A 72,089-nucleotide genomic window follows, 5' to 3' on the forward strand; every position below is an offset into this window, starting at 1 on the left:
TGTGAATGTTGGAGTTAGCTATACAGGGTTGAGGTTGATTCCAAAATATATATAGTTTGAGTTGTGATCAATACTGAGATACGTATACACTGGGTCGTGGATTGATTCAAGATAATATTTATCGATTTATTTCTGTACATCTAACTGTGGACAACTAGTTGTAGGTTACTAACGAGGACAGCTGACTTAATAAACTTAAAACATCAAAATATATTAAAAGTGTTGTAAATATATTTTGAACATACTTTGATATATATGTATATATTGTTATAGGTTCGTGAATCAACCAGTGACCAAGTCTTACTTCCCGACGAAGTAAAAATCTGTGAAAGTGAGTTATAGTCCCACTTTTAAAATCTAATATTTTTGGGATGAGAATACATGCAGGTTTTATAAATGATTTACAAAATAGACACAAGTACGTGAAACTACATTCTATGGTTGAATTATCAAAATCGAATATGCCCCTTTTTATTAAGTCTGGTAATCTAAGAATTAGGGAACAGACACCCTAATTGACGCGAATCCTAAAGATAGATCTATTGGGCCTAACAAACCCCATCCAAAGAACCGGATGCTTTAGTACTTCGAAATTTATATCATATCCGAAGGGTGTCCCGGAATGATGGGGATATTCTTATATATGCATCTTGTTAATGTCGGTTACCAGGTGTTCACCATATGAATGATTTTTATCTCTATGTATGGGATGTGTATTGAAATATGAAATCTTGTGGTCTATTGTTACGATTTGATATATATAGGTTAAACCTATAACTCACCAACATTTTTGTTGACGTTTAAAGCATGTTTATTCTCAGGTGAATATTAAGAGCTTCCGCTGTTGCATACTAAAATAAGGACAAGATTTGGAGTCCATGTTTGTATGATATTGTGTAAAAACTGCATTCAAGAAACTGATTTCGATGTAACATATTTGTATTGTAAACCATTATGTAATGGTCGTGTGTAAACAGGATATTTTAGATTATCATTATTTGATAATCTACGTAAAGCTTTTTAAACCTTTATTTATGAAATAAAGGTTATGATTTGTTTTAAAAATGAATGCAGTCTTTGAAAAACGTCTCATATAGAGGTCAAAACCTCGCAACGAAATCAATTAATATGGAACGTTTTTAATCAATAAGAACGGGACATTTCAGTTGGTATCCGAGCGTTGGTCTTAGAGAACCAGAATTTTGCATTAGTGTGTCTTATCGAGTTTGTTAGGATGCATTAGTGAGTCTGGACTTCGACCGTGTTTACTTGAAAAATGATTGCTTGACAAATTTTGTTGGAAACTATATATTTTTAACATGTGAATATTATGTGATATATTAATCTCTTAACGCGTTTGATATTATGTGATAGATGTCTACCTCTAGAACAAGTCCCATTGACTCACCTAATAATAATGAAGAGTCAAATGTAAATTGGAATGATTCGTGGACTGATTCACAAGTTCCCGAAGAGGAACCGGGAGAAGAGTCGGAACCGGAAGAAGAATCGGAACCGGAAGAAGAATCGGAACCGGATGAAGAAATTGAACCGGTGGGGGAAATAATAAAACGGTTAAGTAAAAGAAAATCCTCAACCAACCGACCAAGGTTAATTATGGTCAATGGTGTTTCCGCCAAGGAAGCAAAATATTGGGAGGATTACCAATTCTCCGATGAATCGGATTCCGACGAGAATTCCAATGATGTTATAGAAATTACCCCAACTGAATTTAAAAAGGCAAAAGAAAATAATAAGGGAAAGGGCATAAAAATAGAGAAATCTAATTCCAACCCCGATGAACTTTATATGTATCGTCAACCCCCGAAGTCCTTAAGTTGTAACAATGACCCGGGAACCTCTAAACCACCAGGTTTTTCTAAACCAATGTGGACAACGACGGCTCGTATTAGGGGAACATCATATATTCCTAGAAACTTGGCAAAACGAACCAAAACCGAAGAAGAAGAAACGAGCGAGTCGGAATAAGATAGTTGTATTCGTGTGGTGTAATATATGTAATATAGTGTGCTTATGTTTTATGATATATGTAAAAATTGCTTGTATTAATAAGTATTTTTTTTATGAATCTAACTCTTGTCTATTTTACAGTTTAAAAACACAAAATGGATAGACAACCCAATATTTTAAGAGACCTACCCGGAGACATGATTGATGAAATCTTGTCTAGAGTCGGCCAGAATTCTTCAGCACAACTATTTAAGGCGAGATCAGTTTGTAAGACATTCAAAGAACGTTCCAAGAATGTCTTGGTTTATAAGAGACTTTCGTTTGAAAGATGGGGGATATCACATTGGGAAACCCATAAGTTACGATGTGTTTACTTTGACGCATATATTGCGGGGAACCCAAATGCTATTTTACGCAACGGGTTAAGAAATTATTTTGACTCAATATATCCGAATATTGGACTTCGTGATTTAGAAAAAGCGGCTAACATGCAACATAAAGAAGCATGTTATGCTTACGGATTAGTAATGTTCGCTTCTCACCAAAGTGAGAACAAGAACATCGGGCTACAACTATTAAACAAAACGTTTCCACAAGTGACGGAGTCGGTAATTGGGGTAAGAAATGAGGTTTTTAGATTATTACGGGACTGTTGGACATTACGTAACCCTCGTCCCTTTGACGACGTTACAACACGCTGTCTTATCAACGGCCATAACGGTTATGTTGCACAAGACCAAGGATGGGAAGTAGTCCTAGTAAAACCAGAATGCATGACTTGTTTCTGGACGTATGAATTACGTGTCTTTATTGCCTTTGCTGAACGACTTGTGTACTAGCTAGAATTATCTTCACAACTATCTTGTATCAAAGTTATTGTGTGCTATATTTCATGCTTTATGTAAAATAAGCGGTATTGTAAGTTTGTAAAATATTGTATAAAAGTTTGAACGCGAAATATTATTATAATCAGTTTTTCATATAGAATTGTAGTAGTTGAATTGTATATTAGCTACTAAGTATGAACTTAACGGGTAGGTACTACCCGAATTTAAACTTATAAAACGCTAATATGAAGAAAAAGCTTTTATAAATGAGTTCATATTATGCTACGAAATACTATTAACTACTCTTAATATTCTGTATGATTAACTTGTTCCATTTAACTATTTTGAAGGAAATGGCACCGACTACTCGACACACCGTGAATATGAATGAAGAGGAATTCCGTACTTTTCTAGCTTCAAACATAGCCGCAGTACAGGCTGCGCTACATACCAACAATAACCTTGGATCTAGCAGTACAGGAAATCGTGTAGGATGCACCTACAAAGAATTCACTGCCTGCAAACCTTTGGAATTTGATGGAACCGAAGGACCGATCGGATTGAAACGGTGGACCGAGAAGGTCGAATCGGTGTTTGCCATAAGTAAGTGTACTGAAGAGGACAAAGTAAAGTACGCTACGCATACCTTCACAGGTTCTGCGTTAACATGGTGGAATACCTATCTAGAGCAAGTGGGACAAGACGATGCGTACGCACTACCGTGGTCAGCATTCAAGCACTTGATGAACGAGAAGTACCGTCCCAGAACCGAGGTCAATAAGCTCAAGACAGAACTTAGAGGGTTACGAACCCAAGGATTTGATATTACCACGTACGAAAGACGATTCACAAAATTGTGCCTATTGTGTCTGGGAGCATTCGAAGATGAGGAAGAGAAGATCGACGCGTTTGTGAAAGGATTACCGGAAAGAATCCAAGAAGATATAAGTTCACACGAGCCCGCCTCCATACAACAGGCATGTAGAATGGCTCACAAACTCGTGAACCAAATTGAAGAAAGAATTAAAGAACAGACTGCTGAAGAGGCCAATGTGAAGCAAGTCAAAAGAAAGTGGGAGGAAAACGGTGATAAGAATCACCAATACAACAACAACAGCAATTACAACAATAATCGCAACAATTATCCCAACAATCGCAACATCAATCGCAACTACAACAAACGGCCCAACAACAACAACAACAACAACAACAACAACTACAACAATCATCCCAACAACAATAATAACCGCAACAACAACAACTATCAGAAGCAGCTATGCCAAAGGTGTGAAAAGAATCAATCGGGGTTCTGCACCAAATTTTGCAACAAGTGTAAAAGAAATGGTCATAGCGCGGCGAAGTGTGAGGTCTACGGACCAGGGGTTAATAGAACGAAAGGAACAAATGGTGTCGGAACGAGTAATGGCGGAGCAAGTAGTGTCGGAGCAAGTTATGCCAATGTAGTTTGTTATAAATGTGGAAAACCGGGCCACATTATTAGAAATTGCCCGAACCAGGAGAACACGAATGGACAAGGCCGTGGAAGAGTTTTCAATATTAATGCGGCAGAGGCACAGGAAGACCCGGAGCTTGTTACGGGTACGTTTCTTATTGACAATAAATCTGCTTACGTTTTATTTGATTCGGGTGCGGATAGAAGCTATATGAGTAGAGATTTTTGTGCTAAATTAAGTTGTCCATTGACGCCTTTGGATAGTAAATTTTTACTCGAATTAGCAAATGGTAAATTAATTTCAGCAGATAATATATGTCGGAATCGAGAAATTAAACTTGTTAGCGAAACATTTAAGATTGATTTGATACCAGTAGAGTTAGGGAGTTTTGATGTGATAATCGGTATGGACTGGTTGAAAGAAGTGAAAGCAGAGATCGTCTGTTACAAAAATGCAATTCGCATTATACGAGAAAAAGGAAAACCCTTAATGGTGTACGGAGAAAAGGGCAACACGAAGCTACATCTTATTAGTAATTTGAAGGCACAAAAACTAATAAGAAAAGGTTGCTATGCTGTTCTAGCACACGTTGAGAAAGTACAAACTGAAGAAAAGAGCATCAATGATGTTCCCGTCGCAAAAGAATTTCCTGATGTATTTCCGAAAGAATTACCGGGATTACCCCCACATCGATCCGTTGAATTTCAAATAGATCTTGTACCAGGAGCTGCACCAATAGCTCGTGCTCCTTACAGACTCGCACCCAGCGAGATGAAAGAACTACAAAGCCAATTACAAGAACTTTTAGAGCGTGGTTTCATTCGACCAAGCACATCACCGTGGGGAGCTCCTGTTTTGTTTGTCAAGAAGAAAGATGGTACATTCAGGTTGTGTATCGACTACCGAGAGTTGAACAAACTTACCATCAAGAACCGCTACCCACTACCGAGAATCGATGACTTATTTGATCAACTACAAGGCTCTTCTGTTTATTCAAAGATTGACTTACGTTCCGGGTATCATCAAATGCGGGTGAAAGAAGATGATATTCCAAAGACTGCTTTCAGAACACGTTACGGTCATTACGAGTTTATGGTCATGCCGTTTGGTTTAACTAATGCACCAGCTGTGTTCATGGACCTTATGAACCGAGTGTGTGGACCATACCTTGACAAGTTTGTCATTGTTTTCATTGATGACATACTTATTTACTCAAAGAATGACCAAGAACACGGTGAACATTTGAGAAAGGTGTTAGAAGTATTGAGGAAGGAAGAATTGTACGCTAAGTTTTCAAAGTGTGCATTTTGGTTGGAAGAAGTTCAATTCCTCGGTCACATAGTGAACAAAGAAGGTATTAAGGTCGATCCGGCAAAGATAGAAACTGTTGAAAAGTGGGAAACCCCGAAAACTCCGAAACACATACGCCAGTTTTTAGGACTAGCTGGTTACTACAGAAGGTTCATCCAAGACTTTTCCAGAATAGCAAAACCCTTGACTGCATTAACGCATAAAGGGAAGAAATTTGAATGGAATGATGAACAAGAGAAAGCGTTTCAATTATTGAAGAAAAAGCTAACTACGGCACCTATATTGTCATTGCCTGAAGGGAATGATGATTTTGTGATTTATTGTGATGCATCAAAGCAAGGTCTCGGTTGTGTATTAATGCAACGAACGAAGGTGATTGCTTATGCGTCTAGAAAATTGAAGATTCACGAACAAAATTATACGACGCATGATTTGGAATTAGGCGCGGTTGTTTTTGCATTAAAGACTTGGAGGCACTACTTATATGGGGTCAAAAGTATTATATATACCGACCACAAAAGTCTTCAACACATATTTAATCAGAAACAACTGAATATGAGGCAGCGTAGGTGGATTGAATTATTGAATGATTACGACTTTGAGATTCGTTACCACCCGGGGAAGGCAAATGTGGTAGCCGATGCCTTGAGCAGGAAGGACAGAGAACCCATTCGAGTAAAATCTATGAATATAATGATTCATAATAACATTACTACTCAAATAAAGGAGGCGCAACAAGGAGTTTTAAAAGAGGGAAATTTAAAGGAGGAAATACCCAAAGGATCGGAGAAGCATCTTAATATTCGGGAAGACGGAACCCGGTATAGGGCTGAAAGGATTTGGGTACCAAAATTTGGAGATATGAGAGAAATGGTACTTAGAGAAGCTCATAAAACCAGATACTCAATACATCCTGGAACGGGGAAGATGTACAAGGATCTCAAGAAACATTTTTGGTGGCCGGGTATGAAAGCCGATGTTGCTAAATACGTAGGAGAATGTTTGACGTGTTCTAAGGTCAAAGCTGAGCATCAGAAACCATCAGGTCTACTTCAACAACCCGAAATCCCGGAATGGAAATGGGAAAACATTACCATGGATTTCATCACTAAATTGCCAAGGACTGCAAGTGGTTTTGATACTATTTGGGTAATAGTTGACCGTCTCACCAAATCAGCACACTTCTTGCCAATAAGAGAAGATGACAAGATGGAGAAGTTAGCACGACTGTATTTGAAGGAAGTCATCTCCAGACATGGAATACCAATCTCTATTATCTCTGATAGGGATGGCGGATTTATTTCAAGATTCTGGCAGACATTACAGCAAGCATTAGGAACTCGTCTAGACATGAGTACTGCCTATCATCCACAAACTGATGGGCAGAACGAAAGGACGATACAAACGCTTGAAGACATGCTACGAGCATGTGTTATTGATTTCGGAAACAGTTGGGATCGACATCTACCGTTAGCAGAATTTTCCTACAACAACAGCTACCATTCAAGCATTGAGATGGCGCCGTTTGAAGCAATTTATGGTAGAAAGTGCAGGTCTCCGATTTGTTGGAGTGAAGTGGGGGATAGACAGATTACGGGTCCGGAGATTATACAAGAAACTACCGAGAAGATCATCCAAATTCAACAACGGTTGAAAACCGCCCAAAGTCGACAAAAGAGCTACGCTGACATTAAAAGAAAAGATATAGAATTTGAAATTGGAGAGATGGTCATGCTTAAAGTTGCACCTTGGAAAGGTGTTGTTCGATTTGGTAAACGAGGGAAATTAAATCCAAGGTATATTGGACCATTCAAGATTATTGATCGTGTCGGACCAGTAGCTTACCGACTAGAGTTACCTCAACAACTCGCGGCTGTACATAACACTTTCCACGTCTCGAATTTAAAGAAATGTTTTGCTAAAGAAGATCTCACTATTCCGTTAGATGAAATCCAAATCAACGAAAAACTTCAATTCATCGAAGAACCCGTCGAAATAATGGATCGTGAGGTTAAAAGACTTAAGCAAAACAAGATACCAATTGTTAAGGTTCGATGGAATGCTCGTAGAGGACCCGAGTTCACCTGGGAGCGTGAAGATCAGATGAAGAAGAAATACCCGCATCTATTTCCAGAAGATTCGTCAACACCTTCAACAGCTTAAAATTTCGGGACGAAATTTATTTAACGGGTAGGTACTGTAGTGACCCGAACTTTTCCATGTTTATATATATTAATTGAGATTGATATTTACATGATTAAATGTTTCCAACATGTTAAGCAATCAAACTTGTTAAGACTTGATTAATTGAAATATGTTTCATATAGACAATTGACCACCCAAGTTGACCGGTGATTCACGAACGTTAAAACTTGTAAAAACTATATGATGACATATAATGGATATATATATAGTTAACATGATACTATGATAAGTAAACATATAATTAAGTATATTAACAATGAACTACATATGTAAAAACAAGACTACTAACTTAATGATTTTTAAACGAGACATATATGTAACGATTATCGTTGTAAAGACATTTAATGTATATATATCATATTAAGAGATATTCATACATGATAATATCATGATAATATAATAATTTAAAATCTCATTTGATATTATAAACATTGGGTTAACAACATTTAACAAGATCGTTAACCTAAAGGTTTCAAAACAACACTTACATGTAACGACTAACGATGACTTAACGACTCAGTTAAAATGTATATACATGTAGTGTTTTAATATGTATTTATATACTTTTGAAAGACTTCAATACACTTATCAAAATACTTCTACTTAACAAAAATGCTTACAATTACATCCTCGTTCAGTTTCATCAACAATTCTACTCGTATGCACCCGTATTCGTACTCGTACAATACACAGCTTTTAGATGTATGTACTATTGGTATATACACTCAAATGATCAGCTCTTAGCAGCCCATGTGAGTCACCTAACATATGTGGGAACCATCATTTGGCAACTAGCATGAAATATCTCATAAAATTACAAAAATATGAGTAATCATTCATGACTTATTTACATGAAAACAAAATTACATATCCTTTATATCTAATCCATACACCAACGACCAAAAACACCTACAAACACTTTCATTCTTCAATTTTCTTCATCTAATTGATCTCTCTCAAGTTCTATCTTCAAGTTCTAAGTGTTCTTCATAAATTCCAAAAGTTCTAGTTTCATAAAATCAAGAATACTTTCAAGTTTGCTAGCTCACTTCCAATCTTGTAAGGTGATCATCCAACCTCAAGAAATCTTTGTTTCTTACAGTAGGTTATCATTCTAATACAAGGTAATAATCATATTCAAACTTTGGTTCAATTTCTATAACTATAACAATCTTATTTCAAGTGATGATCTTACTTGAACTTGTTTTCGTGTCATGATTCTGCTTCAAGAACTTCGAGCCATCCAAGGATCCATTGAAGCTAGATCCATTTTTCTCTTTTCCAGTAGGTTTATCCAAGGAACTTAAGGTAGTAATGATGTTCATAACATCATTCGATTCATACATATAAAGCTATCTTATTCGAAGGTTTAAACTTGTAATCACTAGAACATAGTTTAGTTAATTCTAAACTTGTTCGCAAACAAAAGTTAATCCTTCTAACTTGACTTTTAAAATCAACTAAACACATGTTCTATATCTATATGATATGCTAACTTAATGATTTAAAACCTGTAAACACGAAAAACACCGTAAAACCGGATTTACGCCGTCGTAGTAACACTGCGGGCTGTTTTGGGTTAGTTAATTAAAAACTATGATAAACTTTGATTTTTAAGTTGTTATTCTGAGAAAATTATTTTTATTATGAACATGAAACTATATCCAAAAATTATGATTAAACTCAAAATGGAAGTATGTTTTCTAAAATGGTCATCTAGACGTCGTTCTTTCGACTGAAATGACTACCTTTACAAAAACGACTTGTAACTTATTTTTCCGACTATAAACCTATACTTTTCTGTTTAGATTCATAAAATAGAGTTCAATATGAAACCATAGCAATTTGATTCACTCAAAACGGATTTAAAATGAAGAAGTTATGGGTAAAACAAGATTGGATAATTTTTCTCATTTTAGCTACGTGAAAATTGGTAACAAATCTATTCCAACCATAACTTAATCAACTTGTATTGTATATTATGTAATCTTGAGATACCATAGACACGTATACAATGTTTCGACCTATCATGTCGACACATCTATATATATTTCGGAACAACCATAGACACTCTATATGTGAATGTTGGAGTTAGCTATACAGGGTTGAGGTTGATTCCAAAATATATATAGTTTGAGTTGTGATCAATACTGAGATACGTATACACTGGGTCGTGGATTGATTCAAGATAATATTTATCGATTTATTTCTGTACATCTAACTGTGGACAACTAGTTGTAGGTTACTAACGAGGACAGCTGACTTAATAAACTTAAAACATCAAAATATATTAAAAGTGTTGTAAATATATTTTGAACATACTTTGATATATATGTATATATTGTTATAGGTTCGTGAATCAACCAGTGGCCAAGTCTTACTTCCCGACGAAGTAAAAATCTGTGAAAGTGAGTTATAGTCCCACTTTTAAAATCTAATATTTTTGGGATGAGAATACATGCAGGTTTTATAAATGATTTACAAAATAGACACAAGTACGTGAAACTACATTCTATGGTTGAATTATCGAAATCGAATATGCCCCTTTTTATTAAGTCTGGTAATCTAAGAATTAGGGAACAGACACCCTAATTGACGCGAATCCTAAAGATAGATCTATTGGGCCTAACAAACCCCATCCAAAGAACCGGATGCTTTAGTACTTCGAAATTTATATCATATCCGAAGGGTGTCCCGGAATGATGGGGATATTCTTATATATGCATCTTGTTAATGTCGGTTACCAGGTGTTCACCATATGAATGATTTTTATCTCTATGTATGGGATGTGTATTGAAATATGAAATCTTGTGGTCTATTGTTACGATTTGATATATATAGGTTAAACCTATAACTCACCAACATTTTTGTTGACGTTTAAAACATGTTTATTCTCAGGTGAATATTAAGAGCTTCCGCTGTTGCATACTAAAATAAGGACAAGATTTGGAGTCCATGTTTGTATGATATTGTGTAAAAACTGCATTCAAGAAACTGATTTCGATGTAACATATTTGTATTGTAAACCATTATGTAATGGTCGTGTGTAAACAGGATATTTTAGATTATCATTATTTGATAATCTACGTAAAGCTTTTTAAACCTTTATTTATGAAATAAAGGTTATGGTTTGTTTTAAAAATGAATGCAGTCTTTGAAAAACGTCTCATATAGAGGTCAAAACCTCGCAACGAAATCAATTAATATGGAACGTTTTTAATCAATAAGAACGGGACATTTCAACAAATCTATATTAATCATATTCTAGCTAACTTGTATTGTATTATACATGTATTCTAATATATTATGTAATCTTGGGATACCATAGACACGTATGCAAATGTTTTGACATATCATATCGACCCATCTATATATATTATTTGGAACAACCATAGACACTCTATATGCAGTAATGTTGGAGTTAGCTATACAGGGTTGAGGTTGATTTCAAAAATATATATACTTGAGTTGTGATCTAGCCTGAGACGTGTATACACTGGGTCGTGGATTGGGTCAAGATAATATATATCAATTTATTTCTGTACATCTAACTATGGACAACTAGTTGTAGGTTACTAACGAGGACAGCTGACTTAATAAACTTAAAACATTAAAACGTATTAAAAATGTTGTAAATATCTTTTGAACATACTTTGATATATATGTACATATTTGTTATAGGTTCGTGAATCGACCAGTGGTCAAGTCTTACTTCCCGACGAAGTAAAAAAATCTGTGAAAGTGAGTTATAGTCCCATTTTTAAAATCTAATATTTTGGGATGAGAATACATGCAGTTTTATAAATGTTTTACGAAATAGACACAAGTAATTGAAACTACATTATATGGGTGAATGATCGAAGCCGAATATGCCCCTTTTGCTTGGTAGCCTAAGAATTAGTAAACCGATCTACTAATTGACGCGAATCCTAAAGATAGATCTATTGGGCCTAACGAACCCCATCCAAAGTACCGGATGCTTTAGTACTTCGAATTCGTTTTTATCATGTCCGAAGGATTTTCCGGAATGATAGGGGATATTTTTATATGCATCTTGTTAATGTCGGTTACCAGGTGTTCACCATATGAATGATTTTTATCTCTATGTATGGGATGTATATTGAAATATGAAATCTTGTGGTCTATTATTATTATGATTTGATAATATATAGGTTAAACCTATAACTCACCAACATTTTTGTTAACGTTTTAAGCATGTTTATTCTCAGGTGATTATTAAGAGCTTCCGTTGTTGCATACTAAAATAAGGACAAGATTTGGAGTCCATGCTTGTATGATATTATGTAAAAACTGCATTCAAGAAACTTATTTTTGATGTAATATATTCTTATTGTAAACCATTATGTAATGGTCGTGTGTAAACGGTGTATTTTAGATTATCGTTATTTGATAATCTACGTAATGCTCATATAGAGGTCAAAACCTCGCAACGAAATCAATTAATATGGAACGTTTATAATCAATATGAACGGGACATTTCAGCATTCTCGTAGTGACTAGTCGGCCTAGACTAACTAAGACTAGTAGTCGGTTAATGAATAACTTTGACTTTGATCAGTCAGAATTGGACCAGTTTTGATAAAATAATTGATTATAAATCGATTTTAACCTGTTGACTGACAACTTTAACAGACTTACGTCTAGTTAGGTCAGACTAGTCCTTAAACCCGAATGCCGCGAAAGTCTCCACGCAGTGGTGGAAGCATTAACATTAACATTGAACTATACACTAAGATGATACTCCGTATTTGTTTTATTTTTAAAAAGCAGATGAAGAAAGTGGATATGTCAACTTTTGTTGTTATGATGAGAAATTACATAATCATGCACTTATTTTTGCAAAAGATATCTTAAAGCTCTCTCGATTACATTTGTTTGCAAGCTTCTACGAAACGAAATATGTTGATTCACCGATATTTTTTAGAGTTGTTTAGAGTCTTCAATTATCTATTTATTTAAATTTGACAGTGGTGACTACTATTATTTATTCAACGTACTAAAGTGGTTTTATGAATATACTTATAGTCGGTGTTGTAAAAGTCGGTCGACTTGGCCGATGCGTCATTTTTTTGGGTTCTCCGTCCCGTTTTTTCTGAAAACGACTCAAAAGACGGTCAAAGCTAAAAGTTCGGTCAAAGTCTGTCAAAGACAGTCAAAGTTGGTCAAAAACGGTCAAAATCAGTCAAGTTTTAATCAAGATGTGATATGTTTTAAAATTAGGGTTTGTTTTTATTTTTTGGGCCGCTCTTTTCTCTGTGTCCTTACTGAATATGTACTCGGTAACATTAATTGAGTTTGAAGTCTGATTGTATTTAAATTCAAGTTCTTAATTAAAAAATTTATGGTACAAAATCAACTATTTTATACATATATAAATATATATTTAAGAAATTATTAATAAAGTCAACGTTGGTCAACGACCGATGCGTCCCCGATGCGTCCCCTACTCGACCGACGCGTCCTTTTTAGGTCTCGACCGATGCGTCCCCGACTCGCGACTTTTACAACCTTGGTTGCTTTCATTTTAATTTAGTTTCTTACATTATTCTATTTTAACATTTGTATTTTCATTCAAATGCTAATACGTTTTGTCTATTTATTGTCAACAAAATATAAACAAAACAATTTTAACATTTACATTTGCTTAATACCTATAACATATCATTCAATAAATTTGTTTAAACAACCCGTAGTTCCACCCTTCCTTTATTATCACTAATTAATTAATGGAACATGTTTTGGAGTGGAGTGGTTAGACTACACGCTTTATATTTATCTTGTTGAAGTGCACTAAACCGGCAGATCAGTCGTCGGATAGGGTCAAAGAAACCACCTGCTGATTACATTACACTTCTAAATTCAAAACACCGCGTCCTTCATTCTTTCCTTCTTTCTTCTGAGCTCCTCCCTATAAAATCAAGCAACTTTCTTTTTCTATTTTATTGAAAAGAAATTAAATTATTATCAGTATTATATTAGTACTCTACTAGTTTGGAGGACTACATCTATTGTTTGCTGCTTCATAAATCATACCCATCTATCTCAATTGATCACTTTAACAGTTTAACTGTCACAACAACAAGAAATCTAAAAACCTACCTATAAAATCAAGCAACTTTCTTTTTCTATTTTTATTGAAAGGAAACTATTATTATTTTTAGTACTCTACTACGGAGGACTACATCTATCGTCTGCTGCTTCATAAATCATAACCATCCATCTCAATTGATCACACTTCAGCTACCACAAACAACAACAAGAAATTTAAAAAGGTACCAACTTTCTTATCTATTTCAAATCAAGATTTGATCTTTATACCTCAAACATTATAATCTTATTTAGGGGGATCACTGTTAGGGTTTCTCTGTTTGAAACATATTAATTGCAAGAACCAAGATTTGTTTCTAACTTGGGTTTATTTTTATCTTATCTAAGTTTTCTAATTAGGGTTTTCTTTTTACATTTTAGCTTGGTTTAGTTATCTACCTGTACCCAATCAACTGTGATATACTTGTCTATGGATTCGCTCTAATTAATTAAACCAAAAAAAAAGAGAGAGAAACATAAGCATCCTTGGAGTTTACTTGTGGTAGCTTAAATTAAAGGGCTTATGCTTAATAGGTTATAAGCTTATTATGTTAAAAAGCTCTTTATTAAGATCCTAAATTTTAACTTTGTGAAAATAGCTTATCTGGCCCAAATAAAATATTAACCCATAGGGGCAAATGTGATTATCTCAGTCAGATACGAGTAACACAATAAGCTAAAAGAAGATGTCTATTCAAGTTAATCCAAAATCCCCAGCTATTATTATGTTAGTTAATGACTCACAAAGTCATCTTGTGGTGTATGCAGTTAGCTCGATGAAATCGACTAATGGTGATGAGATAATGATGATGATGATGATGAGATGAACTCTGAAATTAATCCCAACATCATGGAGGCATCTAAGCAACCCTATTATTGGCAGCAACATCAGCAGCAGAACATAGATCAAAATTCAATCTTTGAAGATGTAAACCAATTTGATGTTCAAACACCCGAATTCGCCAACAATTCTTCTTCCGTTTCAGGTTTCTCATCTAATGGCAGCCCTGCATCACTTCAAGATTCTCAACCCTTTCAACCCGCTGATTATACTTGCACCTCTCATTTGAATGTGCCGTCTGGTTTTGAAAACAATGTTGATGACGAATTGCTGCTCACGATGAGTGAACTCGGCACTATACTGGGAATCGATCAAGATTCAAACTTTAATGTTTCTTCTTCTCCTTCTTGGGAATATATCAATCCAGGTGACGTGGAATGTCGAAAAATGGAAGAGTTTATTGCTAGAGGTGACTTGAAACAAGGGCTTTTTGCTTGTGCTAAAGCAGTTGCAGAAAACAACACAATAACTGCAGACAGGTTAATTTCGATGTTACGGCCGTTGGTGTCTGTTTCTGGTGACCCCACACAAAGGTTAGCTGCTTACATGTTAGAAGGACTCGTGTCTCGATTCTATGGCTCTGGTAGGGCTATATATAAATCTTTAAAGTGTAAAGAACCAACAGGTCGTGACCTTTTTTCTTATATGATGTTACTATATGAAGCATGCCCTTATTTCAAGTTTGGTTATTTATCTGCTAATGGAGCGATTGCCGAAGCCACCAAGAACGAAGATAAAATCCACATAATCGATTTTCAGATTGCGCAGGGTGGTCAGTGGGCAACTCTTATTCAGGCTTTAGCGGGTCGACCCGGTGGCCCACCAAAGCTACGGATCACCGGTTTAGATGATTCTCGGAACGCATTTGCTAGAGGTGGTGGATTGAACATTGTTGGTCAGAGACTAACCAAACTTGCAGAATCATTAAAAGTACCGTTTGAGTTTCATGGTGTACCGGTTTTTGTTTCAGATATTGAGATTAAACATCTTAGGGTTCAGCCGGGGGAGGCATTGGCTGTTAATTGTGCGTTGGTGTTGCACCATTTACATGATGAGACTGTGAATATTGATAATCATAGGGACCGATTGATAAGTCTTATTAAAAGTTTGTCTCCAAAAGTTGTTACTCTTGTTGAGCAAGAAGCTGATGTGAATAGGACAAACTTTTTTCCTAGGTTTCAAGAGGTGTTCGGATACTATTCGGCTATGTTTGAATCGATTGATGCTACTCTACCAAGGGATCATAAAGAGCGAATTAATGTTGAACAGCATTGTCTTGCTGGTGAAATAGTTAATATATTGGCGTGTGAGGGGATCGAGAGGGAGGAGAGACACGAGCTTTTCGGGATGTGGAGATCACGTTTTATGAAGGCGGGATTCAGTCAGTTTCCACTGAGCTCGCATGTGAACGCCACCATTAAGAAGCTGCTTGAGAACTATTGTGATAAGTATAGTCTTGAAGAGAGAGATGGGGCTTTGTTTCTTGGATGGATGAATCGAGATTTGGTGTCGTCTTCTGCATGGAGATAGTAGTGGTGTGCATGAATGTGATGTGAGCCAACTTTGTAAGTTTTAGATAATAGGAGTAGTACTGTCTGGAACTAGTCTTTTACATGCTGTTTAATATGTAACTTTGTGTGATTTTATGTGGTAATAAAGCCTTATTTCTTGCAGTTTAATTGTCTACTTCGGCTGTAAATAATCCAAAATATAATTGCATAAACATTATCCATCTAACAATTAGTTTCTTAGATAGTACACAAGTTAACAATATATGTTGTTAGCAATGTCCTTTTTATTTGAAAGTAGAATTTATCATGTATACGGTACATTCTTGTAATCATCAAAGATTATTATTAACTTTATGGTCTGCTGTTATATCTTAAGACGACATCTCTTGTTTGTGCCGTTGTTCTGATCTGTATGCATCTGTCCACATTGTGCAAGATTCTCATCTCAAAAAACAATGCAAAAACTAGTAAAAAACACTAGTAACATTCCCTATTTTACCCTCAACATATATCATTAACAAGTACATTACATGACTGTGAAAGGGTCAATCTAGTCACAATCCTGGATGTTTAAGAAAGACACCGTCACACGATAATTTTTAGATTCTTGTTGTTGAGCCTCTAGAAACTATCAACTTTTTTTTTGTCTTCTTTCAACAGATTATAACAAATTAGTAGAGATGAAGGGTCATGTTTCTGCTTCTGCTCAGTTTTACCAATTTCCAAAAAACATACAAATAAAAGAAAAATTAAATTAAATTAAATTAAAAAAATCCATCTACATCTCATTCAAAGTAAGTCATTTAAGCTTCAATGATGCAGAGAAGGCTGTTATGTTTCCTCACTATTTTTGTTCTATGTGCTAATGTTAGCAGTAAAAGTAAGTTTTCAGAATCTGAATCTTTACACAGTTTCATTCAGTCTGTTGACCCTGCAAATAATCTAAGGTTTAAAGGGTTAAATTCGAATCCTTGTTTGCTTCGGTGGAAGGGAATTAAATGTTTATTGAATTCAAATTCAATTGTAGAAGTAAGTCTTGATAATATGAATCTTAGTGGGATAATTGATACCAACACCCTTTGTAATCTCCCGAATTTGCGGGTGCTAAACTTAGCTAGGAATCACATACATGGTAATATACCGAAAACAGTTTCTAGATGTTCAAATTTGAGGTACTTAAATTTAAGCAACAATCTGTTAGATGGTAGTGTACCCAAATCTCTTTATAATCTCAAGAATTTGAAGATAGTAGACTTATCTAACAACTTTTTAACATGGGAGAAAAAGCAAAAAGTCCGGTCAACAGAACGACATACGTATACCGAAGTCAAACTAGACCCTATAGCTCAAAACGACACTGCAGCTGCTCCATCAGGGGATAACGTGAATCACGCTAAACGAAAAGCACATCACTATGTGTTATGGGCAGAACTTGGTCTAGCCATAGTGTTACTTGTTCTGCTTGCCTTTTTCGTGAACTTGAGGATTGCAAAATATTTAAGGGAAAAAAAGACGGCAAAGAACATCACCGATGATGATTCTTCACCTAAAACGTCAATAGGTACTAGTATGAGGGAAGTAAAGCAGGATGAAAAGAATCAAGAACTTGTGTTTTTTGTGGATGAGAAAGATCAATTCAAATTGGAAAACCTTTTTGATGCTGGAGCAGATATGCAAAACCAAAATTTCTGTAGCAGCCTTTACAAGGTTCAACTTAACAACAATGTAGCTTATGCGGTTAAAAGATTAAAGAAACTGCCGGCATCGTACGATGACTTTAATCGAACGATGACGATGGTTGGGAGATTGAATCATCCCAACATTCTACCTCTTGTTGCTTATAGTTGTCAAGGTGAAGAAAAGCTTCTAATTTATAAGTATCAGAATAAAGGAAGCCTTCTATCACTCATGGAAAGTAAGCTTCAAGCTTCAAACTTACAAAATTTATGTTACTTTTTTTTTGGTATATGTTTAAAGGACTTTTCTTATGACAACCCTTAGGGCTGTCATTAAAAAATTCGGACATGCATTAGTTGTTTGTACACTGAACTACTCACGTTCTGAAAATAACTACCACTCACTAACTCAATGTATAACTGCTCTATGAATACATATAATTCTTAATGATGACAGCCTTTAGGGTTGTTATTAGAAAATTTCATATTTGAATTTTGTTATTTGTAGGATACGTTGAGGGGAAGCGAGACTTCAATTGGAAACTAAGATTGTCTATAGCGGTTGGTATAGCGAGGGGTATGGATTACATATACAGAAGCTTCGAAGAACCAGATAATATAATTGCTCATGGAAATATTAAGCTTTCTAACATTTTGTTAAATGAAAATGAGGAGCCATTAATAAGTGAATATGGGTATTCAAGTTTGCTTGATCCCAAGAGTGTTTGCCTATTCAGATCAAACGGTTATACAGCCCCGGAGAGATGTTTATCAGAACAAGGTGACGTGTTCAGTTTTGGAGTGATTTTGTTGGAACTGTTAACGGGGAAAATTGTGGAAAACAGTGGGTTAGATCTCCCGAAATGGGTTAAGGCCATGGTGCGAGAAGAATGGACCGGTGAGGTGTTCGATAAGGAAATGGCGAAAGTTGGAATGTATGCTTTTCCATTGTTAAATGTTGCACTCAAATGTGTGTCTCATTTTGCTGAGAATCGACCATCGATGGCTGAGGTATTGGAGACGATTGTAGGTGTTGTTGATGATGATCTTCCAGGTTCGTCCCCAGAGTCCAGCCCTCTAGATGGTCATGGTCTTTATTCAGTGGCAGAGGAGGAAGTTTGACTTATTATTGTTTAGTCGATTAATGTATATAGAGGAACCAGATTAGTGCATGTGTTTTGCCCCTGATAACTCAAGCAGTGCATTGGCGACTGTTTTTCCAATATTGGCATGTTTTTCTTTGACTGTTTTTGTATACTTTATCACTAAGTGAATTAGTAAACGCGGTTTTGCTTACTGATAAGCGAATATCGAGTATCAAATTAGGTTGTTTTTTGTTTTTTCATTGTAAGATTATAAAATTTGAGAGGATATTAGGATATGTATAATGTTCATATGTTATGTTATATGGTTACTTCATGTGGTGGTCCATATGGCTTTGAGTTATACATCCATTAAGTTTACAAAAGTTAATGAAATAGTTAGATGGTAACTTTAGTTGAAGTAATAAGGTGTTAGTTGTTAATGAATGTTATGGTTTGCTGACTTAACTGGGTCAAATTTACCTCTTTGTAATTCAAATAGGTCAAACTTGCAACATCTATCCTGCACCAACAGCTAAAGAGAATTTTCTGGCAACATCTGATGTAATTAATCGGCGAAAAACAAGTACCATACATTGTATCAAATGATTTCGGTGTCTATATGTATACAATTAATGTGGTTTACATAAGCTGTCAAACTACATCTCCCATAGATACCATGCACAAATTCATCTTAGTGAAACTAGTAAAGGCTCATCAATCTGATTATGCATAACACCATTAAAACTAAACAATAACAAGTAAGACACTTACTGTTGGTTAGCATTATCAAGATCGTAAAAACTCGCAAGGTAGGCCAGTGCGTCCGAGTTGTTATTGCATACTTTCCAAATTGACGAAATCTCTCCCCTGGAAACGGTCCCCCAATCTTCACACACATCCATAAACTCTAATAGCTTTGAGTAAAACGAGTCGTAGTTCATCAGAATAAATGGAACAGGTAGTGCAGATCCTATTCTCTGTAATTGGATCAATGCAAGAATCTCAAAAGCCTCGTCTAGAGTCCCAATGCCACCTGGCAGAACGATTACAGCTGTCTTGTCTTGGCTACGAGATCTAACCACCGCATCAACTAACCCGTGCTTTCTTGCAGAAAAGAACCTATAAATAAAGACCTGTTTAATCTAAAGATGCAACTTTTGACATAATTTTTATGAGATGGTTGATTCAGGTTATGTTTAAAAACTTATATCTCTTAATGGGTTAGGGTAAAATCAAAAATAAATAACGCTAAAAATGAAACGGCTCAACCTGAACAAGCCTGAATTGTATTGCTAAAGCATACAACCACCAGTGCGGTAAAACTCCCCGATTAATGTCGATTACTCCCCGATTATTCCTTTTTAAACCGGTCGATCCGAGATTCCAAAATCCGAGTAATTAATCAGTCAACGTAAGTCAATGGGTCAAAATTAAATTTAGCTGGTCAAAGTTGGATTTAGTCAGTCAAAATCGGTCAAAGTTAATATTGGTCAACATTTCAATAAGAAATTAAATTAGAAATTTCGAATTTTTGAACAAACGAAGATTATGTTTATGTTTCTAGACAATTATATTAACGTTTATGTTTATATTTATTGATTTCTTGTACAGAGGCGTCTTAGAGGGTGTGCTAACATGCGCAATCGAACAAGTCCAAAATTCGAAGGGGGCAAGGGGCCTAATATTTTGAAAACTCGAGTATATATACTTGTTTTTCTAATTGTTCTTTTAGGGGAAATTAATTTACAACGGAAAAACAAAAACTTTTTATTCGTTTTTTTCAAATTTTTTGAAAACCCCTATATATAAATTGTAAAGTTTAACGTTTATAAGGGCTCATATTTTATATTTCGATCAGGTTCCTATAATAAATGAGACAACCCTGTTATTGTATGTTTACATATATAATTTTGAAATTTATTACTTAATAGTAACAAAAGTCCAATCCGATCACTCCCCGGGGGTGATACTCCCTCAAAAGACCCGACCGAATACTCTAGCGATTTTTGCAACCTTGACAACCACTCGGGTCATTTTACTAAAATGATTAGGTTATTATGGTCATAATAAAGGGTTTAGAAGCATATTTAGCACCCTAATTACGAATTTATGAAAAGAAATGGAGACAGAATTTTTTCGGGTCAGGTTGACCTGAAAAAAAAAATAGACCTCTGTTTATACGAATTCTTTTTGACCCGTTATTCAAGCAGCCTAACCTGGCCGCTTGGCCTCTTCTAGTTTAATCCATCAGTGTCAATCGTGCGATCATTGTGGATGGAAATAACTCAATAAGTAACCTAATAAGGAATTAGTGTACATTCGTACCTGCATGTAAGGTAAGTATGAGAAGGAAGATACGGATGAAAATTGGTTGATGTCCATTCGTTAGCTTCTTTACCGATCTTGAATCCGCCAACAGTTTTCCCGGCTTGAAGAGCACCTCGAGTGGCTGCATCCATGAGCCCTGGCCCAGCCCCTGACCATGAAGTACACCCCAAGAGGCTTGCTACCTTTAACAACATCAAACATATAATTTCAAGAAAGAACTGGAAGATATGAAAAACTCGTTCGAATTGAGTATGTGTTTGAATGGTGGGAAAAAAAGGATCTTGCCTGCTTAGCCAAATCTTGTGTTTGGATGTAATGTTCATGTCCTGGGCCCATCCTTGCAGAACCCAGGTACACAACTCCCCTCCCAAGCCTGCGTATTAGCTCGTAGCACATTTCAATCTCTTTTTTCACCTTCAATATGTACAAGCCAAGATTTATGAATAATATGGGGGCTCAAGTATGAAATCATATGGTAATTAAAATGTAATTTGCAAATAGTAACAGGTGGAGTAATAATCATATGGAATAAGAGGATGATGATTGGAATAAGTGAATGAATACCTGGGTAGAGCTGCTTCTTTCATCATAACCAGAATCATCATAATCAACATTCAATTGAATAGAATCTTCAATTTTGGAAGATAAACAATAAATCCTGCTACTTATATTTGGATCGCGGTTTGAGAAGTGAACACTGCCATGACTAATCGGAGTGTGATGATTTGAAATCAAACAACGAATGTTATTGAAAACCCTATGACCATAATAATAATAATAATCATGATCTTGATGTTGATGATGAGGATGTAAAAGGTTCCATGCCGCTAAACTATCAACACCTCTTGTTCCTCCTATTGATATTGATAGAGTAGCAGCAGAAAACCATCCCATTTGATTGAAGTTACAAGTTTTTCTTGTTTCTACTCAACCAGTTAACTGATGCTCACTACAAATCCCAATTCAATTGGGTGGGATAACGCCCGCCCGCCCGCATCAATTCGTCATCACACTCACTTTATTTATTTATCTATTTATTTATATTTATTTATTTATTTATTTATTATTAAATTAAAATATATGAATTGGGCTGGTAGTATATTTTTATTTTTGGGCTGCTAACTTCATGTAGATTCTAGACCACTCATCCAGCCCCCTCTCAATTTTACTTTTTCAATTTCGGTCCTCCAAATTTTCTATCCCCTGTTTTTTTTCTTTTTCTTTTTTTCTATAATCTTCATTTACAATAACTTTCTCAAATTTTTTTACAACTTTATTTTTTCTTTTCTCCAATTTTTTTTTTCTTTTCACACATTTTGGTAATACTTGACAAAAGTATCCTAAATACGTGGATTTTAATTAAAATAATTATTGAAGATTAAATTAGATTTGTTTGGTTTGTTGTAACGGAATATTATTTATTTGTTAAGATTGGCTTATTGGCGATAAAATATTTTAATTTGAAACTTATAGTTGTGTGCAAAGAAAAGTTTTCGACCGCAATTACTATCTAAATGGTTTCAAGGTGGCTGACGCAACGCGTGACTGACCACCTTCTTGTTAAGAATCATTAGTTACACTTAAAGCTTCTATAATAATCTATTTACTAAATTCTTCTATTTTTAAAAATTCAATATTAGTTAAATTTTTGTATATTAATGAAATTTTTTATTTGATTTAATGTTTATTAAACACTCTGAACTTATGCTCTTATGAAAGTTAGCTTTTCCTATTATATTTAACAAGTGGGAGGTTAAGTGCGTTGACGCTGTTGTTTTGTAGAAAGTTGTTAAAGAATAGGACCAAAAAAAGTAGGAGAGGGTAAATCGTAAATGAAAATGGGCGAGGACTAAAAGCGGACAAATAAAAATAGGAGGGGTAAATCGTAAATGAAATATTGACGAGGACTAAAAGCGGACAAAAAAGTAGGAGAGGATAAACCGTAAATAATGGAGGGGTGTAAGTGAAAATTGGGCGAGGACTAAAAGCTGATAATTGAAAGTGAAGGGACTAAATTGAAAATTTTCAATTTAATGATGTGACGTTCGTAATAGTAAACCCGAGTCTAGGAATTCAATCCGAAACATGACGTGTGGCACCCGAGCCTAGGGTTTGGGTCCGAGCCTATTTTCTTGTAATGATTATTTATACAATATCTATATTTATTTATTGTTTAAATAATCATTCACTTTTAAAAATTTAATTTTATATCTAAACAAAAATCACAAAAACATTTTTTTTTTTTTTTGAAAGGCAAGGAGATTTTATTATTAAAGATAAAACAGTACACGAATAAAGACTAGCAATGAGCTAGACAAAACACGGACCAACACACAACCGCAAAAAAAAGGACGAACGCACAGGTTCGAAACTAAAGACGACACACAATCACGAGGACACGACACGACGACTAAAAAACTATGTTTCCGAGTCCGATGACGCGCAAGAAGAGCAACATGAGCAACAACCAATATCCTCTTCCGAGTCTTTCATCACATTCTCAATAAAATATCTATCGTGCCACCGAAAATTATCTCGATGTCGGTTACGCTTCATATTATTCCTACTCCACACGTGTTTAATAAAATGACTTTTGATCAAAGGAGGAGCTTTTTTCCTTTTAACACGAAACCGAGCTACCGCGGTAAAAGCAGGACAGAGGGGTACGTCCTGCAAGTCAGCTTGAACATTTTCTATTGGGCTAGGGTCACCCACGTCACGCTCATCTGAGCCCAGTTCTAGCCCGTTTAGGGCCTGATTGTCCATAGCAAATTCACAAGAAGAGTCTTGCCCAACATAAGTAACTGGCCCTGTATGAGGAACTGGCCCAGTTTGATGTTGATTTTGGGAACTGCACGAATGGGGAATCGGATAAACAAACTCACAAAAACATTTGATAGAAGGTAAACTTTCTTGAAGAAGCAACGTTAGTTGAGTTTCACATATAATGAACGCCAATGCGAATATATAACATAACATAACATCTTTAGTACATTTGATTGAAAATTAAAATTCATGCTAGCTATCAGTCTAGCACCTGCATCCTTTTATTCTCAATATTATGTACATAACGAATGAATTGTCTGGAAAATGTATGTCTCTCTTAATATCATATATATCTTACTCTTTGAGCTCCAGTACAGCGAGTTCATTAACCACCTGAATTTTGTCTGTCTCAAACACTTCATCATCTACAAACAACGCAAAATTAAGCTTAACATTCATTTTAACAGTGACAGCCGTGCGAGTTATATATAAGAAAACAAACAAACTTTGGTACCTGTCTGCATAAAGGCACCTAGTAAACGTATAAGTTTGCTTCTGTTTGTAACAAGTATGCTCACTATCTCAGGGGACTTTTTTTCATTTGCCACGAAGAGCTGCCGATAATAGTAACAAACATAAAAAAATATAATTTAAAAGTGATTGGAAATTATGGGTAGGTATATTGATATTTTGACCATTTTAAATACCTTGAAAACATGAAAAGCATCTATCTGGATGTTCTTACTTGTATCCTTCATTTACAAAATCACCAAAAGCAATTAGCAGGGTTTAAGGTTTGAGGATGAATTAAGGACAAATGTTAAAATGACTGTCATACCCTTAGTAGGTTCATTAGTATCACTAGGTTCTCTTTTGAGCTTACGTAACGTGTCATAACATGAGAATTCGAACGCTCAAGCAATATGCATCCCAATAACTGAAACAAATAACAAAAACCGGCATTTTATAATAAATGTATACATATCAGTAAGGACTGTATATATAGTTTACCTGATTGAATTGTCATACCTTGACTGCTTGTCTTCTGGTGATATAGCTTGTAGATTTCATCAGCTTTTCGTTAAATTCAGTAAAAAACTGGTAACCATAATATGCAGGTGAAGCATCATAAAGAGATTAACATATAAATCCATAACATAATGAATAAAATTACAAAAAGAATGCCTACCCAACTATAGTTTTTGGACAAAAATCCAGACACAGTTGACTTGTGTCTAGTCAATAGATCCTGTAACGAATCATAAATGAAAATCAGAACGCAAAAATGTAACTCTTCGAATCATAAGTCATGGTCCTATCTCAAATAATCAACCTTGAACACATCTGCAGCATCAGCAGCAATATCAAAACTTGGATGCTGAATGTAACCAAAAAGTTTCTTCAATTGACTTGGTTCTAACAAGTAACTACAGATCAAACCTTATAATTAATTGTATATAAATAAAATAAATACAAAAAGCACATATATACTATTATCCAACTTGAAATGCTAGGTGCTTATATACCTTGCAACAATTTGGTGACGTAGGCACTCCTTTAACATCCTACCATAATGAAGAGCTAATTGAGGATCTTCATACCTGCAGGTAAATATGATATAATGAGTGAGGTTAATCCACAATTATATAACCATATTATTAACTTTTATCAATACCATTTCTTACCCTGATATTAGAATGTCTACAAGGTCTAGATTGGTTTCCAAATATCTAGAAGCCTGAAAGCGTGACAGCAATGGTTGCCTTTGCAAACTAGTAACAACTTGAGTTGCATCTTTACGGGCCTATGAAATGAAGTAGTTTATTACAAAATAAAACATAAAGCCAAGTACATGTAAATTGTTGATAATACTAGTTTAATACAAAAATTACAGACCTCCAAGTTCAACTTGGGAAGAAAGATAATAAGCAAACGCAACGTGTCGTCTTTAAAGAACTCCTCAGTCAACTGCATACAAGCTTCCTCAGAAGGCTCACAGTTATCATCACCATAAAGAATTAATTTCAGTTCCTTAATTACCGAGTTCAACTCTGGTGCCTGAAAATAACACTGACACTTTCATAAAACCGTATGCAGATTTTATGTTATTTTGCCAACAAACAGAAAAAAATAAAAATAAAAAGAAGAAATATAAGACCATTTTTAACGCACGTGCTGAAGCTCAAAATCATCTCACTGCGGCATTAGTTGGGTGTGTGGTGGCACATGGACTAGGCGTGCTGCTTGGTGGCACGGGGCTTATATTTGGCGTGTTAATGACGTGGCTAATGCATATTGGTACACTTTTTGTTTTCTAAAATATTTTTTATACCCTTTTAACAACCAATTTCTAATCATATTTTAAAACATCACCCAACACGCCACTCAACACGCAACCCAATTATTTCTCAGTTTACTAACACACGCCTGTCACATACTCACATTAGCACCAAGCACCACACCCTACCCCCAACACGCCACTTTTGCCCATCACCATTGGAGATGGTCTAAACGTTATACAAAATGTGCAGGAAAGAAGAATACCTGGGATCCAGCATTGAAAGAGTTGTTGGAATAAAGGAGAAGAGATCGAGTCTTTTGAACGACCTCTGCCGGAGTCCGAAGCTTTTTGGTATTCATGACAGTTTTACCGACTGCAGAAAAGCATAACATTCTTGTTTCTTGTCTCAGATTCGTGAAGGTGTTCAAGACAGTACAACCAGTTTGATTATTAGCATTGTTGCCGTGGGGACACTATTTGTATTTGTATTGTACACATAAAATTCTAATTAATGATAGAAAAGAGAGATGATACATTGTTAAGTACGAATTTTCGATAATTTCTTGTCAGAATATTTGTTGTTTTTTCTAAATGCAATTTCTGATAGATACCCTTTCTCTTTATACAAGTTGGCTTATTATCTTGGTTGACAACTGACAAGAATTTTAAAGTGAAATTAATAAATTTAGTTATTTCCTAGTGTAGGAAATAATATAAGGTATCCCCTAATACGATTTTTGACAAAATAAAAAAAAATAAAAAATACACATACCTTAATGCGTAAACAATTTCTTTACCCATCATGAAGAAATCAAAAGCATAAAATAGTATGAACAAAAGGATATTATCAAGTACTCCGTAATATGTTAGAATCTAGCTCGTGTTTAACACGATTCTCTTAACACATATAGGTGAATGTGTGACTTTTGCTGTGTTTTCTAATTTCTGTACTCAAATGGTTAGGATGATAATGTGTATATATAGAAGCTAAACATTAATGACAAAATAATCACAATTATTTGTTACCATCCATAAGAGTCATATATTAAGAAACGATTGTAAGGTAATCTGGATCTAAATCAGAACAGGTGGGTCAATCAAACCCAATTAACGGATGGGCTACGGGTCAAAACAATCCAGCGGGTCAGGTGCACAACTTTTTTTTTGGAAGGCAAAAATTTTATTAACAAAACAACGAGCTCTCTAGCAAGGAGCTAGAAGAGCATTACAAAGGGCAATTAAGCCAAGAGTTCCAATTTGAAACCACCTTACCCCTATATCTTAGCCATACAAAAGAGTAAAATCTAATAGAATCAAAGATAACTTTTCATGGACTTATCGTTAAATAACATGCAACTACGAAAACGCCATATAACCCATAAAGTTGCTGCAACAACAGTACGAACACATGTCTTTGCCTTCGAGTCGCTGAAATCCGAATCAATCCAGCTCAAAATTTCGGCCCAGGATGAGAAGCTTGGAATATAAACGAGCAACCACAAGCCTATCCTTCCCCAAATCTCTAACAAAGTGAGTCAGGTGCACAACTGACTCACTTTGTTAATTTATTTCCAACATTAAACACCTTACTTTGAATTTGAAGCACGATATCTTATTTACCACAACGTAACTTTAGACAAATAACATACCGTTGCGAAGCCCTCGTCCTGAGCTGCATAATTATATAGAATATTACTCATATATGTTATAAACATATACGGAGTACATATTTAACTCTAAACTTCGGAAAAAATTTGTTTGAAAATCAACTTTTCCAACACCTAGAGGCTAGAACAATCAACTTTGTTGCGACTGGTACGAAAGGGATTAATTATTTCCCTTGTATAACTTGATAAATGATAATCATAACCAAAATCACTACAAACACTAGCAAGTTTTTTCCTTTTAACCTGTTTATACAAGTACAGTAAATGCACAACAAAAAATATTAGGATTACTCTGCTCACTATAATTCTCAATGAAAAAAATTAAATGTAGAACTGACTCACATGTACAAGACATAATTTTGCTACCCATACAGTACACCATTTCATGGACACAAGTGAAAAGAACTTTAGATAATAACAGCCACAAAGGCATATTCAAAAGTCTCTAACATGTTCACAATCCAGTAAAAATAGTATGCCAATTTCAATCTTGCTTCTGCACAAAATAACCCTAATATCATCTTACAAGCCGTGTAATATTCATCAATCAGCTTCAACCGCCAATACAGCTTAATCGACCAAAAAAAAAAAAAAAATCTCGGTTCTTCGTAACAAATTGTATGCCCCAAATTGAAGGGGTATCTCACAGTCTTACAAATGTACCTTGATGAAGCTTATCAACATCCTAAGGTCTTCAAAATATCCTTGAGCTTGTTGATAACTAAACCTGGACTAGCGTGTGACCCACCCAAATATATCGGGTGGTAATTTAACCCTTTCCACTGAGAGATTAGTTCAAAATGCGGCCTCCTAAACTCGCTAGCAACAATCTCTAAAATTTCTGCTTCAGTTGCCGAGACTATGTGAGTGAGTCCTGCACCATGAGCACCCACAATAACCGACGCATCTTGAATCGCTCTCACTTGTTCTTTCATAGACATATGTCCAAAAAGTCCATTCACTAAATTAATTTTGCATTCTGTATGACTCGATGACCACATTTTTAACGCATCGAATACTTCTTGTTCGTTGCTAAGCCTCGATTGAACCTTGCCACCATGGCGAGGATGAGCTAAATAATCCTCACGCCGAACAAACAAAACGTTATGATTACGTGATCCGGATTTTGAATTGTGGTGGTGTACGTGTAAAGGAAGAGAAAATGCGGCCCGTATCATCTCGCCGAACTCTGAGATTCTTGCTGTCTTTTTGTCGTCTGGATTTTGCCATAAATCATGCGCTGGTGCACCGTAACAATCAATGTCTTCGGTTAGACCCTTGAACATGGCGGTTTCGTACCCTAAAGGGGAAAGAATAGCATGACGAAAGCAAACGGGACCCGTGAAATTTTTAGCGTATCTTAGACCTGAGAACACCGCTTTCCATGTTTCTTCCAATGGTGTCTGAAATTTAACGTAAAGATGAATCAAGAGTCTAATATTAATTGGGAATCTCTTATACGGTTCATCTAGTAACTTTGTAGGTGGCAAAATGCGCAGGTTGAACAATAGGCTAAAATCGATACTTTCTTATTATGGGTTGGATTGGGTTAACCGTAAACATTGTCTTAACTAATACGGAGTATAGTTTTTTATAAATATATGATTACCAAAATAGGGTCGGGATTAAATAGTATAATCCTTAACATAGAATAAAAAGATAAACATACAAAGAGTATGTGTATCACCAAAATTTAACCAATAGTATATGCATCAACAGATATTATAACTAAAGTTGTGCATCAAAGGGCTACAAATCCGGAAATTGTAAGATTGTGTTTTTACTCTTTAGAGATATCTGATGATTTTTTGACTTTTTTATCTGCTTAACTAAAGATCCAATGTTCAAGATTTTATTATTATTTACTCTATTTTAAAGTTTCTTCCAAAATAGCCAACCCCCAAAGAAATGATACTATTTCAACAAAAATAAGAAAATTATAGGTTTATGCACTAAGAATAAGCTGTGAGTGACTCTCAACCTATTTAACTGATTTTCAGGGGCGTCTTAGAGGATGTGCTAAGATGGGCAATCGAACGGGGCCTGAAATTTTTAAAGGGCTATAAATTTTTAAAAGATCTGTTATATACGTTTTTGTTTTCAATGGTAGTTTACGTATATGGAGATGATGAGTATTTAAGAATAAAACACTTTGCTATGGTTGTTTGCGCACCTTTTATTTATAATGAAGATTTTTAGTATTATTATTTTCGCATGTATTGAAAAATTTAACATTTACAGGTGTCCACTTTGTAAGTCTCGGACAAGGACCTATAAATCAATGAGACGGCCCTGCTGATTTTGACCCATCTCCATATTAAGCTATTATTTTCCCCTTTACCCCATTGAAGATAAAGCATAACCGGTTTATAATTTCACCTTATGTAACATATCTTGAGCTAAGTATATTTCAAGCAGGCATTCTTGATAAAGCATAGTGATTTAACTAAACAAAATCTAAGATTTCTTTACTAAATGATGAAGATCATATGCCTAAATGAAAATATAATCAAAGCAAAAGCATGTCATCTATCCTCCGATAATAAGTTCCTACATATGGATTCAGTTAAATATATAGGGTAAGAGTAGTTGCTACTTTTCTATATTATGAAACCATATTTACATGTTAGACAGACCCTATATATGTTATTTTAGGTGCTTATGGGAACCATAATAGATGTATATGTATATTGATAGCATGTGCAGTGAAAATAACAACAAAAGAGTCAAGCTAAGAATCATACCATACAGTGACCATCTACAAAAACCAATCCGGGTCGGTTAGGCAAGCCAGTAACTCTGGAAGACACGTAGGCGCTGTACCAATCAGTGACCGTGTGAAACATATTTGCATACTCGAAGCGAGTGATCAATAATGTTGGCTCCTCAATCCACTATCATGAAAGAGTTTCAAGTCAATATCATTATGTTGTACTCCGTATAAATGTAATGTGATAATTAGGAAGTTAGGTGAATATCTATCCAATATGTGAAAGTTATTTCAAATCAAAAACTTGCATAAAGTTATGATTCACCCCCTCCAAGTTGATTCAAACACGAAATGAACTACTACTCTGCACGTGAAAGTGGTAGCAAAGAAAATGACATAGTACAACCATAATCTAAGTTAAATAGGAATAAAAATCAACACTTTAAAGTCAGAATCTAACAAGTAATCCTAAATTTGCTTACTTTCTTTGTATAGCAGTTAATATTAATTAATAATGTAATAATGAGAAGTGGGTTAACTAATTAACCTAACCTCAGAGCAATGAAAAGCATCATGAGGACCAAGTAATCGAACCGAATCGACTAAATCGCGCATCGTATGTCTCGAGATCTGCCCATTCTGCAAATACTCATTCAAAAAATCCAAACTTGCAAGCTTCTGATTCTTAATTTTACCAAATTGAACAATATCAAAAGCACCAAATTCAAATTTAGGCAACTCTTCATCTTCATCACGCCCAATAACACTCTCAATAGCCTCACCACCATTAGACATCTTAATTTTATCCGGATGCATTCGTAACATTCCCCCTTCACAAATTGAACTCCGTAAAGTTTGACTATAAAAACACCTAAACCATCCTCCTCCTGAAGTGGGCCCTCTAATTGATTTCCTGCTGACGTGGACTGGGGAAGTGGGTTTGAGCAGATCGATTCGGCGAGTGAACCCATTTCCGAAATAAGCTTCACAGGATCTGAAAGATGGAAGCTTTAAAGAAGATGAAGATGACCATGGTAGGTAAGAAGGTAAGATCGGCCATGGTTTATTACTATTACTATGATTGTTATAATTATTATTATAGTAACTATTATTACGAGATAAGTAATAATAAACAGTGTTATTGTTAGTGTTAGTAGGTTGTTGTTGTTGGTGGTGGTGGTGATCGGAAAAAGGGCGGCGGTGGCGGCGGAAGTAATCGGGATGGGATGAGAAATAAAGAGCAAGAGTGATGGAATTGAGGATGAAAAGGAGTATGATTAATTTTAGGTATTTCCTCTTCATCTTCATCCTTATTATTATGTTGTTAAAATTCAGTAGAAATTCATGTTGTTGAATGTGTGTAATCGGATGGGTGTTGTTTGGGCTTCGTTAACTTCATCATTATCTTTGCATTTTTACCCAGCTGCCTTCTTTAACAAATACAGCATTATCACTTTTTATTTGAGTGTAGCGTAAATTTTATTATCATTATATTACCCGCTTAATAATTAATATTCGAGATTCGAGATAGTTGTCATAATTAAGGAGATATGGTTAATTCTATGATAATTATCCATATATACTAATAGCCACTCAATTTTTGGTCGTTCTCTTCACAAAATTACTTCAAACGGCATTTGTTCACCCATATAAAAAGGAAAAAAACCACACCTACTGCATCATCATCGCCCCTTTCTGCTCCTTACTCCCTCGCTCTCTCCTTCTCTTAAATCTAGGGTTTTGGAATCCCTTGCAAACACTATCAATTCTCCCCGGGTTTGTTGGATTTCATGTGAGAACCATCTGATTGTGTACTTTCGTGGTAGCAGTGATTTCGAATTAACCCTAGGGTTTTGGATTTCGTGACTTTTTGTCCGATTTTAATCTAAAGGTAGGGGTTTCGATTTCCTGTCAGGATTGTGCTTCAACCCTATTGTTATAGGTTTCGTATGAATAATCAAGTTTCCCACAAACGTCGGTACTACCACCTTATCGTGAGTATCGCCTACGCTATTACAAGTAAGTTTTTTTTATTATTGTTTCCCTGATGCGTTTTCCCTATTTGTTGCTACACACATTGTATTTTTTCGATGATTCTTGGATGTATAATGGTGTGTGTATTTGTGGTTTCAGTTATGAACTGTTGTGTTTTGAGTTCGTGATTTTTTATAATTGTTGGTTGGTTTCGGTATTCATGTTGCAGAGTTGGTAGTCCAAATGGGTTCAGGTCTTGATTAGCTTTATTTGTTTCACATCAAGTGATCTGATACCACTTGATGTGAAATGAGGGATCGATGGCTAAATAATACAGATAAGATAGATGTTAAACCTTCTCGGCTTAACAGAAATACAAATAAGGAATCACAACCTTCACGGCTATGAACAAACAGGACCTTCTCGGCCAAAACTAAACCTTCACGGTTTAAAGCTTTTATTCCGTAATAACCAAAAATCAACAATCGACCTTTTTTCAAAACTTGGAAACAAATATAAATACTATAACATTTAACTAGGAATTAGGAAACTAATACGGAGTGCCAGCAAAGAGATAAGCACAAAATAATTATTTAGATAAAAACAATATTTAAAATTTAGAAACCAAATCTCAATCCAACTTCAATTCTTTAGCTACGTCAACCACCGGGATCTTTTATCAAACTTTGTAAGTGTGGCCCATTATTTGAGACAAATTCAGCCCATGTTGAACTAGTTGGGCTCCATCTTGAATTCATGCAAATTTCAAGTTGTCGATTCATAACTGCATCATTCTCCCCTTCTTCGAAAAGACTCGTCCTCGAGTCTTGATCATCGTCACGTTCACCAACATACGGGAACAAATTCGAAACATTAAAATTGGCTGAAATATTGTAATGATCCAGTGTGACGACCCGAAAATTTCCGAACAAATTTAAACTTGATCTTTATATGTTTCCGACACGATAAGCAAAGTCTGTAATGTTGAAATCTCAAAAACTTTGAATTATGTTCATATGACCAATTACCCTTCGACTGTTCTCGACGATTCACGAACCATTAAACGAATATGATTATATATGTATATGTGTATATATATATTAAAACTTGAAACGTAAACAAAATATTAGATTTAATACTTTACATGATTGTATCTGTTTCAAAATGTTTATCGATGGAATTAGAAGATAAGATCAAATGATTGAATTATCAGATACATTGAATTACGATTACAAGTCTCTGTTGAGAGGTCCACTATGATTTGAGAAAATCTATTCCTTTTAACGATATTCGGAATAAATGGTTAAGTGATATTCGAATAAGGACAAAGTGTCAAGTAGCGGGAGCTAGTCAGATTGGTGGAAATTCCTGTTAAATTTCAATACATGCCTTACAGTAATTGCCTCGTGACTCTTGATAAGATAAATTAATTAACCTTCATTTTATGTATTGTGAAAGTGAAATTAGGGAATATAGGTAAATTAGAAAATATATATTGACAAGTTAAATAGATCGACATTTTTCATTAAGATGATTTCATAGGTTTGATTTTCCTTGTAGACTTAATACTTCGAGTCATGATTAAACTGGAAGTTAAAACCTTGAAACTTGATATGATTCATATATGATCTTACTTTCTTAAACGAAAACGTCTTTTTGATACATTAGACTTTTAAGGACGTCTTATGACATAACAACTTCTGCTATTATAACCTTTGTAATAAAATAATTTTTGAATATAAAATAAATTGGTTATTAAAATTTTTTTATGAACGTTGTATATAAATGAATTATAAACTTTAAAAATACAAATGTTGAGAAATAGTAATTCTTAATATGTAAACGATTTCTAAATATATAAGTTTTGAATATCATTAGTTTTGAAAGACTATATATTATATTAAGTAAATAATTCACATTATATATATATATATATATATATATATATATATATATATATATATATATATATATATATATATATGTATATGTATGTTAACTTAGTCATAAAAAGTCCTGATTTAAATTAATATATTTTGACGAACAACGAGCCACTGATTTATAGAAGCAAATGACCACAACGATCAAAATATACAAGTTATATTTATTACAAAGTAATTTATCAATGAGTAAGTCAAGTTATTAATAAGGGTACACGTCGCGTAACGTAAAAGGCTAGTTTTCTAAATGTACGAAAATGCGTTCGAGAAACCGGAACCGAGACATGAGTCGTGTGACAACGTCCGTGTCATTTGAGTAAAAAATACATTTTTACCATGAACGTAAATATAATATAATATATAATTAATTATATAAATTAAATAAATATATATTAAATAAATAATAAATGAGTGTCGGCAGCCATTTAAGTGGGATGTGAGCTGGCTGAGTGCACCATGCGATCGCATGGCCTAGCCACATCAAACCCATGCGATCGCATGGGTAGAGTTGGTGGCACAAGTCTTTAAATTTCGACGAGTTTGGTTCATTTGTGCACACTTTTCTTCTGACCTTCATATTACTCCGTATATATTTATATTTATATTATTATTATTATTATTATTATTATTATTATTATTATTATTATTATTATTATTATTATTATTATTATTATTATTATTATTATTATTATTATTAAAGTTAGGAGTATTATTATTAGTAGTATTTATACATAAAATACTACGACGAGGTTTTGCCCAAATGTTTTCAAAACTGGTTATCGAGTAGGATAGGGCTAAGGAAATTATGGGTTATAGCTATGGAGGTGATGGGTATGGATCAGGGGTATAGCTCGTGAGGTCAACCTAGTGTTTATCATCTCCGATTGCGTCTACGTACTTTTCTGCAATATTGAATCTCAATATTGATACGTGAGCACTCGAAACTTAACTTTTATATATTAATAGTGTATCCCTGACTAGTGCTCGAGTATATAGGATTATGCATGCTTGTACTTTTGATATTGCCATTAGATATGATATGTTGAATCTTGAATTAGTTACATATGCGGTTGAGATAAGATATAAGATATGCATGTCATTGGAAAGCTAGCGAAAAATTAAGAACTTTTCATTTAGATATCGAATGGTTTCGATAAACGGATTAGAAGTTATAGTCAATTGAATCTTTGTATTATTATTAAAAATGATTATTATTATCGTCGTTATTATCGTCGTTATAATTTTAATCTTATTATTATTATTATTATTATTATTATTATTATTATTATTATTATTATTATTATTACTATTATTATTGTTATTATTATTATTATTATCATTATCAATAAAAAGTATTATCATTAAAAATTGTTATTTTTATTATTACTATCGTTATTATCATTAAGTATTATCATTAATATTATCATTATAATTATTATCATTAGTATTATTATAATTAAAAACTAATATTAGTAACACCTAATTATTACGATTATTATTTTCATCATTAACATGAACGTGATATAAACGATGATTAAAAGCTATTAAACGAATCGATTAGGAAATAATGAGTATGTGTATCATAATGAAATTAAAATATTGTGAGATATTGATTTAGATAAAATTATCGTTCTTATTATTTTTATTATTACTATTATTAAAAGTATCGTTAGTATTAAAACTATCATTTTAACAAAAAATATCATTTTAAATGAAATGTTATTGTTATTACAAAATATCATTATTATTATCATTTTAAATAAAATTATTATTTTAAAGTTAATATTAAAAGTATCATAAATATTAAAGTTATCACAATTAGAATTATCATTTTATCATAATATCATTTTTAATAAATATAAGTATTGATATTTTTTTTAGAATAATAATAATTATTATTACAAAATAATACAACTTGTACTTATTATTATTATTACTATCAATGTTATTTTATCAAATAAATATGTAATACAAATAATATAATCACCTTAGTAAAACCTATCATAATATTTTTATGATATTAAATGAACTTTATAAATTTTATTACTTAAGATATATAAAAGTATATTTTTATATAAAATTTTAGTTATTAATAAATGAATTATATTATTTACTCTAATAAATCTTTTAAAAATATTTAAAAATATAAAACGACGATATTTAAACTATATAATAATCATGTATAAATTTTGGAAATCATTTTTGAGTCAAATTGACTTTTGTTGACTTTTGCATATTAGACTCGAGCATTAGGATTGTGATACACTATGAATTGACCTATATTGTTAGACAAATATTGATCATTATATAAATATATATATCCAATATAGGTTCGTGAATCCGAAGCCAACCTTGCATTGTTCAATGTCGTCATATGTATTTGTACTACAAAATACAGTATCGTGAGTTTCATTTGCTCCCTTTTTAAATGCTTTTACAATATATATTTTTGGAACTGAGAATACATGCGCTGATTTTATAAATGTTTTACGAAATAGACATAAGTAATCAAAAATTACATTATATGGTTGGATTCTTAAACCGAATATCGTCCCTTCAAGTCTGGTAACCTAAGAATTAGGGAAATGACCCCTAATTGACGCGAATCCTAAAGGTAGATATATCGGGCCCAACGAGCCCCATCCAGGGTATGGATGCTTTAGTACTTCGAGGTATTATTTAGTATATTAGCTGCGCGCTGTATACTGGTGGATATTCTATATGCATCTTGTTAAGGTCGGTTACTAGGTGTTCAATCCATATGAATGATTTTTATCTCTGTGCAGTTTGCGAAATGCCTGATATAAGATGTGTATTTATGAGAAATGAAAATCTTGTGGTCTATTAAAATGATGAAAATGATCGTTGATGATAAACTAATGAACTCATCAACCTTTTGGTTGACACTTTAAAGCATGTTCATTCTCATGTATTAAAGAGATCTTCCGCTGTTCATTAGCTCATTTTAGTGATCGTAATTGGAGTCATTCATGGCATATTTCGAAAGACATTTCATTCGAGTCATTGAATTCATCAAGATTATTATTAAGTCAATTAAAGTTGGATACACTATGAATTGGTATGCATGCCGTCAACTGTCGATGTAAAGAAAGTTTGTCTTTTAAAAACGAATGCAATGTTTGTAAAATGTATCATATAGAGGTCAAGTACCTCGCGATGTAATCAACTATTGTGAATCGTTTATAATGTATATGAACGGGTCCTTTCATCCAGGACTTCAATTTTGTATGTTTTGTTAATTTTTTCCAACACACAAAAAACACCATCAACTGTCTCATCTTCACTCTCATGACCGATTGGCATGTTCAACCCGTCTTCTTGTGACTCATACTTCTCTTCCTCACCGTCAGTATCATAAATAGGGACGGTATCTTCAACCACACAAAGTTCAGAAACGTACTCCATGTTAAAAACTTGATCAACTGAATCAACAAAGTCATCCAGTTGAGCCTCTCCTAAAATGGTAGGATTTTCAAGCTTCATCTCTATATGACGCGAGAGATGTTGCATGTCTTCCTACTTTTGAATCTTGCGATTCAATCTCTCGATCTCAACATGTTTAGCCATTCCTGGAATCTGATACCACTTGATGTGAAATGAGGGATTGATGTGCGCAGAGGTGTATACGAAATACTATTATTGTTTACTACGAAATACGACGAAATATTACACAAGTTTTATTAATTTACGTATGAGATATACCTAAATCTTGCTACAACACTTATAGGCAGTGTACCTAATCGTAGAGTAGTGTAGTTTTTAGTAAGTCCGGTTCGTTCCACAGGGAGACGGCTTATTGCGTACACTATATTTTTAAACAATTATATTTGTGTATATATATATATATATATATATATATATATATATATATATTAGTAATATAGTATTATTATTATTATTATAAAAAGGGGGTTTTACCGTTTAATGACCGGTTTGTCGATTTTAAATAAAGCGTAAAGATAAATGACGATAATATAAATGACAGAATTTAAATTGCGATAAAGTAAATTGCAGTAATTAAAATGACAGTAAATAAAGGTACTATGAAATATGAAATAAAAGTATTATGCTTATTTAAACTTCCGTAATCATGATGTTTGACGTTTTGATTAATTGTTACCCGGGTTAATTGTTCTTTGTCCTGGATTATTTGATACCTATTTGGTTTTTGTCCATAATAGTCCATCGGTCATAATTATAAAATGCTCATCAAATTAACCTTATTCCCGAAGTCAAATATTCCAACTAATTAGGGATTCGAACTGTAACAAGGTTTTAATACGTTGTTTAATAATTATACCAGGTTATCGACTGAGTGTAATCTAAGATTTTAATACTTTGTTAACAATTACACCAATTATCCATGTATGTAATCCACCCCTGTCTTAATGAGATATGAATATTAATTTACCCACTTGATCAGAATGAATAATCAATTACCCAACCCGAATAATTAATTAAATGATCGTAAAAGATGTCGTATAAACGTCACTAAATAGAACATACATAATTATTTTAATAATTATTAGATTAACTAATTTGAAGATAGGTTCGACAAATTCTAATGAGTTGTCATTCGATTAGACAATACCCCCTATCTATTAATAGTCAATAGTCCAATGTCCACAAGTGTCGGTCTTTTGTCCAAACCTTAATTATGGTACAAAATCTAATAACCCTTTCTTAATATTTAGTCTAACATCACGATTACTTTGGCTCAAATAAGCATAATAATAACTTAGTTACGAGACATTAAATTAAAAAGGTAGAACATAGCTTACAGTGGTGATTAATTGCGTAGCGTTACACAGACATAATTCCGACTTACAAACTTACAACATTCGCTAACATAACCTTTGATAATGCTAAAAACGAACATATATTTCATAGCATTATCCCTCAAGAAAGACAAGCTTTTAGTTGCAATTGTTCTATTTACAAGTGATATTCGTTTAAATAATAAAAGGTGAAGACAAAAGACAGATTCGATGAATTGAAGACGCAAACGACCAAAAAGCTCAAAAGTACAAAGTACAATCAAAGAGGTTCCAATTATTGATAAGAAACGTCTCGAAATTACAAGAGTACAAGAAGCGAAACGCAAAGTACAAGATATTAAATTATACGCAAGGACGTTCAAAAATCCGGAACTGGGACCAGAGTCAACTCTCAACGCTCGACGCAACGGACTAAAAATTACAAGTCAACTATGCACATAAATATAATATAATATTTAAATAATTTTTATAATTATTTATATATTATATAATATATTAATAAACCGTCGGCAGAAGAAAACAACCACATGTGAGCCTCCCCAGCTGGCCATGCGATCACATGGCCTTGAAGGGCAAAGCTCATGCGATAGCATGAGCCCCTTTTTCAGCTCACAGACCTATAAATTCGCGTGTTTGGTTCAGTGTAAAATATATATATCCATCCATCCAACTCTCTCAACGTGTGTATATATATATATATATATATATATATATTTATATTATAATTTTAATTTTAATTTTAATTTTCAATAATAAGGGTATGTTAGCGAATATTGTAAGGGTGTAAGTCGAAATTCTGTCTGTGTAACGCTACGCTATTTTTAATCATTGTAAGTTATGTTCAACTTTTTTAATTTAATGTCTCATAGCTAAGTTATTATTATGCTTATTTAAAACGAAGTAATCATGATGTTGGGCTAAAATACTAAAATTGGGTAATTGGGCTTTGTACCATAATTGGGGTTTGAACAAAAGAACGACACTTGTGGAAATTAGACTATAGGCTATTAATGGGCTTTATATTTGTTTAACTAAATGATAGTTTGTTAATTTTAATATAAAGATTTACAATTGGATGTACCTATAAATAACCACATACACTCGATCGGACACGATGGGCGGGATATTTATATGTACGAATAATCGTTCATTTAACCGGACACGGGAATGGATTAATAGTCTATGGAATTATTAGAACAGGGGTGAAATTATGTACAAGGACACTTGGCATAATTGATAACAAAGTATTAAAACCTTGGGTTACACGCAGTCGATATCCTGGTGTAATTATTAAACAAAGTATTAAGACCTTGTTACAGTTTAAGTCCCCAATTAGTTGGAATATTTGACTTCGGGTATAAGGATAATTTGACGAGGATACTCGCACTTTATATTTATGACTGATGGACTGTTATGGACAAAAACTAGACGGACATATTAAATAATCCAGGACAAATGACAATTAACCCATGGGCATAAAACTAAAATCAACACGTCAAACATCATGATTATGGAAGTTTAAATAAGCATAATTTCTTTATTTTCATATTTAATTGCACTTCTAATTATTGCACTTTTATTTATTGTTATTGTATTTAATTGCACTTTTATTTATTGTCATTGTATTTAATTGCACTTTTAATTTTCGTACTCTTTAATTATAGTAATTTTATTTTATCGCACTTTTATTTATCGCAATTTCATTATCGTTATTTACTTTACGCTTTAAATTAAGTCTTTTATTTATTTAATATTTTACATTAGGTTTTAACTGCGACTAAAGTTTTAAAAATCGACAAACCGGTCATTAAACGGTAAAAATACCCCTTTTTATAATAATAATATTACTTATATATATTTGTATTTTTATAAATTAAAACTAATATAGCGTTAAGCTTTGTTTAAAGATCTCCCTGTGGAACGAACCGAACTTACTAAAAACTACACTATTGTACGATTAGGTACACTGCCTAGAAGTGTTGTAGCAAGGTTTAAGTATATCCATTCTATAAATAAATAAACATCTTGTGTAAAATTGTATCGTATTTAATAGTTTTTCCTAGTAAAATATAAGCTATTTCATATACACCTCGCATAACATCAACCTTATTATTATTAAACTTTAATATTAAAATTATAATATAAATATAAATATATATTTTGAGAGTAAGAGATAGAAAAAGATGTAATAAATTCGTCCGAAAAATGCTGAATTTATAGAATGTGGCTTGCTACAGTAACTCATGCGGTCGCATGAGATTTGTGCCTTCTGGCCATGCGATCGCATGGCCGTCATTTCCTGGTCACATACTTTTTGGCTCCTAGCTTGTCGACATATTTATTTAATATATAATATATATATATATATATATATATAATTTTATATAATTATATATATATTATATTATATTCATGTGCATAGTTGATTTGTAATTTTAGCTCCGTTGCGTCGCGCGTTGATAGTTGGCTTAGGTCCCGGTTTCGGATTTTCGAACGTCCTTTCGTACGATTTAATATCTTGTACTTTGCGTTTTGCGTCTTATACTCTTGTAACTTTTGAGACGTTTCTTATCAATAATTTGAACCACTTGGATTGTACTTTGTACTTTTGAGTTTTTTGGTCGTTTGCGTCTTCAAATCATCGTTTTCTTCTTTTGTCTTCGCACTTATTTATTTAAACGATTATTACATAAAAATAGAACAATAGTAACTAAAAGCTTTACATATTGGAAGAATATTGTGCCTAAATATATGTTCATTTGGAGCACTATCAGGGATCGATGGCTAAATAATACAGATAAGATAGGTGTTAAACCTTCTCGGCTTAACAGAAATACAAATAAGGAATCACAACCTTTACGGCTATGAACAAACAGGACCTTCTCGGCCAAAACTAAACCTTCACGGTTTAAAGCTTTTATTCCGTAATAACCAAAAATCAACAATCGACCTTTTTTCAAAACTTGGAAACAAATATAAATACTATAACATTTAACTAGGAATTAGGAAAGTAATACGGAGTGCCAGTAAAGAGATAAGCACAAAATAATTATTTAGATAAAAACAATATTTAAAATATAGAAACCAAATCTCAATCCAACTTCAATTCTTTAGCTACGTCAACCACCGGGATCTTTTATCCAACTTTGTAAGTGTGGCCCATTATTTGAGACAAATTCAGCCCATGTTGAACTAGTTGGGATCCATCTTGAATTCATGCAAATTTCAAGTTGTCGATTCATAACTGCATCAATATGCTTCAAAGTTTGTAATGTGTTCATGAAGTGTTTTTTAAAATACTGTACAGTTTGTTTTAGACATTATATATATGGTCAATAGAGTGTTTTAACATAAGGTTGTATATAATGCTTCAAATATTGTACATATAGTCATAAATGTTTTTTACCATCAGGTTGTACATAATATTTTAAATATTGTACATATGATGAGGTTGTACATAATGGCTTAAATATTATACATATAGACATATAGTAATGAGAGAGTGTTTTAACATAAGGTTATACATAATACTTTTCATATTGTACATTTAACATGTTAATATTTTTATTAAATAAATATTTAATTATTTTAATGAAATTATCATAAGTAACTTAAAATTTTTATTTTTATTTTTAAATTTTTTTTAAGTTATGTGTATTCTTCATTTATGACATTATCATAATAGCGATTTATTAAAATATTGATGTCAAATAATTTTTTCCCCGAAAAACTAATATGAGATGTTGTAAAACTCTTTTAATTTCACGCACTAGTTTAGGTGAAACTTAAAATATATATATATATATATATATATATATATATATAAATATTGGAATGCTGTATAATTGATACTAGATTTAGTGATATACACTACATATATATTAAATTATCCTGAATGAAAGCAACGTATCCATTGATTACAACACATCCGATTCACTAATATTTACATCCATGTCCATATTCATTGGAATAGATGTTAAGTCATCCATATTCATTTTTAGTGGATCGATTCAGATGGATATTTATCGGACCGGGTGTTAATTGTCATCCTTAGTCATGATTAAGGAATTGCGAGTCACGATTTGCATTTTTCTGTCATAACTATTTCATGACCAGGACATGCTACACACAAAATATTGCTATACACATTGTTTCATTATTTGGGAGTTGCATGTTTCGGTTATGACCGGGTCATGAGCCTGGAAATTGTTGGTTACGATTTGCATTTCTCATGATCGAGGAATTGTTGGTAGCTATATACGTTTTTCGATCTTGATTAGGCCATGACCGAAATATTTCTAGTCATGACTTGTATTCAGGGGCGGAGCCAGGAATTATAGTTGGGGGTGGCTACGCATTTTTAAGTCAATTTAAATATAATAATACTCCGTAATACTCAATCCCATATATGTCGGGTTTTACACATCAATAACATATATTTTTACTCAATTTTAAAAGTTCTCCGTATCTTTTACTAACATTTTTTTTATTTTATGAATCTTTTTCACCAACCATATGTTAAACCAATACTTCGTATAAGAGATTTGCATAGGTAACCTTTTATACTTTTTATCTCAGTAAACAATATTTATTAAAAAAATTTATAAAATTCAAGACTATTTAAAATCACTATATCACCCATTAAAAATTTGCATTCCCCACATAAAGTTCTTTTGATCAATTATTAAAATTCATGGAAACTTTTGTGTCATTTCGCAAAAAATGAAGGTCTTTTGACCTTTCCCAAGAAATCATACGGAGTATTTATCTACATATCTAAAATTGAATATTAGTAAATACATTCATAACTTTGAAGGGTTCTAAGGGAATTTAATAAACTAGTTGAGGGACTAAAGTTAAATATTGAGAGAAGGTCTTATTCTCCTCCCCCAAATTGACCTGCAACATACCCGTAACCTAATTTAACATTTAAAAATTTGCTACTAAAAATCCCATTAAATTACAATTTAATATCAAATTACAACTAGAGTTGGGGGATGCTGAACACCCCTCCGCCTCCCTACTAGCTCCGCCCCCCTACTAGCTCCGCCCATGCTTGTATTGTAGTAAGTTAATTTGTATTATAATGAATTTGTCAAAAAAATGAATATTGATGCTATTTAAAAATGTTGGAATTTTACAAATAATAGAGACATATTTAGAATATTCTATTGAAGGTTTCTTCTTTTTAATCAAATGCGAATGAAATTTGATGTGGTATCTTGCCATCTTTGTATACTGATGATCAAGGTTGCAAAATTCGCTATTCGGGGATTAATCGATCGGAACTTTAAAAGGATTAATCGGCAATTCGAGGATTAATCGAAGATTAATCGGATTGCACTGTATACATTCAAATATTAAATTTTGAAGATTATATGTGTAACTATAGAAAAAAAAGATAAATATAAAGATAATTTTTCACATAATTGTCTAAAATTGTTCATTTTACTTTAAAACTATAAAATTCTAGTTTAAATTCATGTTAAAATGTTAGCCATTTTTGACTTTGACTGACTTTAATTATCAAATTCGATTTTGATCCATCAATTGACGTTGACCGTTTAATTAAACGCATTTTTGGAAATCGGAACGGATTGCTCCTAAAATGATTAATCGGAGATTAATCGGCGAGTAATCGGGTTCTTTACAACACTGCCGAGGATGATGTGGTGGATTAGCAATAACCATGTATTCCTCCCTAAGATGAATATGTCGTCTTTGTATACTGAAGATGATTTATCAGAATCATTAATCATTTTCATCCAACTATTGAAGGTTTCTTCTTTTTGAACAAATGTGAATTGAAATGTGATGTGGAATGTTGCCATCTTTGACTATGTATACTGATGATGAAGTGGTGGATTAGCAACAACCATGTATTTATTCTTTAGATGAATATGTCATTATTTACAAGGAAAGTTTTAAGCTTTATACGCTAACACTTCAATACTATAAATGATTAAGAGTAAGATTATGAAATAAAACATTAAAGATTAAATTGAAAGTAACAGAACTACAACTTCAACTTTATGAAAACGGTTTAATACGTTTTAAGTGTCAAAGTATTAATCACTCAACAAACACGAGTTAAATAACGCCTAAAAATCAAGACAAAATTACTCCAGTCGTCCTTGAACTTGTATCCAAATCACCGACGTCGTCCTTAAACTTTTTTTTTTTGCTTGCGTCGTCACTAAACTTTCAAAAAATAACATTTGTCATCCTTCCGTCTCATGACCGTCTAAACTAAACGTTAACTTGAAGCATGTGTCAAACATGTGAGGATAGTTTAGTCTTTTTATAACTTTTTAATTAAATAATTTATTTTTTCTTTTATATTTTCATTTCTTTTCTCTTTTTTCTTTTCTCTTCTCTCTTTTTTCTTTCTGTATCGGATATCATACCCCATTTTCATCTCAAATCTCAATTGCAAGAAATTTAATCATCAAAACCTCTAATTTCTCTTAGAATTCACAAAACTGGAAGTAAATATCCCCATCGCTATCATAAATCCGAAAAATGTTGGAGTGTAGTAACGCTAACGAGTACAGATCTGGGTTTCGACGGCGATGGTTTTGACGACGGTGGTTTCGACGACGGTGGTTTCGACAGTGGAATTAACAGATCCGTCGGGTTTAATAAGATCCATAATAGAGGTTGGAGGTGTGCATTCTCGTCGGGATAATATATTGAAATGGCTGCCATGGGTTTGCTCATGGTTTTGAAATGGAAGGTTTTAGGATAACTTTGAAATCAAAAAACAGAAAATGAAAATTAATGAGGTTGTGTTAAGTGGTGGTATTCGGTCGGATTTTCAAGAAGAATGATTGGATATGCAAGTACCCGTCTTCTTTCATTAATATAAAAAAAAAGTAAGTTTTTTAATTTTTTTTCACTATCTTTGCTTGATTGATTCCCAGTTCTTCTCCAAGATTGACACTATTAATAAATTGTAAAATAGTTGTGACGATTTATTAGTTGGAATGTTGATATATGGATTTTGATTTTCTTTTAAACTTACTGTGCAAAATATATGGATTTATGGGGTTTGATTCTCAAAATGGTGATGAAGGTTCATGATGATACATTTAATAGTTCTCAAAATGGAGGTCAAGTTGTAGTAGTAGATGACGATAGATGATGATGTTGATGAATGATGACAATGAATGGTTGATGATGAAGATGATGGATGATAAAGATAGGGGGAGTGATTCGTACACCACCTGTTTTTAGCCGTACACCACCAAAGGTGCTTTATAGTATTGTACTGTACAACACTGTAAAGCACATTTGGTGGTGTACGGCTAAAAACATGCGGTGTACGAATCAACACCCTAAAGATAATGGATCATGAAGATTGTGATAATTTATTTGGATTTTATAATAGAGAATTGATTTTCAAAAAATAAAGATGCTTGGTACAAATAAATATGCATACTGTGCATTGTGTTTTAGTCAAAAAAGGAGATCATGAGAAAGAGAGTAAAAAGACTAAAATACCCTCACATGTTTGGCACATGATTCAGTTTAACAGAAAATGAAACGGAAAGTAGACGGAAGGATGACAAGTGTTATTTTTTGAAAGTTTAGTGACGACGCAAGCAAAAAGAAAGTTTAAGGACGACGTTAGTGATTTGGATACAAGTTCAAGAATGACCGGAGTAATTTTGTCAAAAATCAATCTAATCATGTCAACAACCTCCAAAGTTACTACACGGTTTAGAAACCAAATTTACAATTTTGATCAGATTCTTTTCTTCTATAAACTTAAAAGAAAGAGAGGCATAGATAATCAATATAACAGATTAATGTGTTATTTGTTTTTCACTCTGCACATCTTATTATGTCTTATGTATGCGCGTCCACAAATAATTTTGCTGCAGATTGTTTGTTTTTCTAAAGACATTAGATAAAATAATATCTTGTTATGTCTGCAATCTCACGAACTTAGAAATATGATTGTTAAGTGTTGCATACAGAATTAAGTTATTTTGCAGAACAAAAAACCAAACAGTCTTTACTATTCAGCATACAGACTTTTGTGTCACATATTCTTTACAGACATGGTCCGTAGTAGGGATGAGAACGGTACGGATACCATACCGAAACCGAAAGTACTGAAACCGAGATTGCCGGAAATGAAGAACCGTATACAGAACCAAACTTAGAAAGCGGTACCGGTTCGGTACCGGTACGGGCATTTTTGGTATAGTACTTAATGGAACCGAAACTTTGGTACTTTGGAACCGTAAGTAAGGTCTTCTAATTACACTAATAAGTTTAATGTTGAATCTCAAGGAGTATATATGCTGAAGTGTAGTGTTACTTTTTATAGTTGGTAAACTTGGTCATTCATCACTACGGATTAATTATTGTTGGTAAGAATATGTAGAAAAAAAGTCGGTAGCCTATACTTAGTAATTTTGAAACCTTTTAAACACATTTTAAGTGTTTTTTTTTTTTTTTTTTTTTTTTTTTTGAAAAGCAAGCAGGATATCACATTAAACACATTCTTACCAACATTTTAAGCTTAAGATATAATTTTCAGACACATGCTTTTCCGTTTGTGTCCAACAACGGATGAATTTTGGACTTCATTGTATACTGTAGACGTTCTTAGATGATCTTAGAATCAACCTAACACGATCTAGAGGCTCAATAATACTAGAACATGCAATAAATCGAATATACTAGGGTTCTCGGGTTCGTACGAGTCAAACCAAGATGTAATCTAGATTAACACGAAGCCTAAACTGATATTCTGTAGTATTTAGACGTAGGGACCGAGTTGCAGAAGACCTAGGGTTAATATGAAGCGTAACCTAACAAATGAGGCTTAAACCCGTTTATATACTGTCTGCAGAGACAGTTGGTCACCAGTCGGCCGACTGTCTGTTGAGTCGATCGAAGATCAACTTACACCGACCTGGACTGTTGGTCGACACTCGACGGTGTTCACAGTCGATCGACTGACCGACTAAGGTCAATTTATCGATTGATTTAAACGTTTACGTACATTAACAAATATTCAATAGTCACAAAGTTCATTATTAAAGACCGAGTTATACGTTAACGAATACAGAACTAGGGATTCACGAATATGCACTAACATATACCATAGCATTGGTGGTATGACATTCCTCTGTTACGGTAGATGGAAATAAATGTCTTATTACAAATTATCTTACAATTAATTTTATCAATTATTGATGGTGTAAAAGTAGAAGTTAATACGTACTCCGTAATATTTGCAGTACTTATAATACATTACAACACATCTTGCCTCGGATTAAAAAACGTTGTCACAAGTGCAACCGTCATATCTTGGCTACCGTATAAAAAATGTCTGTAAATACTCATTTACTCCGTATCATTTCGTATATAATCTTCTCATCAACCAAATAGTACGAGTAATACTTAAAAGTTAACATCTCACTTGAAAAAATATCTTCATTAAAAAATGGTGTCCCCATACCGAACTAGTACCGATCCCGAAAATACCGAAACCGGATTTACTCAAAATCAAGAACTGAAATCGAATCCCTATCGGTACTGATTTTCGGTACCGGTACTGGTACGGTACCGGATCGATTTCGATTTTACGGAATTTGTGCTCATCTCTATTCCGCAGATCTCCAGACAAAAACATTTTAAAAACATACAATACCTTCTTCTGCTCACCTTATTTGAGAAGAAAATGTATGCGGTCTTGGTTATCTTGCGACAAATTTCAACATTTTTACTGCACCCCAAATTTACTGATTTGAATCTAAGATTTCTTGTGAAAATATTATAACTACTATTAGATTTTGTTGTCGTATAACTTGCATGTGTTAAGCATGTCGTAAGAATTCATCATAGAGCTGGATTGAACTCTATATTTTTTTTTGGGTAATGGGTTTTACCCGGTAAATATTTTTATAAAAAAAATAATAAAAATACAATGAGGAACAACGACCGCAAACGCACCTTGCGGCCTCACAGACAACCACAAAAAACCTAGCTAGAACCTACACACCTACGAATAGGACTAGCACAACCAAAACAACAACAACACATCTACAACCAGCCCGTTTTCATGCCAAACGGAGCTGACGTCTTAGAATTACTTTTTCCTGCCATAAACGTAGCCATTTCGTTATCATCTGGTTCAATATCACTTTCTTCGTCGATTAAATTGAGAGAATCATTATTAAAAGCACCAAACGAATTATGGACCTTCACTTGAGCACCCTTACCCGTCCCATGATGATTATAGCCACTTGACCCAACATCCTTCGACCCATTATTCTTAGTCCCATTCATATTATTACCTGAAATGTCCCGTTCTTATTGATTAAAAACGTTCCATATTAATTGATTTCGTTGCGAGGTTTTGACCTCTATATGAGACGTTTTTCAAAGACTGCATTCATTTTTAAAACAAACCATAACCTTTATTTCATAAATAAAGGTTTAAAAAGCTTTACGTAGATTATCAAATAATGATAATCTAAAATATCCTGTTTACACACGACCATTACATAATGGTTTACAATACAAATATGTTACATCGAAATCAGTTTCTTGAATGCAGTTTTTACACAATATCATACAAACATGGACTTCAAATCTTGTCCTTATTTTAGTATGCAACAGCGGAAGCTCTTAGTATTCACCTGAGAATAAACATGCTTTAAACGTCAACAAAAATGTTGGTGAGTTATAGGTTTAACTTATATATATCAAATCGTAACAATAGACCACAAGATTTCATATTTCAATATACATCTCATACATAGAGATAAAAATCATTCATATGGTGAACACCTGGTAACCGACATTAACAAGATGCATATATAAGAATATCCCCATCGTTCCGGGACACCCTTCGGATATGATATAAATTTCGAAGTACTAAAGCATCCGGTACTTTGGATGAGGTTTGTTAGGCCCAATAGATCTATCTTTAGGATTCGCGTCAATTAGGGTGTCTGTTCCCTAATTCTTAGATTACCAGACTTAATAAAAAGGGGCATATTCGATTTCAATAATTCAACCATAGAATGTAGTTTCACGTACTTGTGTCTATTTTGTAAATCATTTATAAAACCTGCATGTATTCTCATCCCAAAAATATTAGATTTTAAAAGTGAGACTATAACTCACTTTCACAGATTTTTACTTCGTCGGGAAGTAAGACTTGGCCACTGGTTGATTCACGAACCTATAACAATATATACATATATATCAAAGTATGTTCAAAATATATTTACAATACTTTTAATACATTTTGATGTTTTAAGTTTATTAAGTCAGCTGTCCTCGTTAGTAACCTACAACTAGTTGTCCACAGTTAGATGTACAGAAATAAATCGATAAATATTATCTTGAATCAATCCACGACCCAGTGCATACGTATCTCAGTATTGATCACAACTCAAACTATATATATATTTTGGAATCAACCTCAACCCTGTATAGCTAACTCCAACATTCACATATAGAGTGTCTATGGTTGTTCCGCAATATATATATATAGATAGGTCGACATGATAGGTCGAAACATTGTATACGTGTCTATGGTATCTCAAGATTACATAATATACAATATAAGTTGATTAGGTTATGGTTGGAATAGATTTATTACTAACTTTCACGTAGGTAAAATGAGTAGTTTTTATCAATCTTGTTTTACTCGTCATTTCTTCGTTTCTAATCCGTTTTGAGTGATTCCAGTGGCCACGGTTTCGTATTGAACTTAACTTTATGAATCTAAATAGAAAAAGTATAAGTTTATAGTCGAAAATACAAGTTACAAGTCGTTTTTGAAAGAGGTAGTCATTTCCGTCGAAAGAACGACATCTTGATGACTATTTTGAAAAACATACTTTCACTTTGAGTTTAACCATGATTTTTGGATATAGTTTCATGTTCATAAGAAAAATAATTTTTACAGAAGTATAGCTTTTAAATCAAAGTTCTTCTTAGCTTTTAATTATCCCAACCAAAACAGCCCCCGGTTTTACTACGACGGCGTATATCCAGTTTTATGGTGTTTATCGTGTTTTTGGGTTTTAAATCATTAAGTTAGCATATCATATAGATATAGAACATGTGTTTAGTTGATTTTAAAAGTCTAGTTAGAAGGATTAACTTTATTTGTTTAACAACCCGTCCTATTCCTCCTGGACGATGTCATCAACATTTGGTTCCATTGCGATGATCGATTCCAAGTAATGTCCTTAGTATGAGCTAATGCACAGCGGAAGACTTAATTCGTACCTGAGAATAAACATGCTTTAAAAAGTCAACATAAAGTTGGTGAGATATATAGGTTTGATGCTAGCAGCGTTATAACAATGGACCACAAGATTTTATATTTATACATAATACACTTCTCGTGTATAGAAAAGACGTTGAGCACTTGGTAACCATACTTAACATTTAAATCACAGCAGCATACTCTTAAATGAACTCTACACCGTACCAAGTGTAGTAACGAAACGAAGTACTGTGCAACCGTTAAAAACTGGTCGTCCAGCCCGGTTGGGGTTGTCAGGCCCGATAGATCTATCAACAGGATTAACGTTTACACTCCTCACGTAAATATTAGCTACCAAGTATAAAGAAATATGCCATGGTACAACTCAACGTAGAATTTATTTTAATCACTTGTGTCCATAACATAAATCATTTATAAAAAACAGCGCATGTATTCTCAGCCCAAAAATATTTAGAGTTTAAAAGGGACTATATACTCACCTAATGTATTTTGTAGTAAAAATACATATAACACCATTGATCAATTATAAGGTTGGCCTTCGATTAACGAACCTATATCATTCGTATATATATTAACACACGTAATTGTAATCGAATAATTATATATATCATTAGTTGTGATATAATTTTTATGTTACTAATTTAGCTACTTCGTTATATATTCATTTTATATATAAAACATTAATAAGTTATATATGTTGAGTAAAGTTTTTAATAGTTATTTGATGAATCAATAATACTAAATAAAAAGTGGTATTATCTTTTAATAGAAAATATTTTTAATAATAATAATAACTATAGTAATAATAACCATGATAATTATGTTAATAACGTTAACTTGTATTATTTTTATAATATTAAATATTAACAACTATATAATAAATAATAATTTTAATAATTATATTATAATAAAATTTTAATAATAATGATAATCCTTATATTAATTCTTAATGATAATACTCATAATAATAAAAGTAATAAAAGAGTACCCTTAAGATCTTTTTCTAAAAAGAATTGCCCGGGACGGGGCTCGAACCCAGGACCTCTCATTCACAAACCAACACCCTCGACCATGGCACCAATTACGCTTTTCTGTTTTAATTATAACCTCCTAATATTTTAACTAAATTTCCGTTTTCCATCTTCTTTTTCATAACCCAAAATCTGATTACATCTTTATCATTAATCATCACATGATCACTATCATCTAATCTCACTTTCCTTATCATTTCAATTAACGGGCACCATCATCTTCGTTCGCTGAATAGAATCAGAAAAGAAAACGCTGCAGCAGAAGCAGTAATTGTTTTCGTTTGCAACAGAGACAAGAACAAAACATAGTTTGGGTTGTTGTTGGGCTTGTGACCTCGTTTGTGGGCTTGTGACCTCGTTCCAGTGGTAACTAATGGCCCATGAATAGCCCAATTAATTCACACAGCATAACGATTATAGTTATCCAGTTGTTGAGTTCAAGTGGTCGACAAAAAAAAATGGGTGGGTTTGGTTGGTAGATGTCGGCCACAACAAGAGAAAGAGGAGAAACGTGAACTCATCATCATTATTTAACAAATCCTTATCATCTTAATTAATCACTGCCATTCCCATATATTATCTTCGTAATAGTAAACAATTATAAAAAAAAAAAACGCAGCTGTGGTAGGGTTTTTTTTTGGATGATAATATGTGATGGATCCCGACCAGAACACAAGTACGTACAGCAGCAGTTTTTAATGAAGGTTTCATTCAAAAAGAGAAAAGGGAGAAATAGAGTGATGGTTCTGTGGTTCACGGTGGTGGATAAATGGGTTTATAAGTCGGGGTCTTTGGTTCGTGATAGCAACAGAAACAGTAAAATGGTTTGATGGTGGTTTTAATCATGAGATAGAGTTCATGATGGTTCGTGGTGGGTTATTCGATGGCTACAGGTGGTGTTGTGGTGCTTCGTTGTGTTGGTGAGGGTAGCTGGTGGTTCATAACAAGCATGCTGATTGTTATGGTGCCCGATGATAAAAAAAAAATGGCGGTTTTGATGATGACATGGTGGTGAGGTTGGTGATCAACGAGGAATTGAGGTTAGTGGGTTTTAAGAGTGATGAAGACAATAGGTTAGTAAATGGTGTTTTTAAGATTTGTTAAAACGGGTGGTATCCAAACAGAATGCAAGAGAAAGGTTCGTGTTTTTCTATATATTTGTATATGTATATGTTTATATGTTATCGAAGTGAGATTCGGTGTTTGTTGGATGATTGTAACAGAAGAAGATTGAGCCACAATCAATTGTGTGTCGATGGGTGTTGCCGAGCATGAGAAGAGAAGTTGTGGTTTCTTTTCGATTAATATGGCAGCAAGGAATACGGTTCTATGGATGAAGGTGATTGAAAATTATAAGGTAAGGTCAAGTGGTATCATATACACTGGAATTGATTGAGTTTATATCAGGGAATTGAGTCGACCAGAAGAATCATTCCAAGCAGAAAAATACAGAATTAATAAAAAGGAGATAACGACTTTGTAACAAATATTGTATTTATCTGTATCTACAACTGTATATATCTGTATTCATACATCTGTTTATATATACGTATATATATCTGCATATATATTTATTTATATATAAATGTGTATTTTGTATATGTATGTGTATTTATGTATCTGTTTTTATTTCTTTGTTTATATATCTGATTTTAAATATCTACTTCTAAATTTTGTTGGGTATAATAATAATCAAATGATAATTATAATAAAAATGATAATTATTATATTAATATTATTAATGATAATAATAATATCAATAATAATAATAATATAATAATTTATACATATCAAATATCATAATATTATTAATATTAATATTTATATTAATGAAAGTAATACTAATTTAGAAATTATATATTTTTTTTAATTTGTAAATAAGTTTAATATAATTTATATTATTACTATATAACTATATTTTAATTTATAAACAATTTAACATCCTAATATTATTTATTATTAATTATGTAACATAATATATTACATAGAAACATATATTGAATATTTTATACTTACATATTTATTTATAACCGAATGTTCGTGAATCGTCGGGCACAGTCAGCAGGTAATTGATTATATGAACATAGTTCAAAAATTTTCGAGACTCAACCTTACAGATTTTGCTTATCGTGTCGGAAACATATAAAGATTAAAGTTTAAATTTGGTCGGAAATTCCCGGGTCGTCACAGTACCTACCCGTTAAAGAAATTTCGTCCCGAAATTTGAGTGAGGTGGTCATGGCTAACAATAAAAATGTTTTCATGACGAATATGAGTTGATAACTTGAGTTTTATCATCATTGAGTAGTATGGATAAAATAATTCGATTATTCGAAGAGTACGAATGAAGTTATCACCAAAGAGTGAAATAGGAAGGTAAAGATTCATCTTAACTTTTGACGTAGTCACGGTTGATTTTAGAAGATAAGGTGCGTCTTAGCTTTTGACGTTGTCTTGCTTGAATTCCGGAATTCAAGGGATTTTAAGAAAATTATCGAAATCTAAAAGATTTGATTCTTCGGCGAATAAGGGAATTAAGATCTCTATAATTAAATACAGTGATCTGCCTCGATTACTCTATCTGATATTTCCATTATAAATTTACCTTTTCCGTTCCATTAGTTTCCACCACTTCTATACCTTCTTTCTCAGTTCATATATCCAAAGGATTATAATAATGCTTAATCCGGTTCTAATTCTGGTTCTTATTCTGACTATCGCAATGATCGTTCTTCTTTTCCAACTTCCACCGGAAGAATCTGTTTATTTCTACTATGCTCTAGGAATTATTGTATTTATAATCCTCCCGTGTCTTTATATTGCTATACGCACTGACATCCACAGTTTGTAATTTCGGTGTTGTCATTGGGCTTTATATTTTCTCTTATACTTCGAAGTCCTTGCTTCTGTTTTTTTTTTTCTATAATCATTGTCATTCCCAGTTAATACTCCCCCTATTTGCTGCGATTTATACTCCAATTTCTATTTCGGAGCTTTGTCCCTTCGTTTCTTCTTCTTGCGGTTGGGCATCTCTTGTAATGGTCCAGAATTCGCAGATATAAGTTTCAGAATGAACATCGTTAATGTCCTAAGAAAGAAACGGTAATAGCACAATTTGACTTGTCAAATTACCAGAATTCAAGGAAAGATAGGACTATCAAGAAAAATATGTTCTTGATACGTTTATAGATTAGACAGAACGTAAGAGTCATGTAACATAGCACATGATGACGTTATGATCTGTGAATCATCACATTCCATTTAGAAACTCAGCATGACTTACTGTAATATAATCACGTTGATCAAGTGTCATTATATTATACTAACTCATGCATCAATTTCCAACACTACTTCAATAACATTCATATTTTAAGCTCGAAAGTTTACAGAATATAGAACCTAACAGTTTCTATATGATGTAACACTGATAGCACGAAGAGATTAATGATTTAAGATAAGAATAGTTATGAAAATATCTTCAGAAATATGGAGGATATTTATAATTAAAGATACGATGATATCTTGGAATTTCTAATATTGAAGGATGGTGAAGAAAATTTGTCCGCAAGAGTTTAGAGTCAGAAGCAAGGTATTCGCTAAGGATTTCATCAGAAACAGAATCATCAGGATTCTTAATGTACAAGATTAGTCCTTGTGTTTTGTTCACAGCTTCCTTCATGGTTTGCTCAATCCGTTTCTCAGTTCCAACTTTTCTGAGCTTTGCCAACATTCTATTCTTTATCATCTAACTTTTAGCCGTTTAGACCATCTACAATTTTTCTGTTTCCTCTACATTTAATGCTACAATATATGAATCCTCAGTTATCAATTCGAGGTGGTTTCAGGAGATTTGTGTTTTTAGATGATTAAACGTTGATGGTACTATGGTGGAATATAAAAGGTTTCCTGGTAACAATAAAAGAACACACGTATATATCAAGGTGTTAATAAGGTTGTTTCAAACGAAAAGTCGAAGTTGACTTGCTGGAGCTGTGACAAAATTTGCTACTTTGAAAGGAAATCACCAAGTTATTTTGGGTAATAATAACACTAAAGGAATTAGCACAGATACGTGTTAAACATTTACTCAGGTTCCGAGAGTTTTCAGGTGCATAACTATATGCTTCAATCTTTTCTTCCGTAGATAAAGTGCGGTTGGTTCATCCTCTCGATTGAGGTGTTTTCAAGAATCATAAAAGGTTTGAAAATAGACTGGAATTGTCAAGATACAAATGAGGTTTAAGATGAAATCAAGTGGCAACTTGAAGAATTATTTAGTTTCATATGTTATAATCAGTATTTTAATTCATTTTGATTGTCCAATATTATTCGTCCACAGTTAACAGTTCAATAATTTATATACAGTTTAATATATAATATTCGAAGTAATTAATACGTGTCGTGACCCGTATACGTCTCAGACTCGATCACAACTCAAAGTATATATATTATTGTAGAATGAACCTCAACCCTGTATAGAGAACTCGATCATTACTGCATATAGAGTGTCTATGGTGATTCCAAATAATATATATAGATGCGTCGATATGATATGTCAAAACCTTATATACGTGTCCCGATATTTAAAGTGCGTAAAATAAATAAATATATATCATGACCCGTGTACAACGTATTGTCTCAGAATTAATCCGACGTATTGTGTACATGTGTCCCGATTTAAAATGCGTAAAAGTAAATAATAGAAATTAAATGACGATAAATAAAATTGCGAGAATGTAAATTGCGATAATATAAATTGCGATAAATAAAATGTAATCAGTTAGCTGGGAATAGTTAGCTAGGAACAGTTAGTGTGGAATCTTAACAAAATTTCTTTATAATTAAATTGTTTGTTTCTAACAACTTTTATCATGTCCAATGTTTTCTTCATTATGCCACTTGTTGGATTCTGATAGGTCAAAATCCAATATGAATTTTGAATGGAAATGGTTATTATGTGGTGAACGGATTCGTATATCGGTGGTTGTAATTAGGATAGACCGTTGAATCAGATTCGAAGAATGTACAGTGTAACTTATTAACGTGAAATCTAAATATTTCCTCGGGTATTACCTACCCGTTAAAATATTTTCATCATTAATAGTTTGTACGAAAGAAATTTCTAATTACAATCTTTATGAAAATATACTTGCATATATATTTCCTTCAGATGTAATCATGGATTTAATGAGTCAATAATGAAATGTCCCGTTCTTATTGATTAAAAACGTTCCATATTAATTGATTTCGTTGCGAGGTTTTGACCTCTATATGAGACGTTTTTCAAAGACTGCATTCATTTTTAAAACAAACCATAACCTTTATTTCATAAATAAAGGTTTAAAAAGCTTTACGTAGATTATCAAATAATGATAATCTAAAATATCCTGTTTACACACGACCATTACATAATGGTTTACAATACAAATATGTTACATCGAAATCAGTTTCTTGAATGCAGTTTTTACACAATATCATACAAACATGGACTCCAAATCTTGTCCTTATTTTAGTATGCAACAGCGGAAGCTCTTAATATTCACCTGAGAATAAACATGCTTTAAACGTCAACAAAAATGTTGGCGAGTTATAGGTTTAACCTATATATATATCAAATCGTAACAATAGACCACAAGATTTCATATTTCAATACACATCCCATACATAGAGATAAAAATCATTCATATGGTGAACACCTGGTAACCGACATTAACAAGATGCATATATAAGAATATCCCCATCATTCCGGGACACCCTTCGGATATGATATAAATTTCGAAGTACTAAAGCATCCGGTACTTTGGATGGGGTTTGTTAGGCCCAATAGATCTATCTTTAGGATTCGCGTCAATTAGGGTGTCTGTTCCCTAATTCTTAGATTACCAGACTTAATAAAAAGGGGCATATTCGATTTCGATAATTCAACCATAGAATGTAGTTTCACGTACTTGTGTCTATTTTGTAAATCATTTATAAAACCTGCATGTATTCTCATCCCAAAAGTATTAGATTTTTAAAAGTGGGACTATAACTCACTTTCACAGATTTTTACTTCGTCGGGAAGTAATACTTGGCCACTGGTTGATTCACGAACCTATAACAATATATACATATATATCAAAGTATGTTCAAAATATATTTACAACACTTTTAATATATTTTGATGTTTTAAGTTTATTAAGCCAGCTGTCCTCGTTAGTAACCTACAACTAGTTGTCCACAGTTAGATGTACAGAAATAAATCGATAAATATTATCTTGAATCAATCCACGACCCAGTGTATACGTATCTCAGTATTGATCACAACTCAAACTATATATATTTTGGAATCAACCTCAACCCTGTATAGCTAACTCCAACATTCACATATAGAGTGTCTATGGTTGTTCCGAAATATATATAGATGTGTCGACATGATAGGTCGAAACATTGTATACGTGTCTATGGTATCTCAAGATTACATAATATACAATACAAGTTGATTAAGTTATGGTTGGAATAGATTTGTTACCAATTTTCACGTAGCTAAAATGAGAAAAATTATCCAATCTTGTTTTACCCATAACTTCTTCATTTTAAATCCGTTTTGAGTGAATCAAATTGCTATGGTTTCATATTGAACTCTATTTTATGAATCTAAACAGAAAAAGTATAGGTTTATAGTCGGAAAAATAAGTTACAAGTCGTTTTTGTAAAGGTAGTCATTTCAGTCGAAAGAACGACGTCTAGATGACCATTTTAGAAAACATACTTCCACTTTGAGTTTAACCATAATTTTTGGATATAGTTTCATGTTCATAATAAAAATCATTTTCTCAGAATAACAACTTTTAAATCAAAGTTTATCATAGTTTTTAATTAACTAACCCAAAACAGCCCGCGGTGTTACTACGACGGCGTAAATCCGGTTTTACGGTGTTTTTCGTGTTTCCAGGTTTTAAATCATTAAGTTAGCATATCATATAGATATAGAACATGTGTTTAGTTGATTTTAAAAGTCAAGTTAGAAGGATTAACTTTTGTTTGCGAACAAGTTTAGAATTAACTAAACTATGTTCTAGTGATTACAAGTTTAAACCTTCGAATAAGATAGCTTTATATGTATGAATCGAATGATGTTATGAACATCATTACTACCTTAAGTTCCTTGGATGAACCTACTGGAAAAGAGAAAAATGGATCTAGCTTCAATGGATCCTTGGATGGCTCAAAGTTCTTGAAGCAAAATCATGACACGAAAACAAGTTCAAGTAAGATCATCACTTGAAATAAGATTGTTATAGTTATAGAAATTGAACCAAAGTTTGAATATGATTATTACCTTGTATTAGAATGATAACCTACTGTAAGAAACAAGGATTTCTTGAGGTTGGATGATCACCTTACAAGATTGGAAGTGAGCTAGCAAACTTGAAAGTATTCTTGATTTTATGAAACTAGAACTTTTGGAATTTATGAAGAACACTTAGAACTTGAAGATAGAACTTGAGAGAGATTAATTAGATGAATAAAATTGAAGAATGAAAGTTTTTGTAGGTGTTTTTGGTCGTTGGTGTATGGATTAGATATAAAGGATATGTAATTTTGTTTTCATGTAAATAAGTCATGAATGATTACTCATATTTTTGTAATTTTATGAGATATTTCATGCTAGTTGCCAAATGATGGTTCCCATATGTGTTAGGTGACTCACATGGGCTGCTAAGAGCTGATCATTGGAGTGTATATACCAATAGTACATACATCTAAAAGCTGTGTATTGTACGAGTACGAATACGGGTGCATACGAGTAGAATTGTTGATGAAACTGAACGAGGATGTAATTGTAAGCATTTTTGTTAAGTAGAAGTATTTTGATACGTGTATTGAAGTCTTTCAAAAGTGTATAAATACATATTAAAACACTACATGTATATACATTTTAACTGAGTCGTTAAGTCATTGTTAGTCGTTACATGTAAGTGTTGTTTTGAAACCTTTAGGTTAACGATCTTGTTAAATGTTGTTAACCCAATGTTTATAATATCAAATGAGATTTTAAATTATTATATTATCATGATATTATGATATATTAATATATCTTAATATGATATATATTCATTTAAATGTCGTTACAACGATAATCGTTACATATATGTCTCGTTTCGAAATCCTTAAGTTAGTAGTCTTGTTTATATGTATGTAACTCATTGTTAATATACTTATGGAGATACTTACTTATCATAATCTCATGTTAACCATATGTATATCCATATATATATCGTCATGTCATTTTTACAAGTTTTAACGTTCGTGAATCGCCGGTCAACTTGGGTGGTCAATTGTCTATATGAAACATATTTCAATTAATCAAGTCTTAACAAGTTTGATTGCTTAACATGTTGGAAACATTTAATCATGTAAATATCAATCTCAAATAATATATATAAACATGGAAAAGTTCGGGTCACTACAGTACCTACCCGTTAAATAAATTTCGTCCCGAAATTTTAAGCTGTTGAAGGTGTTGACGAATCTTCTGGAAATAGATGCGGGTATTTCTTCTTCATCTGATCTTCACGCTCCCAGGTGAACTCGGGTCCTCTACGAGCATTCCATCGAACCTTAACAATTGGTATCTTGTTTTGCTTAAGTCTTTTAACTTCACGATCCATTATTTCGACGGGTTCTTCGATGAATTGGAGTTTTTCGTTGATTTGGATTTCATCTAACGGAATAGTGAGATCTTCTTTAGCAAAACATTTCTTCAAATTCGAGACGTGGAAAGTGTTATGTACAGCCGCGAGTTGTTGAGGTAACTCAAGTCGGTAAGCTACTGGTCCGACACGATCAATAATCTTGAATGGTCCAATATACCTTGGATTTAATTTCCCTCGTTTACCAAATCGAACAACGCCTTTCCAAGGTGCAACTTTAAGCATGACCATCTCTCCAATTTCAAATTCTATATCTTTTCTTTTAATGTCAGCGTAGCTCTTTTGTCGACTTTGGGCGGTTTTCAACCGTTGTTGAATTTGGATGATCTTCTCGGTAGTTTCTTGTATAATCTCCGGACCCGTAATCTGTCTATCCCCCACTTCACTCCAACAAATCGGAGACCTGCACTTTCTACCATAAAGTGCTTCAAACGGCGCCATCTCAATGCTTGAATGGTAGCTGTTGTTGTAGGAAAATTCTGCTAACGGTAGATGTCGATCCCAACTGTTTCCGAAATCAATAACACATGCTCGTAGCATGTCTTCAAGCGTTTGTATTGTCCTTTCGCTCTGCCCATCAGTTTGTGGATGATAGGCAGTACTCATGTCTAGACGAGTTCCTAATGCTTGCTGTAATGTCTGCCAGAATCTTGAAATAAATCTGCCATCCCTATCAGAGATAATAGATATTGGTATTCCATGTCTGGAGACGACTTCCTTCAAATACAGTCGTGCTAACTTCTCCATCTTGTCATCTTCTCTTATTGGCAGGAAGTGTGCTGACTTGGTGAGACGATCAACTATTACCCAAATAGTATCAAAACCACTTGCAGTCCTTGGCAATTTAGTGATGAAATCCATGGTAATGTTTTCCCATTTCCATTCCGGGATTTCGGGTTGTTGAAGTAGACCTGATGGTTTCTGATGCTCAGCTTTGACCTTAGAACACGTCAAACATTCTCCTACGTATTTAGCAACATCGGCTTTCATACCCGGCCACCAAAAATGTTTCTTGAGATCCTTGTACATCTTCCCCGTTCCAGGATGTATTGAGTATCTCGTTTTATGAGCTTCTCTTAGTACCATTTCTCTCATATCTCCAAATTTTGGTACCCAAATCCTTTCAGCCCTATACCGGGTTCCGTCTTCCCGAATATTAAGATGCTTCTCCGATCCTTTGGGTATTTCATCCTTTAAATTTCCCTCTTTTAAAACTCCTTGTTGCGCCTCCTTTATTTGAGTAGTAAGGTTATTATGAATCATTATATTCATAGATTTTACTCGAATGGGTTCTCTGTCCTTCCTACTCAAGGCATCGGCTACCACATTTGCCTTCCCCGGGTGGTATCGAATCTCAAAGTCGTAATCATTCAATAATTCAATCCACCTACGCTGCCTCATATTCAGTTGTTTCTGATTAAATATGTGTTGAAGACTTTTGTGGTCGGTATATATAATACTTTTGACCCCATATAAGTAGTGCCTCCAAGTCTTTAATGCAAACACAACCGCGCCTAATTCCAAATCATGCGTCGTATAATTTTGTTCGTGAATCTTCAATTGTCTAGACGCATAAGCAATCACCTTCGTTCGTTGCATTAATACACAACCGAGACCTTGCTTTGATGCGTCACAATAAATCACAAAATCATCATTCCCTTCAGGAAATGACAATATAGGTGCCGTAGTTAGCTTTTTCTTCAATAACTGAAACGCTTTCTCTTGTTCATCATTCCATTCAAATTTCTTCCCTTTATGCGTTAATGCAGTCAAGGGTTTTGCTATTCTGGAAAAGTCTTGGATGAACCTTCTGTAGTAACCAGCTAGTCCTAAAAATTGGCGTATGTGTTTCAGAGTTTTCGGGGTTTCCCACTTTTCAACAGTTTCTATCTTTGCCGGATCCACCTTAATACCTTCTTTGTTCACTATGTGACCGAGGAATTGAACTTCTTCCAACCAAAATGCACACTTTGAAAACTTAGCGTACAATTCTTCCTTCCTCAATACTTCTAACACCTTTCTCAAATGTTCACCGTGTTCTTGGTCATTCTTTGAGTAAATAAGTATGTCATCAATGAAAACAATGACAAACTTGTCAAGGTATGGTCCACACACTCGGTTCATAAGGTCCATGAACACAGCTGGTGCATTAGTTAAACCAAATGGCATGACCATAAACTCGTAATGACCGTAACGTGTTCTGAAAGCAGTCTTTGGAATATCATCTTCTTTCACCCGCATTTGATGATACCCGAAACGTAAGTCAATCTTTGAATAAACAGACGAGCCTTGTAGTTGATCAAATAAGTCGTCGATTCTCGGTAGTGGGTAGCGGTTCTTGATGGTAAGTTTGTTCAACTCTCGGTAGTCGATACACAACCTGAATGTACCATCTTTCTTCTTGACAAACAAAACAGGAGCTCCCCACGGTGATGTGCTTGGTCGAATGAAACCACGCTCTAAAAGTTCTTGTAATTGGCTTTGCAGTTCTTTCATCTCGCTGGGTGCGAGTCTGTAAGGAGCACGAGCTATTGGTGCAGCTCCTGGTACAAGATCTATTTGAAATTCAACGGATCGATGTGGGGGTAATCCCGGTAATTCTTTCGGAAATGCATCGGGAAATTCTTTTGCAATGGGAACATCATTGATGCTCTTTTCTTCAGTTTGTACTTTCTCGACGTGTGCTAGAACAGCATAGCAACCTTTTCTTATTAGTTTTTGTGCCTTCAAATTACTAATAAGATGTAGCTTCGTGTTGCCCTTTTCTCCGTACACCATTAAGGGTTTTCCTTTTTCTCGTATAATGCGAATTGCATTTTTGTAACAAACGATCTCTGCTTTCACTTCTTTCAACCAGTCCATACCGATTATCACATCAAAACTCCCTAACTCTACTGGTATCAAATCAATCTTAAATGTTTCGCTAACCAGTTTAATTTCTCGATTCCGACATATATTATCTGCTGAAATTAATTTACCATTTGCTAATTCGAGTAAAAATTCACTATCCAAAGGCGTCAATGGACAACTTAATTTAGCACAAAAATCTCTACTCATATAGCTTCTATCCGCACCCGAATCAAATAAAACGTAAGCAGATTTATTGTCAATAAGAAATGTACCCGTAACAAGCTCCGTGTCTTCCTGTGCCTCTGCCACATTAATATTGAAAACTCTTCCGCGGCCTTGTCCATTCGTGTTCTCCTGGTTCGGGCAATTTCTAATAATGTGGCCCGGTTTTCCATATTTATAACAAACTACATTGGCATAACTTGCTCCGACACTACTTGCTCCGCCATTACTCGTTCCGACACCATTTGTTCCTTTCGTTCTGTTAACCCCTGGTCCGTAGACATCACACTTCGCCGCGCTATGACCATTTCTTTTACACTTGTTGCAAAATTTGGTGCAGAACCCCGAGTGATTCTTTTCACACCTTTGGCATAGCTGCTTCTGATTGTTGTTGTTGTTGCGGTTATTATTGTTGTTGGGATGATTGTTGTAGTTGTTGTTGTTGTTGTTGTTGTTGTTGTTGTTGTTGGGCCGTTTGTTGTAGTTGCGATTGATGTTGCGATTGTTGGGATAATTGTTGCGATTATTGTTGTAATTGCTGTTGTTGTTGTATTGGTGATTCTTATCACCGTTTTCCTCCCACTTTCTTTTGACTTGCTTCACATTGGCCTCTTCAGCAGTCTGTTCTTTAATTCTTTCTTCAATCTGGTTCACGAGTTTGTGAGCCATTCTACATGCCTGTTGTATGGAGGCGGGCTCGTGTGAACTTATATCTTCTTGGATTCTTTCTGGTAATCCTTTCACAAACGCGTCGATCTTCTCTTCCTCATCTTCGAATGCTCCCGGACACAATAGGCACAATTCTGTGAATCGTCTTTCGTACGTGGTAATATCAAATCCTTGGGTTCGTAACCCTCTAAGTTCTGTCTTGAGCTTATTGACCTCAGTTCTGGGACGGTACTTCTCGTTCATCAAGTGCTTGAATGCTGACCACGGTAGTGCGTACGCATCGTCTTGTCCCACTTGCTCTAGATAGGTATTCCACCATGTTAACGCAGAACCTGTGAAGGTATGCGTAGCGTACTTCACTTTATCCTCTTCAGTACACTTACTTATGGCAAACACCGATTCGATCTTCTCGGTCCACCATTTCAATCCGATCGGTCCTTCGGTTCCATCAAATTCCAAAGGTTTGCAGGCAGTGAATTCTTTGTAGGTGCATCCTACACGATTTCCTGTACTGCTAGATCCAAGGTTATTGTTGGTATGTAGCGCAGCCTGTACTGCGGCTATGTTTGAAGCTAGAAAAGTACGGAATTCCTCTTCATTCATATTCACGGTGTGTCGAGTAGTCGGTGCCATTTCCTTCAAAATAGTTAAATGGAACAAGTTAATCATACAGAATATTAAGAGTAGTTAATAGTATTTCGTAGCATAATATGAACTCATTTATAAAAGCTTTTTCTTCATATTAGCGTTTTATAAGTTTAAATTCGGGTAGTACCTACCCGTTAAGTTCATACTTAGTAGCTAATATACAATTCAACTACTACAATTCTATATGAAAAACTGATTATAATAATATTTCGCGTTCAAACTTTTATACAATATTTTACAAACTTACAATACCGCTTATTTTACATAAAGCATGAAATATAGCACACAATAACTTTGATACAAGATAGTTGTGAAGATAATTCTAGCTAGTACACAAGTCGTTCAGCAAAGGCAATAAAGACACGTAATTCATACGTCCAGAAACAAGTCATGCATTCTGGTTTTACTAGGACTACTTCCCATCCTTGGTCTTGTGCAACATAACCGTTATGGCCGTTGATAAGACAGCGTGTTGTAACGTCATCAAAGGGACGAGGGTTACGTAATGTCCAACAGTCCCGTAACAATCTAAAAACCTCATTTCTTACCCCAATTACCGACTCCGTCACTTGTGGGAACGTTTTGTTTAATAGCTGTAGCCCGATGTTCTTTTTCTCACTTTGGTGAGAAGCGAACATTACTAACCCATAAGCATAGCATGCTTCTTTATGTTGCATGTTAGCCGCTTTTTCTAAATCATGAAGTCCTATATTCGGATACATTGAGTCAAAATAATTTCTTAACCCGTTGCGTAAAATAGCATTTGGGTTCCCCGCAATATATGCGTCAAAGTAAACACATCGTAACTTATGGGTTTCCCAATGTGATATCCCCCATCTTTCAAACGAAAGTCTCTTATAAACCAAGACATTCTTGGAACGTTCTTCGAATGTCTTACAAACTGATCTCGCCTTAAATAGTTGTGCCGAGGAATTCTGACCAACTCTAGACAAGATTTCATCAATCATGTCTCCGGGTAGGTCTCTTAAAATATTGGGTTGTCTATCCATTTTGCATTTTTATACTGTAAAATAGACAAGAGTTAGATTCATAAAAAAAATACTTATTAATACAAGCAATTTTTACATATATCATAAAGCATAAGCACACTATATTACATATATTACACCACATGAATACAACTATCTTATTCCGACTCGCTTGTTTCTTCTTCTTCGGTTTTGGTTCGTTTTGCCAAGTTTCTAGGGATATATGATTTTCCCCTAATACGAGCCGTCGTTATCCACAATGGTTTAGAAAAACCTGGTGGTTTAGAGGTTCCCGGGTCATTGTTACAACTTAAGGACTTCGGGGGTTGACGATACATATAAAGTTCATCGGGGTTGGAATTAGATTTCTCTATTTTTATGCCCTTTCCCTTATTATTTTCTTTTGCCTTTTTAAATTCAGTTGGGGTAATTTCTATAACATCATCGGAATTCTCGTCGGAATCCGATTCATCGGAGAATTGGTAATCCTCCCAATATTTTGCTTCCTTGGCGGAAACACCATTGACCATAATTAACCTTGGTCGGTTGGTTGAGGATTTTCTTTTACTTAACCGTTTTATTATTTCCCCCACCGGTTCTATTTCTTCATCCGGTTCCGATTCTTCTTCCGGTTCCGATTCTTCTTCCGGTTCCGACTCTTCTTCCGGTTCCTCTTCGGGAACTTGTGAATCAGTCCACGAATCATTCCAATTTACATTTGACTCTTCATTATTATTAGGTGAGTCAATGGGACTTGTTCTAGAGGTAGACATCTATCACATAATATCAAACGCGTTAAGAGATTAATATATCACATAATATTCACATGTTAAAAATATATAGTTTCCAACAAAATTTGTTAAGCAATCATTTTTCAAATAAACACGGTCGAAGTCCAGACTCACTAATGCATCCTAACAAACTCGATAAGACACACTAATGCAAAATTCTGGTTCTCTAAGACCAACGCTCGGATACCAACTGAAATGTCCCGTTCTTATTGATTAAAAACGTTCCATATTAATTGATTTCGTTGCGAGGTTTTGACCTCTATATGAGACGTTTTTCAAAGACTGCATTCATTTTTAAAACAAACCATAACCTTTATTTCATAAATAAAGGTTTAAAAAGCTTTACGTAGATTATCAAATAATGATAATCTAAAATATCCTGTTTACACACGACCATTACATAATGGTTTACAATACAAATATGTTACATCGAAATCAGTTTCTTGAATGCAGTTTTTACACAATATCATACAAACATGGACTCCAAATCTTGTCCTTATTTTAGTATGCAACAGCGGAAGCTCTTAATATTCACCTGAGAATAAACATGCTTTAAACGTCAACAAAAATGTTGGTGAGTTATAGGTTTAACCTATATATATATCAAATCGTAACAATAGACCACAAGATTTCATATTTCAATACACATCCCATACATAGAGATAAAAATCATTCATATGGTGAACACCTGGTAACCGACATTAACAAGATGCATATATAAGAATATCCCCATCATTCCGGGACACCCTTCGGATATGATATAAATTTCGAAGTACTAAAGCATCCGGTACTTTGGATGGGGTTTGTTAGGCCCAATAGATCTATCTTTAGGATTCGCGTCAATTAGGGTGTCTGTTCCCTAATTCTTAGATTACCAGACTTAATAAAAAGGGGCATATTCGATTTCGATAATTCAACCATAGAATGTAGTTTCACGTACTTGTGTCTATTTTGTAAATCATTTATAAAACCTGCATGTATTCTCATCCCAAAAGTATTAGATTTTTAAAAGTGGGACTATAACTCACTTTCACAGATTTTTACTTCGTCGGGAAGTAAGACTTGGCCACTGGTTGATTCACGAACCTATAACAATATATACATATATATCAAAGTATGTTCAAAATATATTTACAACACTTTTAATATATTTTGATGTTTTAAGTTTATTAAGTCAGCTGTCCTCGTTAGTAACCTACAACTAGTTGTCCACAGTTAGATGTACAGAAATAAATCGATAAATATTATCTTGAATCAATCCACGACCCAGTGTATACGTATCTCAGTATTGATCACAACTCAAACTATATATATTTTGGAATCAACCTCAACCCTGTATAGCTAACTCCAATATTCACATATAGAGTGTCTATGGTTGTTCCGAAATATATATAGATGTGTCGACATGATAGGTCGAAACATTGTATACGTGTCTATGGTATCTCAAGATTACATAATATACAATACAAGTTGATTAAGTTATGGTTGGAATAGATTTGTTACCAATTTTCACGTAGCTAAAATGAGAAAAATTATCCAATCTTGTTTTACCCATAAGTTCTTCATTTTAAATCCGTTTTGAGTGAATCAAATTGCTATGGTTTCATATTGAACTCTATTTTATGAATCTAAACAGAAAAAGTATAGGTTTATAGTCGGAAAAATAAGTTACAAGTCGTTTTTGTAAAGGTAGTCATTTCAGTCGAAAGAACGACGTCTAGATGACCATTTTAGAAAACATACTTCCACTTTGAGTTTAACCATAATTTTTGGATATAGTTTCATGTTCATAATAAAAATCATTTTCTCAGAATAACAACTTTTAAATCAAAGTTTATCATAGTTTTTAATTAACTAACCCAAAACAGCCCGCGGTGTTACTACGACGGCGTAAATCCGGTTTTACGGTGTTTTTCGTGTTTCCAGGTTTTAAATCATTAAGTTAGCATATCATATAGATATAGAACATGTGTTTAGTTGATTTTAAAAGTCAAGTTAGAAGGATTAACTTTTGTTTGCGAACAAGTTTAGAATTAACTAAACTATGTTCTAGTGATTACAAGTTTAAACCTTCGAATAAGATAGCTTTATATGTATGAATCGAATGATGTTATGAACATCATTACTACCTTAAGTTCCTTGGATGAACCTACTGGAAAAGAGAAAAATGGATCTAGCTTCAATGGATCCTTGGATGGCTCAAAGTTCTTGAAGCAAAATCATGACACGAAAACAAGTTCAAGTAAGATCATCACTTGAAATAAGATTGTTATAGTTATAGAAATTGAACCAAAGTTTGAATATGATTATTACCTTGTATTAGAATGATAACCTACTGTAAGAAACAAGGATTTCTTGAGGTTGGATGATCACCTTACAAGATTGGAAGTGAGCTAGCAAACTTGAAAGTATTCTTGATTTTATGAAACTAGAACTTTTGGAATTTATGAAGAACACTTAGAACTTGAAGATAGAACTTGAGAGAGATCAATTAGATGAAGAAAATTGAAGAATGAAAGTGTTTGTAGGTGTTTTTGGTCGTTGGTGTATGGATTTGATATAAAGGATATGTAATTTTGTTTTCATGTAAATAAGTCATGAATGATTACTCATATTTTTGTAATTTTATGAGATATTTCATGCTAGTTGCCAAATGATGGTTCCCACATGTGTTAGGTGACTCACATGGGCTGCTAAGAGCTGATCATTGGAGTGTATATACCAATAGTACATACATCTAAAAGCTGTGTATTGTACGAGTACGAATACGGGTGCATACGAGTAGAATTGTTGATGAAACTGAACGAGGATGTAATTGTAAGCATTTTTGTTAAGTAGAAGTATTTTGATACGTGTATTGAAGTCTTTCAAAAGTGTATAAATACATATTAAAACACTACATGTATATACATTTTAACTGAGTCGTTAAGTCATTGTTAGTCGTTACATGTAAGTGTTGTTTTGAAACCTTTAGGTTAACGATCTTGTTAAATGTTGTTAACCCAATGTTTATAATATCAAATGAGATTTTAAATTATTATATTATCATGATATTATGATATATTAATATATCTTAATATGATATATATTCATTTAAATGTCGTTACAACGATAATCGTTACATATATGTCTCGTTTCGAAATCCTTAAGTTAGTAGTCTTGTTTATATGTATGTAACTCATTGTTAATATACTTATGGAGATACTTACTTATCATAATCTCATGTTAACCATATGTATATCCATATATATATCGTCATGTCATTTTTACAAGTTTTAACGTTCGTGAATCGCCGGTCAACTTGGGTGGTCAATTGTCTATATGAAACATATTTCAATTAATCAAGTCTTAACAAGTTTGATTGCTTAACATGTTGGAAATATTTAATCATGTAAATATCAATCTCAAATAATATATATAAACATGGAAAAGTTCGGGTCACTACAAATAAGATATTAAACTCATTTGATTTATTGTTAATACTAGATTACTTAATCTCTAAAACATTAGAGATTACATAATCGCCATGTCGAACAAAGATAAATAAGGTAGAACGATACGTAAGGCGAAGATAATCGATATAGAACGATATGTAGAACGCAGATCATACTCGAAGTACAGATGGTGATATTGAGGCGTGTGATGTTGATATCCGAGGCACGGATTATGATGTTGAGGTTTATGAAGTGGTTGTGGTTGGGGTGATAATGGTACTGTCGGCAGTTGATGATGGTGGTACTGATTATGCTGATGGTGCTGATGCTGGTGTTAGTAACCTTCGCACCAGGTTCTCCAAAATCGTCACACGAACGCGTAGTTCGTTAACTTCTTCTAGTACTACGGGATGATTGTGAATGAATAGGATTCGGGATATGGGATAGTATGTAATCGTGATGAGATATTCGAACAAAGGGGAGAGAAAGTGGTTTCTCGAACAGGTTCGCCGGTAAGCGCTTCAGGTTGAAAAGGGCAATTTGGTGAATGGAAGAGATCTTCGATGTGTAATGATTTTTCGGATGTCAGATGATATTCTAGCTGTATAGAATATCTATATATAATACCAAGGATTTCGTTAACTACAGAGGAATTTACGGCATATGTCAGGCAAGTCTACAGATGCGCTAAGATATGAATTATCAGATACGCTAAGATATGAATTTTGTCTATACACTATCGATGCACTGAATGCAGTAAGACGTGTCTAGACTTACGAATGATAAGCAGGCAATTTTCTAAGGATCATAAGCAGATGGTTTCCGACTAGAAATGATAAGCAAAACTTATGCAAACACGGTCGAAGTCCAGACTCACTAATGTATCCTAACAACTACTAGTCAGACACACTAATGCAAGGCCTGGTTCGCTAAGACCACCGCTCTGATACCAACTTTAACAACCCATCCTATTCCTCCTGGACGATGTCATCAACATTTGGTTCCATTGCGATGATCGATTCCAAGTAATGTCCTTA

The 72,089-nt window shown here is 33.6% G+C and overlaps 5 protein-coding genes across 5 annotated transcripts; 2 read left to right on the forward strand and 3 right to left on the reverse strand.

The window, feature by feature from the left end:
- Positions 1-13,750: 13,750 nt before the first annotated feature.
- Positions 13,751-16,539, forward strand: LOC139885831 (scarecrow-like protein 21). The gene is made up of 2 exons (XM_071869584.1): positions 13,751-14,061; positions 14,645-16,539. The coding sequence occupies exon 2, from the start codon at positions 14,700-14,702 to the stop codon at positions 16,245-16,247; it is 1,548 nt and encodes a 515-aa protein (XP_071725685.1). The 5' UTR covers positions 13,751-14,061; positions 14,645-14,699; the 3' UTR covers positions 16,248-16,539.
- A 502-nt stretch (positions 16,540-17,041) lies between these two features.
- LOC139850158 (putative inactive receptor-like protein kinase At1g64210) lies at positions 17,042-19,026 on the forward strand. The gene is made up of 2 exons (XM_071839748.1): positions 17,042-18,143; positions 18,413-19,026. The coding sequence occupies exons 1-2, from the start codon at positions 17,042-17,044 to the stop codon at positions 19,024-19,026; spliced, it is 1,716 nt and encodes a 571-aa protein (XP_071695849.1).
- Positions 19,027-19,531: 505 nt separating this feature from the next.
- LOC139885832 (uncharacterized) lies at positions 19,532-22,294 on the reverse strand. The gene is made up of 4 exons (XM_071869585.1): positions 21,882-22,294; positions 21,603-21,731; positions 21,315-21,499; positions 19,532-20,108 (listed from the first exon to the last, which is right to left on the reverse strand). The coding sequence occupies exons 1-4, from the start codon at positions 22,209-22,211 to the stop codon at positions 19,757-19,759; spliced, it is 996 nt and encodes a 331-aa protein (XP_071725686.1). The 5' UTR covers positions 22,212-22,294; the 3' UTR covers positions 19,532-19,756.
- Positions 22,295-24,437: 2,143 nt separating this feature from the next.
- Positions 24,438-26,756, reverse strand: LOC139850165 (putative MO25-like protein At5g47540). The gene is made up of 11 exons (XM_071839754.1): positions 26,628-26,756; positions 25,980-26,141; positions 25,769-25,887; positions 25,610-25,684; positions 25,417-25,510; positions 25,273-25,332; positions 25,113-25,181; positions 24,922-25,020; positions 24,791-24,835; positions 24,598-24,697; positions 24,438-24,508 (listed from the first exon to the last, which is right to left on the reverse strand). The coding sequence occupies exons 1-11, from the start codon at positions 26,754-26,756 to the stop codon at positions 24,438-24,440; spliced, it is 1,023 nt and encodes a 340-aa protein (XP_071695855.1).
- A 1,740-nt stretch (positions 26,757-28,496) lies between these two features.
- Positions 28,497-32,156, reverse strand: LOC139885833 (beta-1,2-xylosyltransferase). The gene is made up of 3 exons (XM_071869586.1): positions 31,294-32,156; positions 30,776-30,925; positions 28,497-29,434 (listed from the first exon to the last, which is right to left on the reverse strand). Exons 1-3 carry the CDS (start codon positions 32,047-32,049, stop codon positions 28,709-28,711), a joined length of 1,632 nt encoding a protein of 543 aa, XP_071725687.1. The 5' UTR covers positions 32,050-32,156; the 3' UTR covers positions 28,497-28,708.
- Between the last annotated feature and the right edge of the window lie 39,933 nt (positions 32,157-72,089).

Source organism: Rutidosis leptorrhynchoides, chromosome 1, assembly GCF_046630445.1.
Source record: "Rutidosis leptorrhynchoides isolate AG116_Rl617_1_P2 chromosome 1, CSIRO_AGI_Rlap_v1, whole genome shotgun sequence".
Taxonomy (NCBI): domain Eukaryota; kingdom Viridiplantae; phylum Streptophyta; class Magnoliopsida; order Asterales; family Asteraceae; genus Rutidosis; species Rutidosis leptorrhynchoides.

Excerpts from the sequence above, each read along its gene's own strand:
- LOC139850158 (XM_071839748.1), top strand. The coding sequence starts at position 17,042 with ATGATGCAGAGAAGGCTGTTATGTTTCCTCACTATTTTTGTTCTATGT. Across the intron at positions 18,144-18,412 it reads CCTTCTATCACTCATGGAAA|GATACGTTGAGGGGAAGCGA; the intron begins GTAAGCTTCAAG and ends TGTTATTTGTAG.
- LOC139885833 (XM_071869586.1), bottom strand. The coding sequence starts at position 32,049 with ATGAAGATGAAGAGGAAATACCTAAAATTAATCATACTCCTTTTCATC. Across the intron at positions 30,926-31,293 it reads ATGCTTTTCATTGCTCTGAG|TGGATTGAGGAGCCAACATT; the intron begins GTTAGGTTAATT and ends CTTTCATGATAG. Across the intron at positions 29,435-30,775 it reads TTGTAGATGGTCACTGTATG|ACACCATTGGAAGAAACATG; the intron begins GTATGATTCTTA and ends GTTAAATTTCAG.
- LOC139850165 (XM_071839754.1), bottom strand. The coding sequence starts at position 26,756 with ATGTTATGCTTTTCTGCAGTCGGTAAAACTGTCATGAATACCAAAAAG. Across the intron at positions 25,685-25,768 it reads GTAGACATTCTAATATCAGG|GTATGAAGATCCTCAATTAG; the intron begins GTAAGAAATGGT and ends ATTTACCTGCAG. Across the intron at positions 25,333-25,416 it reads ATGCTGCAGATGTGTTCAAG|GATCTATTGACTAGACACAA; the intron begins GTTGATTATTTG and ends GATTCGTTACAG.
- LOC139885832 (XM_071869585.1), bottom strand. The coding sequence starts at position 22,211 with ATGGGATGGTTTTCTGCTGCTACTCTATCAATATCAATAGGAGGAACA. Across the intron at positions 21,732-21,881 it reads AAAGAAGCAGCTCTACCCAG|GTGAAAAAAGAGATTGAAAT; the intron begins GTATTCATTCAC and ends TACATATTGAAG. Across the intron at positions 21,500-21,602 it reads CACAAGATTTGGCTAAGCAG|GTAGCAAGCCTCTTGGGGTG; the intron begins GCAAGATCCTTT and ends ATGTTGTTAAAG.
- LOC139885831 (XM_071869584.1), top strand. The coding sequence starts at position 14,700 with ATGAACTCTGAAATTAATCCCAACATCATGGAGGCATCTAAGCAACCC.